The sequence below is a fragment of the Saccopteryx bilineata genome, chromosome 8, assembly GCF_036850765.1.
Source record: "Saccopteryx bilineata isolate mSacBil1 chromosome 8, mSacBil1_pri_phased_curated, whole genome shotgun sequence".
Classification (NCBI taxonomy): domain Eukaryota; kingdom Metazoa; phylum Chordata; class Mammalia; order Chiroptera; family Emballonuridae; genus Saccopteryx; species Saccopteryx bilineata.
The window spans coordinates 8,308,202-8,380,111 of NC_089497.1; the positions used below are offsets into that span (position 1 = coordinate 8,308,202).

Sequence of the window (71,910 nt, forward strand, 5' to 3'; positions counted from 1 at the left end):
CAGCACCACCTGCTGGCAAACACCAGAAAAACGTCTTCTTATAAATCTAGAGAAGTGTCACTCGTACATACATGGCTAGCTGCCTAGACAGGTGAGGACTCCATCAAAACCATTAATAATCAAAGTAACAAGGCTTCTCTTTATTTCTCAAAGAGAAAATAAAAAATTTCCAGAAAAAAATTAAAGACAAGGAAAAAAAATGTGATTTAAATGATAGAGAATTCAAGATTGCCGTTCAGATAAAAACTCAGTGAGATAAAAGGAAACACAGATAGGCACTTCAATGAACTCCGAAATAATATCAATAAACAAAACAAGTCCTTTACCGAAGAGACTGACACTTTTAAAAAGTCTCCCCGGGAACAACAAGGCAGCCCAGAGTTTACAGCTGAGGACTGGCTAACGTGACCAATGTGGGTGGGCTCTGGGACATCAGGACCGTCCCCGACTGTCTAGCACCTGGTTCTGGGCTGATTTAGGGCAGGAGGACTATTGGTTGGCTCATGAGTATGAGAGGAGAAGGTGAGTGGGGCGTGCCCGGCCCTGGGTAAGACAGACTGCCCTTGAAAGGTGTGTTCCAAGCAAGCTGTTCCCCCTTCGCAGGGTGGGGGCTCTCTCTGGGTATGAAAAGCACTTGAAAATGTCAAAACATCATAAGAGGCCCTGGCCGGTTGGCTCAGCGGTAGAGTGTTGGCCTGGCGTGCAGGGGACCCGGGTTCGATTCCCGGCCAGGGCACATAGGAGAAGCGCCCATCTGCTTCTCCACCCCCCCCCTCCTTCCTCTCTGTCTCTCTCTTCCCCTCCTGCAGCCAAGGCTCCATTGGAGCAAAGATAGCCCGGGCGCTGGGGATGGCTCCTTGGCCTCTGCCCCAGGCGCTAGAGTGGCTCTGGTCGCAGCAGAGCGACACCCCGGAGGGGCAGAGCATCGCCCCCTGGTGGGCAGAGCGTCGCCCCTGGTGGGCGTGCCAGGTGGATCCCGGTCGTGCGCATGCGGGAGTCTGTCTGACTGTCTCTCCCTGTTTTCAGCTTCAGAAAAATACAAAAAAAAAACAAACCCCAAACAAACAAACAAAAAACACATCATAAGATACAGAAGATATAAGATAATAGGAGGCCTTATTTCGCCAGCACCTATGTATTACTTTTTTTTATAAATAAATTTTTATTAATTTTAATAGGGTGATATCAATAAATCAGGGTACATATATTCAAAGAAAACATGTCCAGGTTATCTTGTCATTCAATTCTGTTGCATACCCATCACCCAAAGTCAGATTGTCCTCGGTCACCTTCTATCTAGTTTTCTTTGTGCCCCTCCCCTTCCCCCTCCCCCTCTCCCTCCATCCCTCCCCCTGCCCCCCGTAACCACCACACTCTTGTCCATGTCTCTTAGTCTCGTTTTTATGTCCCACCAATGTATGGAATAATGCAGTTCTTGTTTTTTTCTGATTTACTTATTTCACTCCGTATAATGTTATCAAGATCCCACCATTTTGTTGTAAGTGATCCGATGTCATCATTTCTTATGGCTGAGTAGTATACCATGGTGTATATTTGCCACATCTTCTTTATCCAGTCTTCTATTTTTTTTTTTACAGTGATTAAAGCCTTTAAGCAAACTCTTGGCCAATACAGCAAGACTCCATAAAAGAGTAGTGTCCTTAACATGTTCACCAAGTCCAAGTTGGCCCCAACACCATGCCAAATCCCTGAAAAATGCAACCCAACCCCAGTTCAGTCTGTTAGAAGCTATCACTAGGAGCAGGAGTCCAGGACAAGTCCACATCCAGGAAAAGTCCGCATGGCACTGGAATTGTTGTCACCATTCTATACTTTGCAGCTCACGTCCAAGTCCCAATGACTGCTGCTTCTAGCTGATAATGATTCAGATAGACTGGAAAAGTCATCTGCAGCATGTGTGGAGATGGAGCTTCTGTTCTCCTCTGCCTGGAGAGATGAGACCAGGTTGCTTTTCCCTGGAGCTCTGCGACTGTGGCATGGTAAAGAGAACCTTGAGATACACTAAGCTGGGTGGCAAAGGTAGATTCATAATAGAAGTTGGCAAAAGGGGGAAAGAAAGCTCTAAATTAGGAGTAGGTCCCAGCCTGAAATATGAGTAGGGCATTGAGGTAGGAGGAATAAAGGAAACACTATATATTAAACAAAGCAGCAGAAAATAGGACTATCAACACCCACAACAGAGATCTTCGAGGGAAGAATAAAAAACCTGACTATTCAGGCAAGACATAGTAAAGTGGCCCTTGTGCAAATGAGATCAGTTTACCTGCTTCTTGGAAGAAATACCCTAGGCTCGTCCACAGTGTCGTAGATGGGGCCGACGGCCCTGGACCCCTTCAGCCTTCAGTGGCAAACCCCAGCATTCTGGGCAAGATTAGGTCATAGGTGGCTGGAGCAGGCCTGGAAGAGACTGAACCCTCCCTTAGAGGAGTGAGGGGGAAGCCTACCTTCCAGTGTCCCTGTTTCCTCACAGCAGAGGCATGTAAGTCTGGCAGGCTTTAGCTCAATGACCTTCCTTTCCACTATTGAAGCAGGACCCAGATGGCATCCTATGAGACCCCTTTGGGGTGTTGGAGCCTTTAAGGGCGTATCTTAAAAGCTGGTAGTTCCCCTGATCTCTATTGGGCTTTTTCTGCCTCTAGGTATCTTAAAAGCCATTCTCAGAAGATCTTGCTGAGGGGTTTGAGGATCCCCATCTGCCTATATAAGTCTTTTCCATATATCTGGAGCTATTTGGAAAAAGACAAAACAGTGTTATTAGCTGGATTAAATAAAGAAGGTAGTAGTTTGCAGGAGAAAAAGATTTGTTCATCAGCATTCAAAAGAAATTAAAAATTTTTTTAAGTAAAAACCATGATATGGTAGACCCATAGGAGTTCCAGGATATGACTCCCCCCTTTTAAATTTTTTTAAATTGACCTTAAAATATTTGCTGGGTACACTTTAATAATACCTTGACTTTAAAGATTGTAAGAAATACACATAATTTGAAAGGTTTGACAAAATACAGTAAATGCTTTTGCTCCATATACAGGAGCATTGTCAGTTTAACCAGTTTAGGAAATCCAATAATAGAAAAATGCATACAATGAGCTATAACATGCTTAGCAGCCTCTCCTGTTCTGACAGAGGTTACTATAAATCCAGAATATGTATCCACTGTAATGTGGACATAGGACTGTTTGCCAAATGAAGGTATAAGAGTAACATCCATTTGCCAAAGTTGTCCTGGTAGGGGTCCTTGAGGGTTAACTCCAAATGAAGGGGCAGTATAGGATCCCTAGGACAGGATTTTTCAATCTGCCGTGCTGCTTCCCGAGAAAGTTGAAACTGTTTACACAGGGCTGCAGCATTCTAGTGATGAATAGTATGAGACTGAATTGCTTGATCTGTCATAGTTGCTCCAAATAATTTTCTTTTGGGTAGCTTGATCAACAAGGGCATTCCTAGGCCCTGGCCAGTTGGCTCAGTGGTAGAGCATTGGCCTGGCATTCAGGGATTCCGGGTTCAATTCCCGGCCAGGGCGCACAGGAGAAGCGCCCATCTGCTTCTCCACCCCTCCCCCTCTCCTTGCTCTCTGTCTCTCTCTTCCCTTCCCGCAGCCAGGGCTCCATTGGAGCAAGGTTGGCCCGGGCGCTGAGGATGGCTCTGTGGCCTCTGCCTCAGGTGCTAGAATGGCTCTGGTTGCAACAGAGCAAATGTATTACTTTTCAATGTAGATTTATACATTCATCCAAGTGGCCGAGAAATGTCACATTTATTGTAACGAAAGCTACCAGTTCACAAGTATACATTACCGTGCTATCTCAATAGTCCTATGAGACTGAGATATAATTATTTTTAATATTCCCATTTGAAGTATCCTTTATAGACATAATTAACTACTAGAAAAGGAAGAAGAGAGAGAAATCTTAAGTTTCCTTTCCACACTTAATTCCTAAATGAAAGAGTGGAAAAGCTTGTTTCACATACCCATTCCCCGGAGAGGTTCAGCCTAAGAATGTAAAGAGAGAGCACTTTACAGCAGGCTGGGAAAGGACAGCACGCATGTGCCGCTTCCCAGAAAGGAAGAGAATGCAGAACTGAGAAGGCGCAGCACAGGAAAGCTGGCTGATTTCTGCTTCCTCCTCACCCGGGAGTTCACGGGAGAGCTTGGTGTTTGGACGGGTGTCTTAGGAAATTTGACTCCTACACCTATTTTACAAAACCAAAAGCAAGTGCAAATGCCAAAAGAAACCGTAGAAATTACCCGTTACTCGGGAAGAGAAATAAACACAACCCTCTTAAGGTTACTATAGAAAAAGCAGCCTTTCTGGACGTTTCATAAATGAAATCACATGACATGAAAAGAGAAAAGAAAAGAAAAAGCCTTTCTTCAGCTGTGAGTTAATTTCACAGATTTGGCTGTAGAGAAACCCATTTCTTTCATTCTGTTATGTTTTTCATGATAATTTGTTCTACATTTCTTTAAAAATGCATGTTCATTATTTTTATTTGAAAATAATGAACATACATTTTTAAAAAGGGGAGGATACAAGAAGAAAACAGAACAAAATCAAAATCTTTTCCACCCAAAGTTTTTATTTGAATAAACCTTTGTTTGGACAAATGTATATAATTATGTAACCACTATCACAATCAATATATAGGACAGTGGTAGTCAACCTGGTCTCTACTGCCCACTAGTGGGCATTCCAGCTTTCATGGTGGGCAGTAGTAGAGCAACCAAACGCTATAGTAAGTTGTTTTTATAAAGATTTATTCTGCCAAACTTAGTGAAAATTCGACATAAAGTAGTTGGTAAGTAATTATTATTATATGCTTTAACTTGTTGTAACTCTGCTTTATAAATTTTATAAAGTAAAGTCACTTCCCTACTTTATAAATCACCATTACTGTGGAACCGGTGGGCAGTTAGAAAATTTTACTACTAACAGAGATACAAAAGTGGGCGGTAGGTATAAAAAGGTTGACTACCCCGATATAGGATATTTTAGCAACCCTCAAAATAATTCTTTTCTACCCCTTTATAGTTAATTCTAGCCCCCCAAATCAGCCACCACTCGTGTTTTTCTTTAATCCTTATAAAGAAAAGTTTTAATGCTTTAAAATCTTGGTGCTCCTAGCCTAACCAGGTGGTGGCACAGTGGATAGAGTGTTGAACTGGGATGCAGAGGACCAAGGTTCAAAACCCCAATGTCTCCAGCTTGAGCGCAGGGCTGCTGGTTTGAGTGTGGGATCATAGCCATGACCCCATGGTCACTGATTTGAGCCCAAGGTCACTGGCTTGAGCAAGGGGTCACTCGGTCTGCTGTAGTCCCCTGGTCAAGGCACATATGAGAAAGAAATCATTGAACAACTAAGGAGCCGCAACAAAGAATTTACGTTTCTCATCTTTCTCCCTTCCTACCTGTCCCTATCTGTCCCTCTCTTTGACTCTCTGTCTCTGTCAAAAAAAAAAAATTAAAAAAAAACAAGAAAAAGAAAATTAAAACAACATTCAGATACCATTATTATTATTATTTTTTGCTTCTCATACTGGTAATATTTGGTGTTAGTGAAGATGTTGGTTTGACTGTAAATTATCAGCATTCCATTTTTAGAGATAAATTTGGCAATGTCAATTAAAATTTAAAAAATAGCCCTGGCAGTTTGGCTCAGTGGATAGAGCATTGGCCAATCCCAGACTCGACCCCTGGTCAGGGCACACAAGAGAAGAGAATGGCTTCTCTCCCCTCCCCTCTTCCCCTTCTTGCTTCTCTTTCTCTTCCTCTCCCGCAGTCAGTGGCTTGATTGACTCAAGCGTTGGCTGTGGGCACTGAGGTTAGCTCAGTTAGTCTGAGCATCGGCCCCAGACAGGGGTTGCCAGGTGGATCCCAGCCAGGGTGCATGCAGGAGTCTATCTCACTATCTCACCTCCTCTCACAGTACAAAAAAAAAAGTAAAAAACATACTCTTTGAGCAATGCCAGTAATAGGATCCTATGCGACAAAAATAATAGTATGTCAGCATGTGTGCACTCTATCAAAACTTTAAAAACAAAATAAATGATTATCAATAAGGGAATGAGACATTCATTGAATGGAATTCTATGTAACCATTATAAAGAATGAAGTAACTTCTCATGAAATTTAACTCGGAAGATGTCTACGACACGTTAAATGTAACGAACACGTTGTTGAACAATGTGTGTATTATGATCTCATTTCTGTAAAATTGAAAAAGTATTCCCATGTGCATATACATATATTTAATAAATTAACATCTGCATAAGCATTAAAAAGTCTGATAGAGCCCTGGCCGGTTGGCTCAGCGGTAGAGCGTCGGCCTAGCGTGCGGAGGACCTGCGTTCGATTCCCGGCCAGGGCACACAGGAGAAGTGCCCATTTGCTTCTCCACCCCTCCACCGCGCTTTCCTCTCTGTCTCTCTCTTCCCCTCCCGCAGCCAAGGCTCCATTGGAGCAAAGATGGCCCGGGCGCTGGGGATGGCTCCTTGGCCTTTGCCTCAGGCGCTAGGGTGGCTCTGGTCGCAACATGGCGACGCCCAGGAGGGGCAGAGCATCGCCCCCTGGTGGGCAGAGCGTCGCCCCATGGTGGGCGTGCCGGGTGGATCCCGGTCAGGCGCATGCGGGAGTCTGTCTGACTGTCTCTCCCTGTTTCCAGCTTCAGAAAAATGAAAGAAAAAAAAAAAAAAGTCTGATAGATAGGAACCAAAATATTGACAGCTTGCGTGGGGACCGCCTTCAGCCGTGCTCTCACCTCTCTGTGGGGCGCCCCCCCCCCCAGGCCTGAGTCCACGGTGAGCCAGACCCTCTCCTTGCTTTTGGGCAGCGGCAGCAATTAGAATGGGTTTTGTCTTTTTTTTTTTTTTTTTAACTTTTCTTTCATTGATTAAAACAACAACAACAACAACAAAACCCTACCTTCTCCTCCTGGACCTCCTGCCCTCACTTGGGTTCCAAGAGTGCTCTCTGCTGTTCTTCCCCTAACCCAGCCTTCCTCAGTCACCTTCACAGCCCAGTTACCATTGAGGGTGACGCCCCAAACCGTGGCTCCGGCCAGACCTCTTTCCTGAGTTCAGACCTGCTTACTCCTCACCCCAACCTTCCCGGTCCCCTAGGTCTGCTCCTCCCCTCGTGGTTCCTCGCTCAGGGAAGGACTTTGCCCCGCACTTAGCGGAGTCTGCCCCTGGAATCCATCTAATACCAAGAGGCAGACGTTTGTTGGGTGTTTCCCACGTTCTAGGCAGTATGCTAGGTGGGGGCTCCTGGACCAGGTGTAGAAATGGGAGGGTAACAGTGCACAGGATACCGGCGTTAGTGTCCCTGATCTGCTGCTTCCTTCTCCCTTTCTTGCTGCGGATATCAAATCCTGTTACTGTGTTCCTTCATATCCCTAGAATCTGGCCTTGCTCTTCCATTCTAACAACCACTAATTTAGTTTGTAATTTCTTGCCTGTCTTTCAGTATACCTTGTGGTCCCTCTGCCTCCGTTCTTGGCCTCCTCTAATTAGTCTATACAACTGTCATAACTTTGTGAAATCCTGTGATGGCTCCTCACCTGTGCAGATTCAGCCCTTTATAATGTACTCACCCCCTGCCTTCCACTGTAGATCTCTCCTCTGCCACCCGGCCCATTGTATCTTGCACTCTGGTTGTGTCCGAGTGGCTAGAGCTCCTAGATGGGGTGTGTGCATGTTTTGCTGTGCTGTCTACTAGTTGTTAAACCTTTCTGACACTCAGTTTCCTTATATGAAGAATAGGGGTGTAATGCTGGTGGCCGAGGCCAGGCAGGTTGACATTGGATTCGGGCACATGGTAAAGAAACTGCGGAGCCAGAAAGGGTTGGGTCGTTCTGTTTAATAAAGTCTCACAGTGGCACACAGGCAGGGAAACTGCCTCGCAGGCAAACAAACAGCAAAATGGCCCCTCCCAGTGGCTGGCTGGCGGGCAACCCGCCCATCCGCAATCCCCCTGAGCACAAGCACCCACAGCCTTATATAGGCCACACACGTCGCAGCCACGCACTCACTCACCAATCAGGCAAAGGGCTTGCAGCCGCTAAACCAGTGAGCAAGCCTAACACAGCCGCCCCACAGATGAGAAGCATTAATTTTTCAGTGTGGCAGCTTTGTTGTTCATTGATTGCTTTCTCATATGTGCCTTGATTGGGGTGGGGTGGCTACAGCTGAGCCAGTGACCCCTTGCTCAAGCCAGGAACCATGGGGTCATGTCTATGAGTCTATAATCCCACGCTCAAGCCAGCAATCTTGCACTCAAGCCGGCGAGCCTGCGCTCAAACCTGGGTCCTCTGCATCCCAGTCCAATACTCTTATCTGTTGCTCCACTGCCTGGTCGGGCTAATTTTTTTTTAATTTTAAATTTTTTATGGGAGACAGAGACAGAGTGAGGGACAGATAGACAGGAAGGGAGAGAGATAAGAAGCATCAATTCTTTGTTGCTGCACCTTAGTTGTTCATTGATTGCTTTCTCATATGTGCCTTGATCAGGGGGTGGGGCTACAGCTGAACCAGTGACCCCTTGCTCAAGCCAGCAACCTTGGGCTCAAACTAGCGACCATGGGGTCATGTCTATGATCCCACACTCAAGCCAGCAACCCTGCGTTTAAGCTGGTGAGCCCGCACTCAAGCTGGATGAGCTGGTGCTCATGCTGGTGACCTTGGGGTTTCAAACCTGGTCCTCTGTGTCATAGGCCAACACTCTATCCACTGTGCCCTCGCCTGGTCAGGCATCATGGCTTCCTACTTAGTCTCTCTGCAGCCACTCTGATTTTCTTCCTTCCAGTCTGGCCTCCATTCCAGCCTGTGTTCCCGACGGCTGCCGGAGAGCTCTTTTTAAAACATCTACCAAAAATATTCTCTCTCGGCTTTCTCATTATGAAGGCCACCTTCTCAGCATGGCCTGGCTATCGCCCACCTCTGTGTCATCAGCACCAACCGTGCTGCTGCTTGCTCGATGTTATTTCCTGTTGAAGGGCCTTTGCACATGCCGCCGCTCCTGTTGGGACACCTCCTCCCGCTCTGTGCCCTTCAGTGCTCAGCAGAGACTTTATTAAGTCAGGCTCGTTTCCTCCAGAGGCCGTACCTCATAGTCACACGTTTCTCTGTGATGTTTTGATCAGTTTGTCGCCCTCCTTCACGAGACTGGCTCCAGGGGAGCAGCTGCTGAAAGCGTTGTCACTATTGCCTCACCAGTGCCCAGCAGTGAACCAGCGTAGCTCCGTAAACTGTTCTCGGATGAGGAAAGCATTCTGGTAGCCGGCACAGAAATGTGGTCTCTCTTACTCACCGTCCTTCCTACAGTTCCTGCTCTCTGGTGCCTTGTCCCTGCTCATATTTTCTCTGGACCCAGGCAAGGAGATTTATTTCACTTAATTTACCTAAGTTTATTAATTTATTTCATTACATGAAAATTTAAAATTTTTTAATTTTTTTGTGATGGAAGGTTTGTTTGACATTTGAGTGATTGAAGGATCCAGATTTTCCAGATTCTTTCTGACCTTGAAATAGTTAAACATAGATGATTATGTATATCACTAATTAGGCACACGGCCACAAGGACAGAAGTTGCACCTGCCCATGCTTTCTATAGATGGCACGTGCCTAGGGATGGACGTTTCTCAAGTGTGGATTTCCTCAGATTCCCTGAGATAGTGGGTGTCTTCTGTCGGTCACGTGTATAGAACCACTGCCTGTTGTACTGAATAAAGTCCAGCCTGGGCCACTATTCCGTCCCGCTTCTTCAGGGTTCCTTCCCCTCCCCCCTACCCCCCTGCCTCCCCACCCCCCAGAGGAGCTTAGACTCCTTAAGCCACCAGGCAGTGGGCCACATGGGCTGCCCTGGTGCACGGCGCTTTTCCGCTCTGCCTCTTCCGAGTCAGTGCCCCGCCCCCACCCCGCCCCTCCCTCCACGTGAGCTTCTGCCCCCAGCAGACCGCCTGCCCCACCCCCACCCCACCCCAACCGCCTTTCTTAACAAGAAATGATGAAGAGCCTTTGAAGTATGCTAAGAAAAACTATTAATTTGAAAAGTTGCAAAGAAAAAGAATTCAACATCTGCCATTCCTTTCCTATATAATCCACACCTCAGTGTAAGCACAGAGTCCACTGAGGGTAGTTTGTGTTTATAGAAGTAGACTAGCTAATAAACAAAGGAGTGATGGAATCAGAATATTACTAGTGTGCAACACTCGACTAGTTTGTGCGTCTGGGAAATGGTTATCTGTGGCTGAATGTGGAGAGACACTTCCGTAGTATCTATTCCCTGACAGAAGTGCACAGTGGTGGAGAAAATGGCTACTCAACTAGTTTGTGCGTCTGGGAAATGGTTATCTGTGACTGAATGTGGAGAGACACTTCTGTATTATCTATTCCCTGACAGAAGTGCACAGTGGTGGATAAAATGGCTACTCGACTAGTTTGTGCATCTGGGAAATGGTTATCTGTGACTGAATGTGGAGAGACACTTCTGTATTATCTATTCCCTGACAGAAGTGCACAGTGGTGGATAAAATGGCTTCTCGGCTAGTTTGTGCGTCTGGGAAATGGTTATCCGTGGCTGAATGTGGAGAGACACTTCTATAGTATCTATTCCCTGACAGAAGTGCACAGTAGTGATAAAATGGCTTCTCGGCTAGTTTGTGCATCTGGGAAATGGTTATCCGTGGCTGAATGTGGAGAGACACTTCCGTAGTATCTATTCCCTGACAGAAGTGCACAGTGGTGGATAAAATGGCTTCTCGGCTGCCATCCTGAGAATGATGCAGGTGGAAGCAGGAAGAGGGCTCCAAACAGAACGTTCTCATCCCCCTGTGAGGTTAGAGCTCATTTGCATGTTATTCTTTCTTCAGGGCTTCCTGCCCCCCCCCCCCCCCTTGAAATGCAGCAAGATGTTTGTCTTCACAGCAGAATCCGGGAGTGTCCTTGGGAGCAGACATTGGGCAGGAACCCGCCCTTCAGGTTAGGAAGGGGGGCAGCCTGTCTTGAAGGGGGCTAAATCACAAATCTTAAATCTTTATTTGGTGTCCCAAGAAAACAGGAGTCAGTGAGAGAAATTTCACAGATAATTCCCAGAGGTGCCAGGACCCGGCTCTTCCTGCGAGATACCCGATCCTGGTTGTCTTGAAGATTCACCAAGGACACCAGATGGGACCACGCTGATTAGGCTGGTGCTACATCAGAAGAGCTTCCAGGGGAGGTGTTTCTGCAGCTGACCCCCCCTCCCACCTCCTACTCAGCAAGTCAGTGACCAAGGCCATAAAACAAGAGATGCTAATCCTCCCCCAGCCCCTATAGCTAAGACTCTCTCCCACAGCTCGGGGCTGACACTCCTTGTTGGTCTCAGCCCGCTTGCACCCAGGTGTTTTTAAAATAAATTTCCTTTTGGAACACACTAGGCTCATGGTCTTGGTTCCACCCACGATTTCTGCCTTTCACCCAGTTAGTACCACACGTGAAGAGATATTGCCAAAGACAACAAGCAAACCAAAAACTTAGCCTGAATCTGATCAAGCCTGTGTATCTAACTAACCACCAATTTATAGGAAAAAGAAAGAGAAAGAAAAATGTTCAATGATACCACAGGAACACAGTCAGTAAAATCTGGACGTGGGAAACTTCCGTACAGGATGAGTGACTCTTGCAACAACAACAACAAAAATATGGAGAAACCCATCAACTGACTGTAATGTGTGAATTATTTAGGATCTCTAGGAATGTTTCTTATTTGAAGTGACTGCCCAGGTTGAGGCAAACTACTCTGGGCCACCTCACCTGAGAAACGTGGGTGTTCCGAGTTGCTCAGGCGACTCTTGGCAGCATGACATAGTAAAAGGTCAGAGGTTAAGACCTCCCCCTGCTAAAGCACACGACATTCTGGATGCACAATCCGTAACTTAAATATGCAACCAAGCTCCGATGAGGAAGGAAAATGAAAGGAGGCACAAATGAAAAGAAGTCCAAGCGAACTCCTCAGCTGTAAGAAGGACCGAGGCCCTGCGTCCCTGTGGGACTGAGGAACTGGGTGTGGCATGGGGACAGAGGCTTGAGTGTCCGCTTCCAGGCCGGCATGAAAGACGGGGTGCTCAGTGAGAGAGCCGAAGTGAAAACCCCTGCCCAGTATTGGGGTCCTTATTCTTTGCTTTGTCATTGAAAGAGGGACTGGAAAGTTCCTCCTATTTGTTGGGGGTAGGTCCTAGTTAGAAAAAAAAAAATTATCTGAGATGAAATGAAACTCCAAGTAACATGGTATTTAAATTTATATTCACAGCTTGATGACGGCCCCCTCTTCCAATTTTTGTTAAAAATCATAGGCCCTGGCTGGTTGGCTCAGTGGACATAGTGTTGGCCCAGAGTGCAGACATCCTGGGTTCGATCCCCAGTCAAGGGCACACAGGAGAAGTAATCATCTGCTTCTCGCTCCCCCTCGCCCCCTTCTCTCTCTTTCTTCTCCTCTCGCAGTTAGTGGCTCGACTGGTCTGAGTGTCAGCCCCGGGCACTGAGGATAGCTTAGTTGATTCAAGCATCAGCCCCAGATGGGGGTTGCCAGGTGGATCCTGGCTGGGGCACATGCAGGAATCTATTTCTCCTCCTCTCACTTAAGAAATAAAGTCCTCTTCTGGAGATATATATTGACAAATTTGGGGGTGAAATGTTATGTCAGGGATTTGTTTAATGATACTCCAGGTATTCACATATTACACAGTTAATAAGTTAAAAAAAAAAAGTCAAAGAAAAACCTGACTTTGGTTTCAATTTTTAGGTTGAACCTTTTTGTTTAACCACCCCTTGCTTTGAAATATGCTTACTTATTTTCTAAGGCAGAAACTCTTAGCCAACTCACAAGACATTCCCAACTCTTTCTATTATTTCTACTCTAGAGACTGCCAAATTTCTTTTCCAGCCTTCCTGCCAGTTAGGAGTAGCCAGATGTCAGGGCTTTGACCAGTGAGACATCAGCAGAAGTTGTCTAGGGCTTCTCAGATGACGTTATGTTTTCCTGAGAAAGGGAGAAGATGTGGCGTTACTCTTTTTTTCCTTCTTCTCTGCCTTCATCCTGGGTGTAATGTCTGGAACTGCAGCGACCACTTTGCAACCAAGAGGCAGTAGTCATGAGGGAAAGGCCAAGGGAGTTAGAGACCCTGGCCCTTACGTTGCCAAGTTGCAGAATCAACCCTAGAAGCCATCTAGCTCTGAACTCTAAAAAATTAGAAACAGACACCATTGATAATCCCTCTTGGCTTGGCTTTTCTGTTACGAATAGCAGAACACTTCCCAACTGTTCATATCGTTAGGTACAAGGTCACAGCATGAGTGACCTTTTGGTTCTGGGAAATTTGTACTTACTTACACATTCTATAACCTGCAGTCTTCCAAACCTAGGACACAATATAATATATGGATATGCATTTTAAAGACTAATTCAAATGCTTACCCACGCGATTAGGATTTCCTTGCCTTCGATGTTTGCCAATGCTGCGGTGTCGGGTATGAAGTTTTGGATTGTGTGTGTTTTTCCCCCTGTAACTGAACTAGACTTCAGTTTGCATCTGCTCCCTTTGTCCCTCTTACCTAGCCCCACGACTGTTTGTTCAAAACCTGTTACACCTCGACAGACTCGACCCCAAGGACGCAGTTTACAGAAAGAGGAAGCAGCTCACACGCAACGTTTTCCCAGATAAAACATTTATTTCAAGCCGGTTCTCCTGGTCCATGGCCCCCTGAGGCTGCAGCCAGCCCCTCCACACTCTGTCCCTGGAGTTTGCCGCCTCCAGCAGCTTTGGGTCTGACCCCCGGGAGACAGTCATGCTGTGGAAAAGCATTCAATCTTACCACCTAGAGAGAATCACTGTTAATATTTCAGTAAATTTCTGGTCAGTCTTCATATATATGATAATAAATATATATACATGCACATATATATGATATGTAATGTACATATTCTATATAGAGAGAATTTGGATATTTAAAAATTTTAAGGAATGGTTTTTTAAAGTTAGATAACACTTTATATGATAAATATAGCAAAACTTATTAGATGATTTACTTGTTTTCAGTTTCCATTAGCATACAGTAACATGATGATCAATATTTTCTTTAGCATTGTTGATAATTTTCTGAGATCAACTGCCAGGTAAAATTACCTGTTCAAAATGTTAGAGTTACTGTGTCAAAGACCAAAGGATTATGACTTCATGGATAGCCTAAGTAACTAAAAAAAAAAATGATGAAAATCTCAGCAACAAAGATTCTATTTTCACATTGATGTTGCAAGTAAAATGTATTGGAGAGAAGGAAGATGGGAATGAAAGGAAATAAAATGTCACCTGAATATGAAAAAAACCCAGAATCATTACTTTATAGCTTTCAAGAGCTGTGGGAACATTTTAAACTTCCCTCAAGTATATGCAATGCACAAGGTTACTGATTAGGAAATTGAAAAATGAAATCTTTGCCAAATTGATAATTTCCTCACTCAAAACGTTATCTTGCCATTGTTTAAATGTGATTTCTAAGCAATGTTATTATTAGCAAGGTTAGACATCTTTATAGGGTCAATTGTCATTTGTATTTTTTTATTCTATGAGTTGTTTTTTCAAGTCCTATGTCTTTATTGTATGAATCTAAAAATTACATTTAACTCCAGAGTATCTTTTATAAGATCAGAAATAGTTACATAAGTTTGATAATAAATAAATAAGTAAAACTAAGTTTCTTGGTCATCTCAAAATAATAATCTTTGAATGCAGGAGTGGTGTGTGACATCATATCAACGGTCAGTGGATTAGATATCCTTATGTAAACATTAAGTTTATTCAAATATGACCACTTCTAATTAATTTAGCTTACCTTTTTATGGAATTACAGTGTAAGTGCTTTCCATTCCATCGGTTATGTGACCGCTAACATGGCAATGAAATAACCAGGTTCCAACATCTTTTGGATACATTTTAACAGTTTTATAGACCCCAGGAGGAAGGTCATACACATCAGAGCGGTACAGTCCAGAATCCTCAACAAGAAGAGAAAGACACCATTAAGTAGCTTACCAGAGGTACCAGTCAGCCATTGACGCATCTTACCGTTTGCTGTGACCCCCCCCAATTGTAATAGACTTCGTACGCTGACAATTAGAAAGCCTTAGGCGGTGTGGCTCTTCCCCTCTGAGTACAGCTGAAGGCGTACAGGCGGAGCAAGCCCCAGGACAGCCAGGAGTAGACGGGACACAGGAGAACAACTCGCTCTGAATGGCTTTCCACGCACGGCAGGGTTGGCACTGGAGACCCTGTCAGCACCTCCTCCGGAAGAATGCTCTAAATTTCAGAGGCCATCTGTTTTAACAACGCCTAAGGGCTTTAACTGAAATGTTTCTAACGGGGGATGTTGGTGCTGTGAGGTTCCCCGGGGTGTAGGTAATCAGGCTGACCGGGCTGCAGCTCCGCCCCGCCTCCTGACGGTTAGAGCCCAGGGCCCAGCGCCTCAGCGGCTCATTTCTCTTCTCGGCAGAAAACTGGAGATTTAGGAGACCACCTCCTTTGTAGGCGACTTTCATTTTAAAAGACAAAGCCCAGAGGCCTGGTCCCAATGACTTAGAAAGTTTAAGAGGGAGATGAATTGCTCTGCCTCGTAAAAGGTCGGGTATTTGAATGATAAGGGACCTATCAGAGTACAGCTAAGATGGGGTTCAGAATGATCTGGAGAAGGAAGAGATGTCAAGAAAGTCTGGGGACAAAGAATGCCGAGAAAGAAGTCTTGAGGATGAAAGTAAAAAACAGGAGACCCAGGGGTCCTCAGTATGCATGGTGAAGGGATCATTGAAAACTGGGGTGTCCAATGTCAAATTAAGTGCTTTTACTATATAGTATTGGGGGGTGGGGAAAGCCCTCATTCATCCCAAAACTTTCACTAAAAGTCTGTGACTTCACAATGGCCTTGATGTTGTGGTTGCTTAGGAGAATCAGAAGAAATGGGGGTGTATTCCATGTCAAACTCCATAAAGAGATGAGAAAGTCCCGGCCACAAGAGGTGAAAGGCAAGGGGTGTGAAAAGAAGCAGGAAGGGAGAGATGGAGGTGATGGGAGAAATTTAGGCTCTCAGGACCCCCTGGCGACATTGAAAGGTACAGAGGAGGTGGAGCCATTTCCCATTGCATGTAAAGTGGGAGCTCAGTCACAGCTGTTGAGGAAAATCAATTTGGCATCTAAGGGGACAATAATATCGGCGACAAGATACATTTGCAAGACGTCAGGAAAGGTAGAGAACATGATGAAACAATCCTGGCTAAGAACACCCGTCATGTGCACCATGTGCTGGAAGCCCCGGCAAGGAGGGGGACTGTCGCCTTGGGAAACAAGGGGTGACTGGCAGGCTTGTCCCAAGGCCAGCTGAGTGACCCCAGAGCCCCCAGGAATTCCGGGGAGTGAAGCAACCGCTTCAAGGGAGGGAGAACACGACGTGTGGCCATTTGCGAGGAGCTTAGTGTGAGTGGCTAGAGTTGGACGCTGGTGGTGCTAGGATTTGTGGTCTACACCAATCTTAGGGTCCTCCTTAAGGAAGGCAGTTGCATGAAGACGTTAAGAGGGAGGGGCTCTGGCATGAGAGTCAGGTGTTCCAATCCTACTTCCACCAGCTTCTGCTTGTGGGAAAGATCTTTGTCTTGTAAACCCTTTATTTCACTCCCCTGTCCCAGAGGGAAGTTGCGAGGGTTCGATAAGAAATCTATACAAAGCACTAAGCATAGCGTCTGGCACAGAAGCAGGGCTAAATAAAGGTGGGATCTAATTATCATTCTAGAAATGTTGCTACAAATTCCACTTAATTTGACCCCTGATGATTTAATCGCTTGTGTAGATGTAGCCCCAGAAAGATAACGCTTCGACCTCCTACATCTGCACCCGGCACTGAGCGTGGCTCTCGGGACATCAGAGGCATTTGCCGAACTGAACGTTGGATACACTGTTGAGAACTATAACCACATTTTTAACTTCTCCAAATTTTGTTCTAATTTTTAAAGTCTAACATAAACAGTTATGAACTTAATAACAATCTTAATTTCTAGGCTTTTCCTTAAAATACGGGGGGAGTGTAGACGGAGGTACAGAGAGGTCATGAGAGTTGGCCCTGGGTGATGGATAGAGGGGTCTATTATATTATCCTATCTACTTTGTTATATAAAATTCCCTAGAATAAAAATGGTGGGTTTTTTTAACCAAAAATAATGTTTAACAAGAATAACATTTGTTTACCAAAAGATAGGAAAGAAAGCAACACACCAGCAAAACTTTGTGTCAATTAAGTCATGCACAGTCATTTGATTTATTTCTACGCTAGGTTCTGGGCCCAGTACATCTGGGATTCGGGAAAGCCTTATGTGAAACATCTGTCGGTGTGGAAAAAATGGACGGCATATGGCAGGTGGTTAAATTAAATGCTGGAGGTGTCCAATGCATAAAATAGCGTTGGTCCTCAATTCTACATTAATATTTATAGAAGGGGTTCAGATTGGGAATAAAACGTTGCTCCTTAAGGAAATAAATAAAATGGAAAATACTTATAAATGACAGAAGTGGCCAGTCAAAAATGGTCAATAAAAACAAACTGTTATAAGGACGTATGACAGATGGGGTGAGGGAAGATCATTCAGACAGAAGATCTAAAAAATGAAGAGTACATAAAATAGAAACAGATGGTAATAAAAATAAAAAAGGTACTGTAAGCCAGTTTACCCCTAGTACCACATGTTTATTTTATAAAATGTGTTGAAAGAGTGATAGAATTAGAAAGCCACTATTGGTAACCCCCACTCTAAAACTTGATTTGGGCAAGGATCATCAATGGTACCTTTTTGTAAAAGGTGAAAAATTGTTGGAGAATAAGATACATTTTAAAAAATCACTTCACAGACTACTTATTAATTGCAATAGGAGGATCATACTTCTTAGATGGAGAGAATGGTATGCATTACCCTTAATAAAATCATCAAACTTAGCTCCACTAATATTGACATCAGGAGCCTTTTTATTTTTTTAAGTAAGAGGAGGAAAGATAGTAAGACAGACTCCCACATGCACCCCAACAGGGATCCATGTGGCAACCCTGTCTGGGGCTGATACTTCAATCAACTGAACTATTTTAAGCACCTGAGGCTGACTTGCTTGGAACAACTGAGCTATCTTCAGTGCCTGGGGCTGATGCTCAAACCAACTGAGCTCCCAGCCCTGGGAGGGAAAGAGAAGCAGATGGTTGCTTCTCCTGTGTGTCCTGACTGGGAATCGAACCTGGGCCATTTATACATGGAGTTGATGCTCTATCCACTGAGCAAACTGGCTAGGACCCATCAGGAGACTTTTGATATGATGTATGAAAAGTTCACAATATCACCTATAAAGTGTTCTTGCTTGTTTGACATTGATTCTATCAGGAGGAAACTGTCAGACCAATGCAGAATATTAAACGTTCTACACAACAACTGGGCTGGACTCTTCCAAAATGAAATATCATGAAAAATCAAGACAAAAAAGGCAAAAGACCTCTTTAAGAAACATATGACAGCCCTGGCCCGGTTGGCTCAGCGGTAGAGCGTCGGCCTAGCGTGCGGAGGACCCGGGTTTGATTCCCGGCCAGGGCACATAGGAGAAGCGCCCATTTGCTTCTCCACCCCTCCGCCGCGTCTTCCTCTCTGTCTCTCTCTTCCCCTCCCGCAGCCAAGGCTCCATTGGAGCAAAGATGGCCCGGGCGCTGGGGATGGCTCTGTGGCCTCTGCCCCAGGCGCTAGAGTGGCTCTGGTCGCAACATGGCGACACCCAGGAGGGTCGCAACATGGCGATGCCCAGGATGGGCAGAGCATCGCCCCCTGATGGGCAGAGCATCGCCCCTTGGTGGGCATGCCGGGTGGATCCCGGTCGGGCGCATGCGGGAGTCTGTCTGACTGTCTCTCCCTGTTTCCAGCTTCAGAAAAATGCAAAAAAAAAAAAAAAAAAAAAAAAAAAAAAAAAAAAAAAGAAACATATGACAAAGGTAACCAAATGCTATGTGTAAATGATTGGATCTTGGATTAAAGAAAACAGTTATAAGGAGCATTTGGGAGAAACCCAAGGATATTTTTATGGATTGTATGTTAGACTGTCATTGAATTGTTAACTTTGGGTTAATGATAATGTTACTTACTGTGGTTGGGGCAGAGATTGTCCTTATTCTTAGATGCACATGCTTTAGTATTTAGGAGTAAAGAGTCATGATGCTTTTGATTGGGTTCAGAAAAACATATATATAAAGAGAAAACAAAGGTGGCAAAATGTACGTGAGTGCGCAAGGTTTTTCTTTTATGTTACCGAGAGTTTGAAATTTTTTTAAACAATGGAAAAGAAAGGGTAAAACTAAAAATGATCATCGATGTCTTATTTACTTATTGAGTAAAGTCAGAGAAAGAAAATGCATTTCATGGATTCAGAAGCATTTATCGAATGTGCATGAGCTATAAAGAGCTAAGCGCATGATGATGAACTCGCATCTGCTATGTTATAAATTATACGTGTTGATCCTCAGTTCTGGTTTGGTCATTTCTTTTCCAATCCTATTCTCTTGCCGTGTAATTAAATGGAGTTCTTACCGTGTACTCAAAGCTGTGTCCATGAAAGTGAACCGTGTGCATGTCAAACAAGCCTCCCATGCTGAGCAGATAAAAATTCACTTCATCCCCGACGTGAAACGTTAGGCCTTGGTTATTTCCAAACAGTCTTCCGTTAATTGCTGTGGGTAAACGTAGTTTATTATGTTAAAGAAGAATTTGAAATAATGTGGTTTAAAAAAAAATAACAGCCTGACCAGGCGGTGATGCAGTGGATAGAGCATTGGACTGGGATGCCAAGGACCCAGGTTCGAGACCCTGAGGTCGCCAGCTTAGACCCAAGGTTGCTGGCTCAAGCAAGGGGTTACTCGGTCTGCTGAAGGCCCACGGTCAAGGCACATATGAGAAAGCAATCAATGAACAACTAAGGTGTCGCAATGAAAAACTAATGATTGATGCTTCTCATCTCTCTCCGTTCCTGTCTGTCTGTCTCTATCTATTCCCCCCCCTCCCATCCCTGTAAAGAAAAAATAAATAAAAATAAAAATAAATAAAAAATAAATCACCTTTATAGAAAGTATCATGGGGGAAGTTTCTTTCTTTCTCTCTTTGTTTAATTTTTTTTTTTTTTTTGTGACAGAGAAAGAGAGAGGGGCAGATAGGGACAGACAGAAAGAGAGAGGGAAGAAAAGCATCAATTCTTTGTAGCAGTTCCTCAATTGTTCATTGATTGCTTTCTCATATGTGCCTTGACCGGGGGACTCCAGCAGAGCGAGTGACCCCTTCCTGAATCCAGCGACCTTGAGCTCAAGCCAGCAACCTTGGGGTTTTGAACCTGGGTCCTGTGCATTTCAGTCTGATGCTCTATCTACTGCGCCACCGCCTGGTCAGGCTTGTTGGGGGGGGGGGCGGTTTCAAGATGGCTGCAGAGTTGGTGGAAGCTATAATCACGTCCTCCCAGTGACAAACTAGACTCACAGCTAAATTATAGAGCAATAAACTTGAATGACCATTGACTGAAAATATTCTATCCAGGCACTTACAAAAACAGCTACACAGAGACTGGTAAGGGAGGGGGGGTGCAGACACAAAGAGGGCTGGCTCCTGTACCCCCAGGCACCAGCTGAGAGGCCAGAGGGATAGCTGAGCTGCCAAAGTGCCCCCTGAGAAGCGTGGGGTCTTGACCCCACACCAGGACCCACAAGCCCACATCAGGTCTGGAGAGTGGGGCCTGGATAACATCTGGCAGTGAAACCAAGCAGGGGTTCTGTGTGCGGGGAAGAGGAGTCTGCTGGAACCCCTGGGGCCGCCCTGAGGGCCAGTGCACAGAAGCTCGCTTGGGGTCCCACAGCGGGAAGGTGACTCGGGGCGTGCCGGGGTATTGAGAGACGTTCCGGGTGGTGTGGCCCTGAAGGAAGTCCTGGAGGGTTAGTAACTGATGCCCTGAGTCAGCACGCCACACCGCCCTTGGTGCCATCCTCACAGGGTCCGGCACTCCTGTGTGTACTCTGGTGCCATCCTCACAGGGTCCGGCACTCCTGTGTGTACTCTGGTGCCATCCTCACAGGGTCCGGCACTCCTGTGTGTACTCTGGTGCCATCCTCACAGGGTCCGGCACTCCTGTGTGTACTCTGGTGCCGTCCTCACAGGGTCCGGCACTCCTGTGTGTACTCTGGTGCCATCCTCACAGGGTCCGGCACTCCTGTGTGTACTCTGGTGCCGTCCTCACAGGGTCCGGCACTCCTGTGTGTAACTCTGGTGCCATCCTCACAGGGTCCGGCACTCCTGTGTGTACGGCACCAGCCGGGGAGTGCGCTAACCCGGCTCTCCAAATGCTGGTGACACTGCTTAGGCAAGCTTGCGTCCGGGAGAAGAGTCTGCTGGCTGCACCCAGCGGGGACTACTGGCGCACTCGCTCTCTGGAGCCACTAGAGGCAGACGCCCAGGCAGACTAAACAGTGGGGCTTTGGAGTGGGGGCCAGTCTTTCTCCTCATTTGCAGGCGTGGCCAGCGCCACCCCCAGTGGAGGACTGTTTTCATCTGTGTTCCCAAATCTTGGTGGCCCTGCTGGGCTGAGCTTGCTTCTACAGTGGGGACCGCTGGCTGCACCCAACATGAACCAGGAGTATATTCTAGTATATTCTTCCTGGGGGAGCTAGAGTTGGAGACTCTGGCCGAGACCGAGTTGTGCGGCTCTGGAGAAGGGGCCACATTCTCCCCACTGTGTGCCTGACCACCCTGCCCCGAGTAAGGCACCCCCTAGCCCCGTCCTCCCAAACCCGACTGCCCCTCCCGAGAGAGCTTCCACCATGTGGAAGAAGCAGTGGGGTGCAGCCAGCGAAGGCCCACTCTACAGTCTTTCTTCAGAAAGCTCTGGAGGAAGGCCAGGCAACCCTAGAGGGTGGAAGAATAGCCAACAGTTGGACGCCCACTTTAGAGAACCTTGGGCCTTTTCATTGGTCTGCCCCAACTCAAAGCTGCAGGGAGTCAACCCCTGTACACAGCGTGGCTCCGCCCATGCTCATTCAGGCCCAGTAGACGCTACCACAATTACTGTATAGTGTAGTAACTCCAGACTGGTAGCCTAAGGCTGGTTATACACAATGTCTGACACTAACGTGCACCAGAACCCCGTCCACATGGGCCCAGAATCAACAAAACAAGCAGTGAGCTTCAAAGCTCACCAGAGCTTAACCCAACTAGCCACATAAACAGAACAGCCACAGGGAGACTCCAGACGGAACCAGAACCTGCTGAGAATGTCTCTGCCTCCACAGGCAGCCCCTGAACAGTGACTCACACCCAGTGAATCCTGGGGTTCATTCCAGCCACGAATGGGCAAGCAGCATTCAAGGCTCAACTACAACATAAGGGAGCACCTAACCCACACAAGAAACATTCCTGGAACACCTAGATCAGGTGATCCAGAAGGCTGTGCCACTGTGACCCACAAGGCACTCACATCAGAAAGCCCTCATATCAACCATGAGAGTCAGAGCACAGCTAACTGATACCCAGAGTCAAACACAAAAAGGCAGATGAAATGGAGGGGGGGGGGAGAGAAATATGTCCCAAGTGAAAGAACAAGAGGAATCCCCAGAAAAAGAACTAAAAATAGAAATAGCCAAGATACCAGATGCAGAGTTTAAAACAATGGTTAAAAGATTGCTCGGGGGCTTAGAGAATGAATGGATGATCTCAGGGAGAACTTAAATGAAGAGATAGTAAGCATTCAAAAGGACCATAAAAAGTTTATAAGAAAGAACCAGTCAGAAATGAAGAATACAGCATCTGAAATGAAGAATGAACTGAAAGGAATCAATAGAGGATTAGATCAAATCAGTGATTTAAAGGACAAGATAACAGTAAGCACCCAAGCAGAGAAACAAAAAGAATTTTTAAAAAGGAGGAAGGCCTAAGGGTCCTCTGGGACAACATCAAGTATAACAACATCTGCATCATGGGAGTACCAGAAAGAGAAGAGAGTGAGAAACAAATAGAGAACCCGTTTGAAGAAATAATGGCTGAAAACTTTCCTAACCTGATAAAGGAAAAATTCACACACGTTCAGGAAGCACAGAGAGTCCCAATCAAGATGAACCCAAAGAGGCCCACACCAAGAAACATCATAATTTAAATGGCAAAGATTAGAGGCAAAGAGAGGCCCTGGCCACTTAGCTCAGCCAGTTAGAGCATCGTCTCAAAACACCAGGGTTGTGGGTTTGATCCTCAGTCAGGGCACATACAGGAAGTAACTAATAAATGCACAACTAAATGGAACAATAAATGAATGCTTCCCTCTCTTTGTCGCTCTACCTTGCTCTCTTTGTTTCTCTAAAATCAATAATAATAATAATAATAATAATAATAATAATAATAAAAGACAAAGAGTGAATCTTAAAAGCAGCAAGAGGAAGACAGTGACCTGCAAGGGAGATCCCATAAAGGAGCTGGTACTCAGCTATTAAAGAAAAGATAAAAGGCAATCTTACCGTTTGGGACAGCACAGATGAACCTGGGGAGTATTATGCTGAGCAAAATACACCAGTCAGAGAAATATAAGTGATCTCACCTACATGTGGAATCTAATAAGCAAAATAATTTAACAAATAAAAACGGAAGCACAGATACACAGAACAGACAGACAGCTGTCAGGGGCTGGGTGAAATATATATGTATATAAAACACATAGTCATAGACAATAGTATGGTGATAGCCAGAGGGAAAGGAGGGGGTGGAAGGAGGTAAAAGGGGGGTAAATGGGGAGGGAGAGAGACTTTACTCTGGGCAGTGACTCACAATGCAGCACGCAGATGATGATTTGTTGAGATGTATGTTGGAAATCTGTATGGCTTTGTTAACCCATGTTACCTCAATAACATTGGCCATCAGGATTTTAAAGCAAGCTTAAGGAAGCAGTTAAACATGACCAAGCCACCCATTCGTGGAGATGTTTAATACCAGAGAGATTTTCTTGCCAGAGGAAATGAGGTACTGACTTTAGCACAACTGGGTTGAGCTAGAATATTTTATAACTAAGGTTACTTAACTTGGCAGATACTTAAATATGTCTATGGATTTAAAGGTTATATATATCAGATGATCATAGGAGGCTTCAAATGTGAAAGGCATGTGTTCCCGTTCAGTGCCCTGAGTCCGAGTCTCATGATCTGTCACTGCTATGAGGGAATGGCCATCTGCTAAGGGCAGGCCTCTTTCTCTCCCTCTAGAGAGGGGTGGTTTTCTAAGGGTAACAGGAAGAAAATATGAAAATTGAAAATACGTTCTGCTTTTCACTTTTCTATTTTGTGTGCATCTTTGAAATGTATAAAATGCATTAATACAGAGATACAAATATATAATTTGTCACCATGTATCAATGGAGGTAGAATTCTAGCACTTTTAGCCAATGGGGAGATGTGATAGAAAGAAACTAGGAGAGCCTGCTTTAGGCCAGTGCCTGTCACACTTTAATGTGCTGTTGGCCTGTGAATCCGTGGATCCTGGTAAAATGCAGATGAGGGAAGATGTGGGGGAGGGGGAAGGGAGTAAAGAGGGACAAATATCAGGTGACAGAAAATGATTTGACTTCAGGTGATGGGTTCACACAGAATCAACAGTTCAAGTGCTATAGAGATGTTTACCTGAAACCCATGTACTCTTATCGATCAATGTCACCCTGTTACATTTAATTTTCTGAGTTAAAAAAAAAAGCAGATTAAGCAGAAAACAAAACGAATGAAACAAAACCACAAAGCAGACACAGACACACCATGGTGATTAGCAGAGGAAGGGGGGGGGGGTAAAGGGGAGTAAATGCTGGTGACAGAGAGGCCTTGACCTGGGGTGGTGAACAGTATCTAGATGTATCGTGGAATGGAGCACTTGAAACCTATACGATTTTACTAACCAATGTCACCCCAATAAATCCAGTATAAATTTTTTTAAATGTAGATGATAACGTCCTAGGTCTGTGAAGCCTAAAGTTCTGCACCTCAAACAAAGTCCCAAGGGACACCGCGGCTGCCGTCCCCACGGACCGCACCTGCAGCACCCGGGCTCCCGTGGCCGCCTGGCTCGGTCCTGAGATACGCGGCTTTCATGCCGTCCCTGTCCCCCCCCCCCCCCCCCCCCCCGCTCCGTGCCCCTGCTGCCTTTAGCACACGGGGTCTCAACAGAACTTATGTCTTCCAGGGGACAGTTGACAATGCTTGGAGACATTTTTAGTGGTCACAACTTGGGGGAAGGGTGGTCCTGGCATCTATGGGAGAGAGACCACAGATGCTGCCAAACACTCTACAAGGCACAGGCCAGCCCCCCACAACCAAGAGTTATCCAGCCCAAAACGTCAGTAGAGGCACGTTTGAGAAACCCTGGTTCAGGCCCAGTCTGCCACACTCGTCACAGGGTAGGAATCTAGGGCTGCCACCTTCCGGTGGCTTTGTCCTTCCAGAGCCCGTGTGACTCACTTCACGTCCCTTTCCTTTGCCACTAGGCGGGATGCTTACACATCGTTGAACACACAAGATGTCTCCTCCCTTTACGAAACCTTTCTTGACCTTCAAATGAGGACTGGAAAAGCCCCGTGTTCCTGCCCCTCTTACAGCACGGCCCCCAGTCGGCCTGAGCGCAACGCAGTCTGCCTCCCCCGCACTGCGCACAGCCCGAGAGAGGGTGGCTCATCTCACGGCCTCTGTCTCGCGTGAGGGCCCAGGACAGTGCTGTGGGCCCTCTGGGGTGCCCACGGAGACGATCGTTAGAATGGATGTCGTCCTGAGATTAATTTAGGTTTCATATATTTCTTGCAAAGGGGAGAGAGAGAAAAAAAACCTAAGTAATTGAAAAATGATCATTTTGGGATCTGCCTTGGTTCAGGATCTGGGCTTCCTAATGATGTGATTTAAGTGTGATTGTGATTAAGTGAGATTGTGTTTGTATGCTTTTTCTGGGAATAAACTGTCTTATTGCCGTGACTCTAGACGGCGGAGGTCAGGAATAGAATGGGCCGTGTCCCCATCAGTGCGCGAAAGGATTTCGGTTGACAAGCGTGAGGTTTCTATAAAGCTCCACCTACGGGAAAAAGTGGTTTGTTTGTTTTTTAATAAAAATTCTGCCTCGGAAGGTAATTTGGTAATGGTGGTGGGCAAGAGTGGGTGGGGCCACGTGCTTCCCACCTGTCCCCGTGTTTAGCCGGGTTAAGCGTTGAGAGGAACGCTCAGGAGGACCCTCTAGGCGTGGCAGCTGACAGGCCCGGTTTTCCGCTGCCTGCCAGGCTGCAGAAGTATCAGAATTTGCCAAACTGCTCAGAGAGTGGGCGACACTCACTGGCCCACTCCGGGCCCGGCCCTGCACTTTCCTGGAGGCCTAGGAGCCAAGAATCGGTTTTTAATTTTTAAACGGTCAAAAAAATATTTAAAAAGGACAATGTTTCCTGACATGTGAAAAGTATATGAAGTGAGCATAAATGAAGTCGTGCTGGTTCACAGTCTCTCCCATGGGTGCCCCTCCTGTCCCTGGGTGGCTTTCGGGGCTATGACGGCAGACTGGGAGCTACGTATGGCAGAGACGGAATGGAGCCTCCTCTGGCTCAATTCTTCACTCTCCGGCCCTGGATGGAATATAGGATTGTTCCACCCCCAGTCCGTGTAATATGTACCCCACCCCTACGCAACCGTTCTCTCTAAGCTCTGCTGAGCGGAACAAACTGGAACCTTCCCCTGCTCTCCTCGTGGGACCCAACCTGTAGGCTACCGTCGGGGGGTCAGGGCGTGGGCTTTACCGTGCATCTGGTTGCTGAGGGAGAAAGTAAAATCACTCCTGTCTACTCGGTTCGGTTCTCGAGAAAAGGTGTTGATGTTTTCTTCAAAGTACCAGGAACTGTTCTCATCAAAAATCATGAAATGGAGAACACGGTGAACGAGCCTGGCTTTGACGTTCTTGCGACAAACCACCAGAGGACCTACCAGCCCGCTGTTCAGGTCCTGAGGAGACAGAGCACGATGACTGCCCGCACGCGCTATGAGAAACTTCCCTCAGCCGATAGGGAATGCACCCAAGTTTTCGTGTGTGTGTGTGTGGGGGGGGGTCAATGCAGAGTTTTTCATGGTTAAGGGTTCTAAAGCTGAGAGTAGGGAACAGAACGATTGATATGCTAACTCTTTGATTATAGAAAAACTGTCATCTCACTCAGAGTTGAAGTCCAAAGAGAACGAGCTCTCATGGATTTTGGACACGTTCCTCCGTGGGTTTAGCTCTATTTTTGAAAATTGAATTGAAAAAACGGAAGTGTGGTTTTAATTAGAATCTCCTGACATGGGCGTTGGTGGGCAGAGGTGTCTAAAGGTCTCAGGACCGTACTCTGGCGAGGCCACTGTCCTCGCAGCCGACTCTAACTGGGAGCCTTGGTTTGTTTTTATTCATTTGGTTTTGGGTTGAATGCAGCGGTGGGACTCGGCCAGTTCGCACTTGTTCGGCAGAACCGATACTTTGCCGAGTTCAGCAAGCGGGTTGTTGAAATGGCACCTGGCATCGGGGTTCTCTCCACGGTGGGTGCCTGGGCAGTCGGCCAATGTGGAAATCACACCTTGACATTCCTCACTCTTTTTCAACGATCATCTGCACAACAGCGTATGCTAAGTGCCTGTCATAATGTTCATTCCATCCATAGATGAAAAGAATTGCAAACAGGGATGCCAATCAAGAAGCAATATGAACAGGCCCTGGCCGGTTGGCTCAGCGGTAGAGCGTCGGCCCAGTGTGTGGAAGTCTTGGGTTCGATTCCTGGTCAGGGCACATAGCAGAAGTGCCCATTTGCTTCTCTCCCCTTCCCCCTCTCCTTCCTCTCTGCCTTTCTCTTCCCCTCCCACAGCCAAGTCTCCATTGGAGCAAAGTTGGCCCGGGCGCTGAGGATGGCTCTATGGCCTCTGCCTCAGGCGCTAGAATGGCTCTGGATGCAACAGAGCAACGCCCCAGATGGGCAGAGCATCGCCCCCTGGTGGGCATGCCGGGTGGATCCCGGTTGGGCACATGCGGGAGTCTGTCTGCCACCCCCCCCCACTCCCCCGCTTCTCACTTTGGAAAAATACAAAAAAAAAAAAAAAAGGAAGCAATATGGACATATCTTAAATAACGGTTTTATTGTTTTTTTGTCAGGTATTGTTTAATATCTTTTCACTACTATTTTAAAATTCTTTTTTATCACATAATCTAGTTTTATATACCTCTTTTATTCTTATTTAAGTATCAAATGCATGAAATAATAAACTACCTTTCACTATATCATTTTTTTATACTTAAAATGGACATTAGGGCAAATAACCAGTTGTTAAATTATTTGAATTCCACCACTGGTTGAATGTCTGAGTAGATTTTTGTTCCAGGAAGAAAGTGGTCAAAATAACAAAAGTTCAAAGAGGAAACTTATTTTTTTTAATGCAAATAAATTTATAACTCCAGACTTGAGAATTAAAAAAAAAAAAACATAATATGTACATATTTATTTCTCAATCTTAGACTTGTTAAATCCCACACTTTGTTTTCTGTAATTCGCACCCTACTCAATGAAACAAAGAAAAGCCTACGTTTATATAATTATATGTATTTTCCAAGTCACAGTGACATTTTGGGGAATGTCATCAATCTAAGTAATCATAGTGTAATAATTTATATATTTTGCTCTTGGAAATGCAAACCTATGTAGGATTAAAAGCGGAACAGTATGTAGGGTTGCTCAATAGACAATTTACATAGACCTAAGATTTTCTTTTTTAAACAAAAAATAAACTCATTCTTTTTTCCATTATATATAGTTACTAGAAGGAGACAGGATGAAAACGAAGATTTGATTTAAAGTTTACCTTAACCAAGTCCACCGTGGAAGAGTAAAACCAGGGTATGCAGTCGAATTCCTTGGTCGTAGGACCAGATCTGTCAGGAATCTCCCAAACATAGGAGCGGATCTTTCCTAAAACAGGCAGATACAGTGTATTACTATCGAATCTTTCCAATCACATTTCTTTACGGAGATAGTGAGCGGGCAAGGAGCAGACGCTATACGCGTCATCGGCGGCAGCGTTCTTGTTCTGTTTGTCTGTCTGTTCGTCTGTTTTTCACTCCAGGCTCTACTACTCCTAGCTTTATGATTCTAGTCAATGCGTTTACATTTCTGAGCTTCTCCTTCCTCATGCACATAAAACAGGGATTTGGGGATTAGACCAGAGGATGCAAATGAAGCCCTCCACATTGCATTATCAGGGCCACAGGGCAAGTTCAGTGTCACTGTCAATGTAGGCTATTGTGTTGTCAGGGTTTATGGATCACAACCTTACAGGGATGCTGCCATTGAAAAATGTCAGTTGTTAAATATGTCATTAATTCATTCAACAAACATTGGCTGTAACAAGACAATCATTCAGGTTTTGAAAGGTGACAGACTTGTCTGGAATTTCACCTCTGACCCTCCCATTGGTGGATTACATATGCCTCCTCCCCCGCCTCCCAAAGCTGTTCGCCTTAACCCTACGGAATCTGGATCTTCTTGAGTCCTGCAGGGAAAGCTCTTTTGGTGTCCCACGCCCACCTCGCTTGTATAATACCGTATTTCCTCATGTATAAGATGCTCCCAGGTATAAGATGCACCTTAATTTTGGGGCCCGGAATTTGAAAACAAAAGTATTACATAAAGTTATTGAACTCAAGTTTTATTCATTATAAAATTTATACAATTCCTTGTCACTGTCCGAACTCCCATTCATGAGTTTGTCCTCATCTGTGTCTGATGACGAATCAGTCTTTATATATTGCCTCGTCCTCAGTTCCATCTATGGCATTGAAAATGCCACAACCACTGTATAAGACGCACCCAGTTTTTAGACCCCAAATTTTTTGGAAAAAGGTACATCTTATACATGGGGAAATACGGTACTATATCTTCCACCTCTAGGGTTTTTTAATTAATTTTCCCAAGCACCTTGACATAGTTTTCATCTTCCACTAACCAATTCTAAACCCAGCCTCCTTGCTTCCAAAGCTTTAACAACCTCTTTACTACTAACCCTTCCCTTCAAGCATACCACACTGTGCCTGGGGCAGAGCAGGCGCTGAGAAGCATCTGTGGAATACACGTGACGGGGCCTTTTCCTGGCTGATCAGTGCAGAGTGCTGACTTGCAAACGCCTTGGTCGGAGAGTGATGTTGGGACCACCACAGGACTGTTTGTTTTTTGTTTTGCTTTTTGTATTTTTCCGAAGTTAGAAGCAGGGAGGCAGTCAGACAGACTCCCACATCTACCCGACCGAGATCCACCCAGCATGCCCACCAGGAGGTGATGTTCTGCGATCTGGGGCGTTGCTCTGCTGCAACCAGAGCCATTCTAGCGCCTGGGGCAGAGGCCACAGAGCCATCCTCAGCGCCCGGGCCAACTTTGCTCCAATGGAGCCTTGGCTGCAGGAAGGGAAGAGAGAGACAGAAAGAAAGGATAGGGGGAAGGGTGGAGAAGCAGATGGGCATTTCTCCTGTGTGCCCTGGCTGGGAATCAAACCTGGGACTTCCACATGCCAGGCCAATGCTCTACCACTGAGCCAACTGGCCAGGGCAGGACTCGATGTTTTTAAAACCAAAAGGGAAGATGGTGATGGGGTGGAGGGAGACTTGATTTGGGGTGGTGAACATACAATGCAACAGGCAGATGATGAATTATAGAATTCTGCACCTGAAGCCTGCTTAATTTTATTAGCCAATGTTACCCCAATAAACTCAATGAAAATTTTAAAATATATAAGCTATAAGCAAAAAGGATTTTTTTTTTTTAGCGAGAGAGACAGAGAGATGAAAAGCATCAACTTCTTGTTGTGGCACTTTAATTGTTCACTGATCACTTTTTCTTATGTGCCTTGACCAGGGGACTCAGCTGAGCCAGTGAACCCTTGCTCAAGCCAGTAACCATGGGATCATATCTATGACCCCACGCCCAAACCAACAACCCTGCACTCAAGCCGGATGAGCCTACTCTCAAGAGAGCGTCCTTGGAGTTTCAAACCTGGGTCCTCAGAATCCCAGATCAATGCTTTATCCACTGCACCACCACCTGGTCAGGCTCAAAAAGGAATATTTTAACCACCATCAAAGTCTACCTTCATTCTCTCTGCCCCATAAAGCTTTCCTTTTTGAATTTGCTTCTTTCCGTAGTAGCCCTAGTTTCTAGAACTTGTTGTTTATGTGGGGAGCTATGGAGGGCCATTCTGGTCACCGTCTCAGGTCCTTCTTTGATGATGAAGGACCGCTGTGCTGGCTGGCAGCCCACCTGGCCCCAAGCTGCATCTGAGACTGCTGCCGGGGCGGCGGCTTAGAAGAGTGGAGGGAAATCCCGACAAGTGGAGTGAGGAAGTGGGAGCGGACAGCCTGGACGACCTGAGGTCATCTCCGCAGAGCCCCCACGTTCGCCCGTGGGCAAAGGGAAACAGCTCATGGCAGGAAAAGTCCACAACAAGAACTGGCTACAACCGGATCAATCCAAGGTAGAAAATAAATTGACCCGAGGCCACCGCCACAGCTCATTTTACCATCATTATAATAAAAGCTGACACCACGAGCAGAAGGTGCCCCCCCCCAGGAGGGCGAACTGCCATGGCACTTCCCGAAAAGAGCATATTAAGAACAAACCCCGCCTGACCAGGCGGTGGCACAGTGGATAGAGCATCGGACTGGGATGCAGAGGACCCAGGTTCGAGACCCCGAGGTCGCCAGCTTGAGCGCGGGCTCATCTGGTTTGAACAAAAGCCCACCAGCTTGAACCCGAGGTCACTGGCTCCAGCAAGAGATTACTCGGTCTGCTGAAGGCCCGCGGTCAAGGCACATATGGGAAAGCAATCAATGAACAACTAAGATGTTGCAACACCCAACAACAACAAAAAAAACCCCGAATGATTGATGCTTCTCATCTCTCTCCGTTCCTGTCTGTCTGTCCCTGTCTATCCCTCTCTCTGACTCACTGTCTCTGTAAAATATAAATAAATAAATAAAGTTTAAAAAAAAAAGAACAAGCCCCCCGACTCCCCACCCTGTCTCCCAAGCAGAAGGCAGAGCCAGAATTTGGCACCGCGACGTTCAGAAAGAACCTAGCTTTGGAAACACATCAAATCCCAAGAACTGGCCGACCCAGTGTGCAGCTCATTTGCAACTCGGCCTGGGTCTGCTCAGACTCATTCTTTCAGTTCTTTCACCACGATGCCTACATCCTAGCCTCTGTCTTTGTCTTACCTAAATGAAACTGGCTTTCATTTTTACTTTGGCGCTTTCCTGCGTAAGTCAAGAGCCCGGAGGTTACCTGACACTCAAAAGGTCCTGGACCAATCCAGGGGTGCAGGAACATAAAGGGCCACCCCATGTCCCTCTCACCCCAACTCAGAGCAGCTGAGGGCCACCCTATCTTCAGAACTTCTTGTAGGGTTGACCGTGCCTTTACTGAAGCTGCATCTCTGTTCAACATCTCCCCACCCCCGTTCAATTTTGCTTTCTTCTCTTTCTTTTCATTGTCATTCATCCCAAGAGCACTACCTGCATTCAGATCTGCATTTCAGAGCCAGCTTCCTGGGTATTCAAATCAAAAACTTTTCATTGTCTTCTAAAGCAGTGGTCCCCAACCTTTTTTGGGCCACAGACCGGTTTAATGTCAGAAAATATTTTCACAGACCAGCCTTTAGGGGGGGACGGATAAATGCACAAAATAAAATTATGCGATCGACGTAAAAACTGTGGTATTTTTAAATATAATTGTTGAATTTACTAGACAAGCGTCAAGAGTGAGTCGTAGACGGATGTAACAGAGGGAATCTGGTCATTTTTAAAAAATAAAACATTGTTCAGACTTAAATATAAATAAAACAGAAATAATGTAAGTTATTTATTCTTTCTCTGTGGACCGGTACCAAATGGCCCACGGACCGGTACCGGTCCGCGGCCCGGGGGTTGGGGACCGCTGTTCTAAGGTGAGAATGCTGAATGCCCTGCTCTATAGAGGTGACGCCTTAGACATACGAATACAAGAGGCTCGTCCCTTCCTCTCAGCAGCTCAACTTTCCCCCCTGCCCCTCCCGCACACACTGTGTCTTGTACTCAGCTCCTCCCTTACCAGTTGAGTTGGGAAGATTGAATAGAGGAACACCTGGCGGCTGGACAAGTGGAGGGTGGGAGGGAGGTGGCCCGAGAGGAGAAACTGTGCACACTGAGGAGTTGTGGGCGTGGAGCTCCCTCCCGGAAGCAGACTCAACCTGCAAAAGGAACTGCTCTCCCAAGTTCCTCAGGACCTTCTTCCTCGTCCTCTGGTCTTCCTTATCATCTGGAACTATACCCATACTTAAGAAAGTGCATTAACCCCATAGTTTTTTTTTTCTTTCTATTATTGAGAGGTGGGGAGGCAGAGAGACAGACTCCTGCACTGGCCCCAACTGGGATCCACCCAGTAAGCCCGCTACCAGGTGATGCTCTGCCCATCTGGGGCCTTTGCTGCATTGCTTAGCAACCGAGCTACTTCAGCCTGAGGCAAGGCCAAGGAGCCATCCTCAGAGCCCAGAGTCAACTTGCTCAAACCCATCTGAGCCATGGCAGTGGTAGGGGGAGAGAGAGTGAGAGAGAGAGAAAGAGGAGGGAGTGGGGTGGAGAAGCAGATGGGCGCTTCTCCTTTGTGTCCTGCCTGGGAATCAAACCCGGGACTTCCACACGCCGGGACAATGCTCTACAGCTGGGCCAACTGGCCAGGGCCAGCCTCATAGTTTTATATAAAAGCTCTGAGTCTTTTCTGTTTTCCAAAGCAGTTACCTGGTTGTGTTGAAACAATAAATGAATTCTGTGTTTTCACCCCATGAGCATGAATAGAAAATGGTCTCGAAGCTTTGTTTTTAAAGATAATTCGGATTTTGTCACCAGGAGTGGCAAATATTAAAGGACCTAGGAAACATAAAAAGAAAAACGTGTAAATAATCTTTATTTATTTTAAACTATGAATTTTCTGTCCTCTTAAGTATTGACAGTGACTTATTCTTTTCCTTAACGTGCAGCCAAATGAAACACGAACACATTTAACAAGTGGATCACTGCTCATTTCTAAAACATGATTTTTGCCTGGAAAATATAAGTCATCTAGCAGTTTTATAAGCTCTCTCTCTAGAAAACCCGCTGTGACGAGGATCAGTGAAGGCATACAGAAACACAGAAGTGAGAAGTGGAGCGCTTTATTTCTTTTTTTGGCCAACCTCATCATTTTGGCCTTTCGTGCTTTTCTGTTCTGAACCCTAAAGGGACACTCGAAGGAGCTGCCAGGCCTCTTTATGACCCTGAGTAATTTTCTCTTTCACAGACCCCTTCATTTTACTCTTCTCTCTTCCATCCAGGCCCAGAACGGAAGCGATCGCATTCGTTATAACTGTCTTCTTTCAACTAGAAAGAAGATTGAATGGGTGGATCTAAAAAGTCTGAAACAGGCCCTGGCCGGTTGGCTCAGTGGTAGAGCGTCGGCCTGGCATGCAGGAGTCCCGGGTTCGATTCCTGGCCAGGGCACACAGGAGAAGCGCCCATCTGCTTCTCCACCTCCCCTCCCCCTCTCCTTCCTCTCTGTCTCTCTCTTCCCCTCCTGCAGCCAAGACTCCATTGGAGCAAAGATGGCCCGGGCGCTGGGGATGGCTCCTTGGCCCCTGCCCCAGGCGCTAGAGTGGCTCTGGTCGCAGCAGAGCAACGTCCCGGAGGGGCAAAGCATGCCGGGTGGATCCCAGTCAGGCGCATGCGGGAGTCTGTCTGACTGCTTCCCTGTTTCCAACTTCAAAAAAAATACCAAAAAAATTAAATTAAATTAAAAAAAATAAAAAGTCTGAAACAGACATGACCTTGAGACGAACTGAGCGGTAGGAACTCTCCTCAAACGTGAGCTGTCGTTCTAAGATCGGAGCCGGAAGAGACCTGGTGGGCACTCCCTGGCTACCAGCTGAAGTCAGCACCTGCTTGACCCCTGCGGCAACTCTACCTTCCCAAACAGGAGCTTGCTCTTCCTTTCCCAGATAGTGTTTTCTTTCCTCCTTTGTATAAATAATCATGGATCTAAAGGGTTCACACTGTGTTATTTACCTTGCTGCATTGGGCCAGAACCCTAGAAAAAAACAAACATCTTGCTGCTGCCAAAGATTGGGAGCGATCTGAAGACAGCGGCATAGGAACAGCAAAGACCTCTCTCCCGGAGTCAGAAAGGGACAAGCTCAAGAGCAGCCGCGAACAAAGCAGGTCCCCCTTCGGCAGCGTGGAAATCCATCTTGCAGGGTCCCAGGCTAAAAAATGGCCTCTGAGAGATACACAGGTAGCAGGACCAAGACAAGATTTGGGGATGTGGAAATGTCACGTGACTTGCGAAATACTATGCAACATATGGAGAAGCCATTTGACATATGAAGTCATCATGTGACCTATGGAAGGCCACGTGACTTCTAAAAACTGCCGTGTGACCTATGGACATGTAACACGTAGGTGCTCAGGGGTGACGTGAGGTATCCTAGCTGATCTGTCAAGGGTGGAAGAAAGGGCTATCATTTTCTTCACTCTTGGACAAAGATGAAATTAAATCTTACAACCAAAGTGTTTCAATTTAACACTTAAATTTAAACAAAGAAGTTCGTCCCTGCCCCCCCCCCACTACTGATGATTTTCTGGGCTTCATTTTAAATTCAATGCAATTATCTTTAAATGCCATTTCTATGGTCCCGTCCAGATCCAGAATTCTTGGATTCTGAGTGCAAGAAGCCAGGTAATCTGAAACTGACCATATTAATTTTCTATGGTCTCTTTATTTTCCATTAAACAATACCTGAATCACTTCTCCCAGTGAAACAAATTAGAGGTACAGGCATTTTCCTCCCTGACGGCGGAAGCTGACAGTATCCTCAATGTGGGCAGCAAGCTCCAGTGGCTGCGGACAAGAAGCACACCCCCACAACCAATCTCATTCTGTGCCAATACCTAGTATATCCAGGTGCTTTTCATCTTCATTTCTTTCTCTTTGCTTTGTGAATGTGATATCATTGTATTGACGGTATACAACTTTCTTGTATTTGGACCCAAGACGTGTCTCCCTTTTATCCAAATATATGCTTGTATTACTTTGAGGAAATGAAAACAAAAACAAAAAAAAACACACACACATAAGGTTAGTTAATTTAACAGTTAAATTATATGGAATTCTTCCATATATTCTCATATGAAAGAACTTGACATAATGCAATTCATTAATATCTAGAGGCTGCGTCACCTTGAAAAGTAATTCTTTTTGAAAAAATATATTCATTCTGGTAAGATGGATGGATATATTCATTCGTACTTTGAAACATGTTTTCAGAATAAAATTTTAGTTTTGGTAAAGGAATAAATAGTAAGAGACAAAACTGTAGAAAGAAATAAAATCTAACACAAAGAAAGTTTAGTTTAAGTTGAGGTTCTCAGGAGAACAGGTGTAGATGGAGACAAACCACGACAGAAGGAAAACCTGACTGATCCCACACATGAAACGTAGTGGAGGTTATGTTTATTACACGCCGGGCAACACGGCTCGATGGTAACACACGCCAGGGAGACAGAATGCAAGAAATAGGGAGAGAGACAGGGAGAAACAACGTACAGAAGAGGTTATGTAGATATTTAGAAAGATTTGAAGTCATCTGTAATTTAAAGTATCACACATACACATTTTGAAGTTATTTGTAATTGAATGTATCCTAAACACACGTGCCACACACACACACCATACACACATACCCATCCTACACATGCACAAAATACACACACACACACGAGTGAAAGGAAAGGGTGGAAAACTACAGAATGAACCCTTCCCAGCTGGAGACCGGAATTATGGCCATACTTCTCTCTTTGTAAACGTTTCAGTTCTCTCTCCCACTTCCTGCTCGGAGCATAATCCCACACAACTTCCTCAGCTGCGATGTAAATAACTTTCTCCTGCTGGTAGCGTGTCTGATCAGGGGGTGAGCCCGCACACTGCCGCACTCTGTAGTGATTTTTCATGCCTTCTTGATAGTGCTGGGAAATCAGACAAACCACATCGAACTTTCCTAGAGGCAGATAGATGAAGGACAGGAATGCATAAGGCTTTGCATCGAGACTTCTTTTCTCTCTGTGCCATCATCTGTAAGCCAGAAACCGCCCCCTCCCCGGACATACAGTAAGACAGTTCGTTCATTCTTTCACTAATTTGATAAATACTTACTCACTATCTTCCTTATACCAGGCATATTTCGAGGCACATAGAGACATCAATAAACAAAATAGTTAAAAATCCCTGCCCTTAGCGTCTATATGGCAAGTTCTTGTGGAGACAGACAATAAACTTGGCAGTAATTTTGTGTATGTAGAAAGGTAGTAAATACTATGGGTAAAAGAGAGAAGTAGAGTAATGAGCTGAAGGTTGAGGAGACTGGGAAGGTGAGGGGGGCAAAGAGGGCTCAAAGGTGCAATGACCAGGTACAGGATGGTCAGGGTCGGTCTCGCCAAGGACTAGGAGGGGTGGCAGGTGGGCAGAGACCCATGAGAGGTGAACGGCAGATCCAGGGGAAACAGGCACAAACTGCCCCAAGCTGAGGGCCTGCTCGGTGTAGTTGAGGACCTTCTCGGAGGCTTGTGCACCTGGAGCAGAGTGAGCAAGGGTAAGTGTGCTAAGAGCCAAGATTGGGGGTGGGGAGATGAAGGGCCAGGTCATATGGGCTTTTGTGGGCCAGTGAGAAGTCTGGAGCCTTTACTTAGTGACAAGAGAAGCCTCTGTGGGATTTCAAGTTGCTGGGTAACATATGGACACTCAGGCAGCTGTGCTGAAACGAGACCAGACTGGACAAGGTGGAAGGGAAGAGGTCCATTAGAAGGCTGCTAAAACCATCCATGAGCCCTGGCCGGTTGGCTCAGTGGTAGAGCATCAGCCCGGCGTGTGGAAATCCCGGGTTCAATTCCTGGATAAGGCCCACCTGCTTCTCCACCCTTCCCCCTCACCTTTCTCTCTATCTCTCTCTTCCCCTCCCGCAGCCAAGGCTCCATTGGAGCAAAGTTGGCCCAGGCACTGAGGACAGCTCCATGGCCTCTGCCTCAGGTGCTAGAATGGCTCCAGTTGCAACAGAGTAATGGCCCAAATGGGCAGAGCATCATCCCCCTGGTGGGCATGCCAGGTGGATCCCGGTTGGATGCATGTGGGAGTCTGTATCTCTGCCTCTCTGCTTCTCACTTCAGAAAAATACAAAAAACAAACAAACAAACAAACAGAAAAAAACAACTATCCATGAGAGATGGTGGCTTAGGTCAGGTAGCCTTGGAGGGAGTGACAGGAAGTTGGAGGGACTCAGCCTAATACAGTAAAAACCTCCAAGGACCAGCACGACCAGAACAATCCCCACAACAGAAAACAACCCCGCCTGGTTTGGAGCAGCCGGCCCCCCTGAGTTTTCCTTGTCTCCTACTTTAGTCATTTTGTGCCGTCACATTCTGATGCTGCTTCTGCATGTTACCTTCATCGCACTAACTCTCCCTTTCAACTCTCTGCCTAATTTCTGTTGTACTCATTTGTATGGAGGGTAAGATTCAAGAAGCCAGACAAGGAAGAAAAACCTTCCGATCGAGAGGGTTTGGGAAAGAGAATTGGTTCAGAATAAAATGATTCTCGTATGGCACAGTGCTCGACATGCAGTTGGCATCTCCACGTAGTTACTACAGCTGATATTGTTTAGGAAAGAGAACAAAGAGAAGGAAAAAAAATTTTTAAGTTCAAGGTAAAGGAAAATAAGGAGCAGGGTGGGGTTAACAATAACTTGTCATGAGTGAATGCTGCTACAGAGAAGAGAAAGAGCTCTTTTTTCCCCTCCCTTAATTGTTTGTTGTTTTGTTTGTTTGTTTGTTTTGAGAGAAGACAGAGAGACAGACTCCCACATGCACTGTGACTGGGATCCACCCAGCAAACTCCCTAAGGGGCGATGCTCTACCTATCTGGGACCGTTTTTCCATTGCTCAGCAACTGAGCTACTTTTATCACCTGAGGCTGTGGCCATAGAACCTCAGTGCCTGGGGCTAACTTGCCTGAACCAATTGAGCCATGGCTGCAGGAGGGGAAAAGAAGGAGAGAGAGAAAAGGGGAAGAGGTGAAGAAGCAGATGGTTGCTTCTCCTGTATGCCCTGACCAAGAATCAAACCTGGGACATCCACACACCAGGCTGACACTCTACCACTGAACCAACTGGCCAGGGCCTAATTGTCCTTAATCACAGATTTTGTTTGTTTGAGAAGTAAAATTAAAAGTTTTAGAATGTAGAAAATGTAGTCACAAAGACTTAAGTGGTGTCACAAAGAGTTAAGATGCCAGTCTATGGTATTTGTAGAGTAACTAGTTTATTGTGTAAGCAGTATTTGATTGGTGCCAGGTAGCTTTTGACCAAGACAGATGAATTTTGTGTGTGTGTAAAGTTGAATCTGCAGGACAACGTTTTCTTTAAAGTCTAATATATTCCACACACTTCACTCTATTTTTATTACTTCTATCTCATCGGATCTGATTGTTGCTTATTTCTTTTTGTCAACTGTAATTATTACAATACTTATTTTAAAAGTGAGGATATTAGGTTTAGAGTGGAGATTTGGCTCCTCCGATCCCTGCAACAATTCTCTGATGGGGGGTGTTGTTGTTTTTTTAAAACTGCTTACTACCTCATACCTGCCAGAATGCCTCTCATTAACAAATCAACAAATGGCATGTGCCCTTGAGGGTGTGGAGAGAAGGGCAGCCTCCTGCACTGCTGGTGGGAAGGCAGACTCCTGCAGTCACTGTGGAAAGCACTGTGGAGAAAATGGAGCTGCCTTTTCACCCAGCCATCCCACTTGTAGGAATATATCCTAAAAATACTAAATCACTGATTCAAAAGAAGAAATGCACCCCCATGTTTATGGCAGCATTGTTCACAATAGCCAAGATCTGGGAACAGCCTAAGTGTCCGTCAGTGGATGAGTGGATAAAAAAACTGTTGTACATATACGCAATGGAATACTACCTGGCCGCAAAAAAGAGAAGGAAATCTCACCTTTTGTGACAGCATGGATGGGCCTGGAGAGTGTTATGCTAAGTGAGATAAACCAGGCAGAGAAAGACCAGTGCCATATGACCTTACTCACATGTGCAATCTAATGAACACAATAAACTGAGTAACAAAATAAGAACAGAGGCATGGACACAAGGAACAGGTGGACAGCTGTCAGAGGGAAGAGGGGACTGGGTCAGAGAAAGTGAAGGGGTTAGCCAATAAACATATATATACTACATAATACACAGATACAGACAACAGGGTAGCAGCAGCCAGGGGGGTGGGGGGAGGCCGGTGGGGGGACAGAGAGGGGAAACGGGGGGGGGGAATAGGACTTTGCACGGAGCATGGGGGGGAGCATGATGTGGTTGGTGTATAGATGGTGTTATATTAAATGGGACCTTTAAAACCATGTCAACACAATAAACTAAAAAAATAACTATTGGCCCTGGCCGGTTGGCTCAGTGGTAGAGCGTCGGCCTGGCGTGCAGAGGTCCCGGGTTTGATTCCCGGCCAGGGCACACAGGAGAAGCGCCCATCTGCTTCTCCATCCCTCCCCTCTCCTTCCTCTCTGTCTCTCTCTTCCCCTCCTGCAGCCAAGGCTCCATTGGAGCAAAGATGGCCCGGGTGCTGGGGATGGCTCCTTGGTCTCTGCCCCAGGCACTAGAGTGGCTCTGGTCACAACAGAGCGACACCCCGGAGGGGCAGAGCATCGCCCCCTGGTGGGCAGAGCGTCGCCCCCTGGTGGGCGTGCCGGGTGGATCCCGGTCGGGCGCATGCGGGAGTCTGTCTGACTGTCTCTCCCCGTTTCCAGCTTCAGAAAAACAAAACAAAACAAAACAAAAAACTATTTATCAGCAACACTCAACCTCATTGAAGTTGAAACTTTTCCCTAGAGAGGAAAGCTAGCTAGAAGAGAGAAGGGCAAGGTGGAGGCATAAGAAAGGCCTGGGAAACTGACGAACGGGGGAGGAAGAGATGCAGTTATCTAGCTGGAAGGAAACGAGGTCAAATGCTTAAAAACATCTGCATTGCCTTTTTTTTTTTTTTGTAACAGAGACAGAGACAGAGAGAGGGATAGATAAGGACAGACAGGAAGGGGGAGAGATGAGAAGCATCAACTCTTCATTGTGGCTCCTTAGTTGTTCATTGATTGCTTTCTCTTTTGTGCCTTGACCAGGGGGTCTACAGCAGATCAAGTAACCCTTTGCTCGAGCCAGCAACCTTGGGTCCAAGCTGGTGAGCCATGCTCAAACCAGATGAGCCCATGCTCAAGCTGGTGACACTGGGGTTTTGAATATGGGTCCTCTGTATTCAAGTCCAACAGTCTATCCACTGTGCTACCACCTGATCAGGCTTAAATTTTTATTTAGTGAGAGGAGGGAAGGCAGAGACAGACTCCTGCATGTGCTCCGACGGGGATCCACCTGGCAAGCCCACCAGGGGGTGATACTCTGCCTATCTGGGGCCACTGCTCCATTGCAACCAGAGCCATTTCTTAGTGCCTGAGGCGGAGGCTAGGGAGCCATCCTCAGTGCCCGAGGCCAACTTGCTCCATTGAGCCATGGCTGCAGGAGCGGAGGAGAGAGATATATAGAGAGAGAAGTGAGAGGGGGAGGGGTGGAGAAGCAGATGAGCGATTCTGCTGTGTGCCCTGACCAGGAATTGAACCTGGGACATCCACACGCTGGGCTGACGCTCTACCACTGAGCCAACTGGCCAGAGCAAAACATCTTTGCTTTTGAGGAGTGTGGGTGGATTTAAAGCCTGGAGCCCAGGAAGAGCAAACTGGGAGAGGCTGAGGGCTTCTGTGTACAGGAAAATGATGCCCTCGTGCTCCTATTAACTAAATAGAACAGGGCAAAAATTTTCCAAGTACTATTTATTGTATGTCTTTTTCCTGAACCAACAGAATATTCAGCACATATAATAACACTTTTTTCAAGCTTCAAACATGTTTCTGGCTGAAGGAGAAAGGGCATTACTTACCTAAGGAATCAGGCGTCATTAAGAGTGTCTGTGAATTGTGGGGAAGCAGAGGGATAGTGTCCGACCTTTCTTCCGGGTAAGTGAAGGTATTTCCTGAGAAATATATCCCATGCAGTTCCAGCTCTGATCCCACACTAAACATGTGCCATGAAACTTTGTCTCCTAAGCACATGTCCAGTCCCGGCTGATTTCCGTACATGTATCCATTTAGAGCTGCAAGACATTTACGACAAAGACAAGAGTGTTGAATGTACTGACATTATTTGAAACTCAACAGAGGACTAATCACAAAGCACTTCATTCATGTGAGAATCTCAAGGTGATCTGAGGCAATCTTTTCCTTTTAATTTCGTGAAAACTAAGGCCGGAGGAGTGGTTACTTGTCCAGTGTCCTAAGCTAATAAATGGAACTGTTAAGACCAGAGTCCACATCAGCAGGCCAATTCTTTTTCTATTATATCTCACACCCTTCAAAAACCACCAACCAACCAACTCAACAAACACCCTGCCCACCCACTCCACTAATTTGTCAATAGAGAAATACAGTGGTTTTCTATCTTCGTGTAGCAATAGCTAAACAATATATTGCACCAAAGAGACATTGGTCAATATTTGGTAAATTGAATTTAACATCATCATCCAAGTAGATTTTTATTGAGAAATTCTATTTACAAGAATCATATTAGCCAACCATTGAGGGAGAAATGTCTGTTGTCTCTTAAACAATCTGCAATTCTTTAGGCGGGATGAAATGAAACAACGCTTAATACATTTATCGTGTAAATGAAGTGTTTTCTTACTGGACATATAGTTAGACTTTTGGAAATCTGGGTCCTCTTTGTCCACATTTTCGGGTTCTGTGGTAAATGTTCTAATATTTTCATCCAGGAGAAAACTTTGATTTTCATCAAATACTGTGGCAAGTAGGTAAAATTCTTTGTCTATTCCCTTCTGTGCATGAGAATAGGGGGGAAAAAGCACCAGGTATAGTTTAGTCAAATAGTTGATCTGCATACAAGATTTCGTATACAAGAACTGTATATCCTAGAAATTTTGATCAATTACGTTCCCCACTTACAGATATTTTATATAAAGACATAGCCAGCGAGCAGATTTATCACAAAACTAAGATGTTAGGAGAAATCTCTATATCTGCTTTCATATAAAGCTCTTACTACAGATAAAGCTCCCTACATTTAAAACCCCATCTAATAAGATAATCACAGATCGTGGCTGTTCATAGGATGCTTTGTAGAAAGTTAAATAAAATGTTTTGAATTCTAGAAAGTCTGCATTTTTAGGGTTTATGAAGAAATGCAGCATGTATACACATTTCTATTTTTGGATAAAATATAAAAATTATATGTACAAAAAGAATTATGAGACCTCTATATAACTTTATATAAATAAATATGATTATATAGCCACATTTTTGAATAAAATATACATTCAATTATATATATATAATTATATTATGGAATTTACAAGGCTTTACCACACATGATTTACAATGCAGAAAAGAATTCACTTGCAAGTGAAGAACAAGGGAAAATCATTCATCAAGCATTTGCTGAAGACCTGTTGCTGTTACAGTGAATCAACAAAACCTCAGGTATGGAGTCAAGGAACTTATTTTTGAAAATAAACACACAGATAAGCGCTTTGATGGAAACATACACAAGGCCCTGTGGCAATCTGCATGAACTTCAACGAACACTTCAGATTAAGGACAGGAAGAAACTCTCAGAATGAGTTTTTAAAATGCCTTCCCTTTTGGCAAGTAATACAGTGAAGAAAGGCTGTTTCTGCCAGAGAGAAGAAAGGTCAAAATCCAAAGAGATGGGATGTCGAGGCTGACAGGGTCCAGCATAGTGGGGAGGGAGGCAGGGTCTGGTGGGGGGTGCAGGAGGCTAGCAGGGGTCCAGCATAGTGGGGAGGGAGGCAGGGTCTGGTGGGGGGGGCAGGAGGCTAACAGGGTCCAGCATAGTGGGGAGGGAGGCAGGGTCTGGTGGGGGGGGGCAGGAGGCAAACAGGGTCCAGCATAGTGGGGAGGGAGGCAGGGTCTGGTGGGGGGGGGCAGGAGGCTAACAGGGTCCAGCATAGTGGGGAGGGAGGCAGGGTCTGGGGGGGCAGGAGGCTAACAGGGCTCCAGCATAGTGGGGAGGGAGGCAGGGTCTGGTGGGGGTGTGCAGGAGGCTAACAGGGTCCAGCATAGTGGGGAGGGAGGCAGGGTCTGGGGGGGCAGGAGGCTAACAGGGCTCCAGCATAGTGGGGAGGGAGGCAGGGTCTGGTGGGGGGGGTGCAGGAGGCTAACAGGGGTCCAGCATAGTGGGGAGGGAGGCAGGGTCTGGTGGGGGGGGCAGGAGGCTAACAGGGTCCAGCATAGTGGGGAGGGAGGCAGGGTCTGGTGGGGGGGACAGGAGGCTAACAGGGTCCAGCATAGTGGGGAGGGAGGCAGGGTCTGGTGGGGGTGTGCAGGAGGCTAACAGGGGTCCAGCATAGTGGGGAGGGAGGCAGGGTCTGGTGGGGGTGCAGGAGGCTAACAGGGTCCAGCATAGTGGGGAGGGAGGCAGGGTCTGGTGGGGGGGGTGCAGGAGGCTAACAGGGTCCAGCATAGTGGGGAGGGAGGCAGGGTCTGGGGGGGGTGCAGGAGGCTAACAGGGTCCAGCATAGTGGGGAGGGAGGCAGGGTCTGGTGGGGGGGGCAGGAGGCTAACAGGGTCCAGCATAGTGGGGAGGGAGGCAGGGTCTGGTGGGGGTGTGCAGGAGGCTAACAGGGTCCAGCATAGTGGGGAGGGAGGCAGGGTCTGGTGGGCGGGGTGCAGGAGGCTAACAGGGTCCAGCATAGTGGGGAGGGAGGCAGGGTCTGGTGGGGGGGGCAGGAGGCTAACAGGGTCCAGCATAGTGGTGAGGGAGGCAGGGTCTGGTGGGGGGGGTGCAGGAGGCTAACAGGGTCCAGCATAGTGGTGAGGGAGGCAGGGTCTGGGGGGGTGCAGGAGGCTAACAGGGTCCAGCATAGTGGGGAGGGAGGCAGGGTCTGGTGGGGGGTGTGCAGGAGGCTAACAGGGTCCAGCATAGTGGTGAGGGAGGCAGGGTCTGGTGGGGGGGTGCAGGAGGCTAACAGGGTCCAGCATAGTGGTGAGGGAGGCAGGGTCTGGTGGGGGGGTGCAGGAGGCTAACAGGGTCCAGCATAGTGGGGAGGGAGGCAGGGTCTGGTGGGGGGGGTGCAGGAGGCTAACAGGGTCCAGTATAGTGGGGAGGGAGGCAGGGTCTGGGGGGGGTGCAGGAGGCTAACAGGGTCCAGCATAGTGGGGAGGGAGGCAGGGTCTGGTGGGGGGGGCAGGAGGCTAACAGGGTCCAGCATAGTGGTGAGGGAGGCAGGGTCTGGTGGGGGTGTGCAGGAGGCTAACAGGGTCCAGCATAGTGGGGAGGGAGGCAGGGTCTGGTGGGGGTGTGCAGGAGGCTAACAGGGTCCAGCATAGTGGGGAGGAGGCAGGGTCTGGGGGGGGGGTGCAGGAGGCTAACAGGGTCCAGCATAGTGGGGAGGGAGGCAGGGTCTGGGGGGGTGCAGGAGGCTAACAGGGTCCAGCATAGTGGGGAGGGAGGCAGGGTCTGGTGGGGGTGTGCAGGAGGCTAACAGGGTCCAGCATAGTGGGGAGGAGGCAGGGTCTGGTGGGGGGGGGGGGTGCAGGAGGCTAACAGGGTCCAGCATAGTGGGGAGGGAGGCAGGGTCTGGTGGGGGGGGCAGGAGGCTAACAGGGTCCAGCATAGTGGGGAGGGAGGCAGGGTCTGGGGGGGGGTGTGCAGGAGGCTAACAGGGTCCAGCATAGTGGGGAGGGAGGCAGGGTCTGGTGGGGGGTGTGCAGGAGGCTAACAGGGTCCAGCATAGTGGTGAGGGAGGCAGGGTCTGGTGGGGGGTGTGCAGGAGGCTAACAGGGTCCAGCATAGTGGTGAGGGAGGCAGGGTCTGGTGGGGGGTGTGCAGGAGGCTAACAGGGTCCAGCATAGTGGGGAGGAGGCAGGGTCTGGTGGGGGTGCAGGAGGCTAACAGGGTCCAGCATAGTGGGGAGGAGGCAGGGTCTGGGGGGGTGCAGGAGGCTAACAGGGTCCAGCATAGTGGGGAGGGAGGCAGGGTTTGGTGGGGGTGCAGGAGGCTAACAGGGTCCAGCATAGTGGGGAGGAGGCAGGGTCTGGTGGGGGTGCAGGAGGCTAACAGGGTCCAGTATAGTGGGGAGGAGGCAGGGTCTGGTGGGGGGGCAGGAGGCTAACAGGGTCCAGCATAGTGGGGAGGGAGGCAGGGTCTGGTGGGGGTGCAGGAGGCTAACAGGGTCCAGCATAGTGGGGAGGGAGGCAGGGTCTGGTGGGGGGGCAGGAGGCTAACAGGGTCCAGCATAGTGGGGAGGAGGCAGGGTCTGGTGGGGGGGCAGGAGGCTAACAGGGTCCAGCATAGTGGGGAGGGAGGCAGGGTCTGATGGGGGGGTGCAGGAGGCTAACAGGGTCCAGCATAGTGGGGAGGAGGCAGGGTCTGGTGGGGGGGCAGGAGGCTAACAGGGTCCAGCATAGTGGGGAGGGAGGCAGGGTCTGGGGGGGGGCAGGAGGCTAACAGGGTCCAGCATAGTGGGGAGGGAGGCAGGGTCTGGTGGGGGGGCAGGAGGCTAACAGGGTCCAGCATAGTGGGGAGGGAGGCAGGGTCTGGTGGGGTGCACAGGGTCTGTCTGTCCTGTTGACTCCTATGTCAGCAGGTGCCGGAGTGACCTTTAATGTGGAGAGTGCTGTAACTGGATTTGGAAGATTTGGCAGGAAGGGACGTGGAGGTGTCTTGAGCGGAGGTATATTGAAGCAGGATGAGAGGGGAGAGGAGTTAGGAAGTGAAAGGCATTCAGAAAGAGGTAACAGTGCCTAATCTGGGGCGCGGGGTCAGAGGCTTGGTGACCAGTGGTGCGGGATAGAGGAAAAGAGGGTGACTTGGTGGGGAGAGGGACAGGCAGGAGCTGTCCAGAGGGAGAGGAAGAGTTAAAACAGTCCAGCGGAACTCAGAGGCATTTGTGGAAGGTGCCAGGGCGGGGGTCCAGGGCAGAGGAAGGTGCAGGGGTCCCACTGGGGCTGCGAGAGGCCAGACGGAGCCTCCGCATGCAGACCGGAAAGGCAACTGCCTGGTGACCCTTTCTCTGGCTCCATCTCAGGCCAACGCTCACCGGGCCGCCCTGGACACAGGTCCTCAGGCTCACCTGTTTGCCATCCTTGCCAAGACTTCCCTTTCTGCACACCAGGAGGGGCCCCACGAGGCCGCTGTTGGTGTCCTTGGTCCCATTCACCGCGGAGAAGTATAACCAGGTGAGGCAGTTGGGGTCTGTGGAGGTCGGACCCACATCCGCCGGGACTTGCCACGTGTAGACAAACCTTTTGCCAGGGTTGACGTGGGAGGAGGCTGGAGGGTCACCTAGTGAGAAAGAGCCACTGTGAAAGAGGATCCATGACCACGAGCCGCAAGCCAGGACAGAGAGGTCTCCGGCAGCCCGCCTTGGGGGGCAGTTGGAAGCCACCACTTGGCCACGATAAGTCCACAGAGCCGTGACGATGCGGAAAGTGGGCTGCCCGAGGGCTTCAGGAGGAAATGTAACGTCTCGTTGACATTGGAGGACAGTGTGGCTTGCTTGGCCCTCCCCTGAGTTCTGCTTACCTCCTCCGGGGGTCCGGTAGAAGGAGCCCTCGTTGTCTTTGCTATAAAGCAGGCCATGGGGCTGCATGCTGAGCGGCACGGGACCCTTGTTATAGAAAGTGACCTGGATGGTATCTCCCACCTCCGCCTTAATGACAGGGCCTAGAAACCAACAGAGTTCGTTGTTCTGGTTTTCTGAAAAGTTGACTCTCAGCTTGCGGTACTTGGGTAAAGGTCTAAGAACAAGTTAAAGGGACGATGCCATGAACCAGAAACGTGCCCGACTACAAAAGGTCTGGGGTGTAGAATGTCATTTTGAACAAAGAGATTCATCTCATTGGATTCATAAGGGCAAGAGAATGCCATTTCAAGTTGGGTGAACCAGGATATCTTGTTTTCATAAGGTTATGACAGCTAATGTCAATAAAACTGCGAATCAGTGAATACAGTTTGGAGTGCACAGAATTTGTATAGATGATAGGTATTTACAACTTTGCAAGCTATGACTAGAATTTTACCAATGAGTCCAAAATGCTCTTCTCTTGCCTTCTGTGTTTGGAAGGAAGCATCTGTGTATCCACGGAAAACTAATTTTTGGTACGTTCCTCCAATCCTGGTTGGGCCTTGTTTAAAAACTGACTGAGATTCGCTGTGCAGAGAAAGTAGGAACACAAAGAACTTTTAAATGCACAGTGGTCATGTGAATAGCAAGCAAGAAATCTACACACATCTGTTTGAAAGTACTTGTAATTCATTGATAAAAGCAATTCATGCTCATTGTAGAAAATTTGGAAAATAAGGAAAAATATAACAACAAAATTAAAATCTTCACAATCCTGCCATCTATCTGTAACCATTGTCAGTATTTTCCATGAGTATCTTTCCAGTCTTTTGTTTATGTGTGGGTATATAAGTATCTGTTTACCTAGAAATTTATATACAAAATTTTTTTTGGAATAAAAATTAAAAAGACATATGTCTGACTTCTTTTTCTTCTTTTAAGCAGGTAGTAACAAACATTGCTTTTAAAACAAGTATGTGGGCCCTGGCAGGTTGGCTCAGTAGAAGAGCATCAGCCTGGTGTGTAGATGTCCTGGGTTCGATTCTTGGTCAGGGCACACAGGAGAAGTGTCCATCTACTTCTCCACCCTTCCTCCTTTCCCTTCTCTCTTTTTCTCTCTCTTCGCCTCCCACAACCATGGCTCGATTGGTTCAAGAGAGTTGGCCTCAGGCGCTTAGGATGGCTTCATGGAGCCTCCACCTCAGGCATAAAAAATAGCTCAGTTGCTGAGCAATGGCCAAGATCGTCAGAGCATCCTCCTGTAGGGGACTTGGCACATGGATCCCGGTTGGGGCGCATGCAGGAGTCTGTCTCTGTCTTCCCTCCTCTCACTTAAAAGAAAAAACAAGCATGTGGAGAGATGTGAGAATATTAGGATGAGAGATGTCATTCTTTTTTTTTTTTTATTATTCTACTATAATAAAATGAATAACTCTCAGTCCACTGAGAATAAGTGTTCCCTAGCAATGGATGGGTGGCTAGCAGTGTTCAGGCGTCATAGCGTTTCAGAGTCAGGAGAATCACACAAGTCAAAAGGCCCCATCTATTCCTACTCACTTCAGTCAATACCGAATGAGAGCTGGACTTAACTCTGAAGCTACATTTTGCTCTAAGCACAGGTATCTTTTTTCACAATGAATACAAAAATCTCCATTAAACATTGAATAATTTGTTAAAATATGAGAAAACATTCATTTGATACAACATATGTAGTTTTCTTAAAAATTTTGTGAGTGAATTAGAGAAAAATAAGTATGGAAAACATCATTTTTGGTGGTTTTAGAACTTGATATTTTCTTTTTTTTTTCTTTCTTTTTTTTTTTTTTTTTTTGTATTTCTCTGAAGCTGGAAACGGGGAGAGACAGTCAGACAGACTCCCGCATGCGCCCAACCGGGATCCACCCGGCACGCCCACCAGGGGTGATGCTCTGCCCACCAGGGGGCGATGCTGTGCCCCTCCGGGGCGTCGCTCTGCCACGACCAGAGCCACTCCAGCGCCTGGGTCAGAGACCAAGGAGCCATCCCCAGCACCCGGGCCATCTTTGCTCCAATGGAGCCTTGGCTGCGGGAGGGGAAGAGAGAGACAGAGAGGAAGGAGGGGGCGGGGGTGGAGAAGCAAATGGGTGCTTCTCCTTGTGTGCCCTGGCCGGGAATCGAACCCGGGTCCCCTGCACGCCAGGCCGACGCTCTACCGCTGAGCCAACCGGCCAGGGCTAGAACTTGATATTTTCTGACACACAACTTTCATTCAATAGCTGGAAGGCTTCAAACTCTTGTCTTCAAGTTGGTAAACACAGTTAGCAATTAGATGATCAGAAACACTTTCTGTGCACTTTTAAATATTGGTGCTGCAGTAAGGTATTTCATCCTTAGTTTTCGGTCAGTAATATAGAATTGTAATATAGTCTTTGATGTTACTAAGTAAAAAAAATATATGTAATATGAAGGATGCCACAGGAAGTGATTTCATTGCCCTCAGAGCTTAGCAGGAAAGTATACATTACATATGAGGCGGGTTTTTAAATTTTTTCATAAAATTGCTCTTTGAGAACATTTTCCACGATGCTGTTAAATGTCTCATAATTATAATATAAAGGAAATCCATTTTAAAATTTAGTGTTAGAAAACCTATGAGCAGTATGTGTTCCTTTGCACTGGCTGCCAAGGCATTTAGAGAAAAATTTTGGATCCTTAGGTTTAATTTTTTTCCAGTTTTTGATATAATTATTTATTCTACCATTATTTTATTATACTATTCTTATAATAAGATGCCTAAATCCTTTTTAGGAGTAGCTGGATTCTGGATATTTTCAATTATCTTTTTTTTTAACCATAAATGCTTCCAGTGAGTAAATCATTCGTTACCTTCCAGCTGCCGTTAAACTTTGTCCAGTAAAGACATTTATACCAGATGGAGCATAGTTCCAGAGTATTTTTTCAGCAGCAATATAGTAATGTAAAACACGCGTCCCAGTAACCCTGGCTGAAGATTTCTGGCAATCACTCACATTGAAAAAAGCCGTCATACTCTCTGAAAAACAGTAAACCCAAGTAGAGAATGTTATCAAGACATTAAAACACTTTTTATAGTCCATATATATATATATATATATATATATGCCAACAATATTGCAACTTGCCCCTTCTCTGAGGAGTTTTAGGTATTTTATTTATGGAATCTGTGTAAAAACCTCAAATATCTGAAACAAGGACAAAAACCAGATGCAAAGATGAATGTTAGAGGAATATATACCATGAGAAAATAATAACAAGCTTTGGACCGGCTCAGAGATGAAGATGGAAACCGCCGGCTGAGAAGAACTGGAGCCAAAAACATCCTCCCTCGTGGGTATGAAATTGCTACCACTAGTCACTAATGAATTAGTTGGCTTATTAGATCAATTGTTGGCAGCCAGGTGGGAAATCAAGGCAGGCCCATTTTCCTGGGGGCGTCAGCCCCGTGGTTTGACGTTGGAGCACCGCAGGTGGGGGTGCAAATTAGCAAAGAATTTTTAAGGCAATCTGCAGCAGCGTCTGTTAAAATTGTAAACCCTTCCCTTATATAATTTCACTTCTTGGTGGTTACCCAAGAGTAATATTTGCACATGCATAAAAAACAACAACAAATACAGAGGTGTTAACTACAACCTTGCCAATGAAAAAAAATGTAGAAAGAAATGTAAATGTCTATCAGTAGGCAAATTAGGACACGTCCCAATATGGAAAATTCTATAACATTTTTAAAAGGATAAGTTAAATAGATGAGGAATGTCCTGGAAAAGATTTCAAGACAGACACGGGTGGGCAAAAGTAGGTTTATAGTCGTTCATAGGGAAAATAATACGATAATGAATAACAATACAAGAATGAAGTCTTTTGCATACTCACGAACATACACCTACTTTTTGCCCTGCCCTCTATTGACGAAGGAAGAAAACAAGAAGCAGAACATTATATAGAGTGTGATGTGATTTTGTAAAACACACACACAATGTGGCTTTATTTCTACATGTTCACACATATTGTGTGAAAAGGCATGGTAAACAGGTTGGTGAGAATTCACCCCCAACTGTTGACAGTAATTACTCTCTGGGGAAGGTGGTCACTCTCTAAGATGGTGGTTAGATGATAGTCCTTCCTAGTGTCCTAGCAGTCTCTGAGTTACAATGACTGTGTGTGTCTCTCCTTTTCCCTATAGCCCTGAGAGGGACACAGAACACAGGCAATCCTAACAAACACTTGTGGCTTAGTTGGTTAATAATGAACTGAAACATGACATTAACCAAAGTATGGAACTTGGAAAAAAAAGAAAGATTTTGGTCAGAGAAGTAAACCTCATTTCTGTACAAAGAAAGAAAAATTAAATTCTTCAGTTCTAATAACAATCACATTCTCTGAATGAAAACTAAAACAACATTTACATGATTATATGTAGAGTTCACTCATATTTAGGAATAGAAATGATTAATAGCTTCCTGACTGGGCAGTCTATGTATTATTCAGTGGAGAGTGTGATTGAAGAGGGAAATAAATTAAAATAAGGAGGTTTACCCAGTAACAGATCACAAGTATAGCTGACCCTTGAACAACGCTGGTTTGTTGTGTGAGTCAACTTACTTGTGAATTCTTTCCATTTTGTAAACAGACGATGTAAACTTACAATCTTGATAAATAGAGTGCGGGACCTTAACTCATTTTATTTCCTTGTGATTTTCTTAATAACATTTCTTTTTCTAGCTTACTTTATTGTAAGAATACAGAAGATAATACAAATAAAATACAAACATTTGTTAATTGCCTGTTTATGTTATCAGTAAAGCTGCCAGCCAACAGTGGGCTCTTAGTAGTTGAGTTAGATATGTAGATTTCTGACTGAGAGGGGTGCTGAGGTCTCTAATCCCAACTTGTTCAAAAAATTATCTCTGTTTGTTCTTACATAATTCCTGGCTCTTTTTCTTATAGGGCTTTGGGCAAGTTTGTTTTCTCAATGAAAACAAACAAACAAAAAAACTGTAATAATACCTGCTCTGTCCAAAACTTAGATTATTTGTAAGACTCACAGGCTAATAAAAATAAAAGTTTTTATTTTGGTTTTTAAACAACAACAAAATTCCTTGTATACCTAGAAAGGTTTATTATCATAGAATTAAAGGGTTGGAGATCTGAGTCCCAGGCCTGATCTGTCATTGACTTTTTTAAAAGACAGTCTTGGCCCTTGCTGGTTGGCTCAGAGGTAGAGCGTCGGCCTGGCGTGCAGAAGTCCCGGGTTCGATTCCCGGCCAGGGCACACAGGAGAGGCGCCCATCTGCTTCTCCACCCCTCCCCCTCTCCTTCCTCTCTGTCTCTCTCTTCTCCTCCCGCAGCCAAGGCTCCATTGGAGCAAAAGATGGCCGGGCGCTGGGGATGGCTCCTTGGCCTCTGCCCCAGGCGCTAGAGTGGCTCTGGTCACGACAGAGCGACGCCCCAGATGGGCAGAGCATTGCCCCCTGGTGGGTATGCCGGGTGGATCCCGGTCGGGCACATGCAGGAGTCTGTCTGACTGCCTCCCCGTTTCCAGCTTCAGAAAAATACAAATAAATAAATAAATAAATAAAGACAGTCTTATCACCTCCCTAAATGTCAGTTGCTCTGTTTGGAAGACAGGCATTTGCAATGGGTTATAACCCTGGAAGTTCTCTGACCATATATTACATAAAAGGAATAAATCCCTACCATATATCGGATTTTCCACTAGCCACTCTCCGGGGCTCTTGGCCACCATGAGGGCCTCGTGCAGGGAGGCAGGGAAGGCAGTTATGGTGTCCTCTCTATGATTCCGAAAGGTCACAGTTTGTCCGTGGAAATAGATGGAGTGTCGATCAAAGTTATCCCCCATGCCAATAAAATACCACCTGATCCTGTCCTCTGCACACATGGTGAGATTGGGTAGATTTCCATACATGTATCCATTGATTGCTGAAAACAAATGCAAATTAACCGATGAAGCCTGGCAGATGAGGGCCACATGGTATATGTCCTATGCGTTTCCTCATCACATTAACCCAGCAGTGTCAGCACCGCCCCCCCTCCCCCCGGTAATCTACGACAAGAGTTGATTCGTGTTTCACGAGGAAGGAGGCCCATGAGCATTGGATATGGTTCAAAGTGAGAGCAGCACAAAGATTTAGAGGTTAGAGGAGGGAAAGTAAGCGGCAGGCAGGGAGCAGTCGGAAAGGGGAAAGAGCAGAAGGCAGCTAAGCCTGCGAAGGAAAGGAACACGGAAGAAAGGTGGCTACGGCCACAGGAGCATCTTGTCTGGAAAGTTCTATGTAGAAACACATACTCCACCAGTTATGCCTTTGTTCTTCCATAATACTTCCCAAATGACATCTTTTCTATGTGTGTTTGTTTTTTTAACCATCGATTTTTGATCAATATCAAACTGTAGAAAAAATAAATGTATCTTCCTACTTGACTCGCTAGGAAATTTTGGAAAACCAGCAGGATTTACTAGATGCCTTGCTTATCAACCAGCCTACTCTGGGCGAAAAAACTGAAACATATTAATTCAAGTGAACAAGCTTGAACAAAGGAAAAAATCACTAAGTAGAATCACAGAGGTTAGACATATAAGATACTATAAGTGAGAAAGTGTTTAAACTCTTACAGGCCATTATATTGCTTCTCCGGAAGGCTGAGTCACTAGCATCCACTTGGCCCGGTTCAGTATATGTATTAATGTTGTCATCAATATACCAGCTATTGTTCTCATCAGTTTGAAAGAACATCAGAATGTAAGACTTGTCAACATCTTTTTCGATATCTTCATCCAATGTGCCTGAAACAAACAACAACAACAATTCAGCAAAACTTCCTCTTTGCAATAATGACTTTGGCTTTCAAATAACAAGTTGATCATTAGAACTGGTTCAACTTAAACTGTGAACGTGTAATCTCGCACCACCATGGACAGAACCCTGAGAAAGCTCGAGTGCAAGGAACAGGCTGGTGGCCTCTCCCCTCCTCATCCTGCCCACCCTGCTGAGCCAACACTTCTCTGAAGAACAGAAGTGGCTGCAGTCATTGATTCTTTGTGAGGAGGGCTCAAGTGAAGTGTGCTGGGCTTGACTACCACCTACTGACCAACCTGCATTATTGAACTTGAATGGAGGCTTTGAACTCAACATTGTCATCTACGCTCCGAGTCTAGATGGCAACTTGCCGTTTATTTATTTACTTATGTATTTTTTCACTAGCTCATCAAGACCAAGGCAGGAAAATAGAGCTCACTGCATAGCGATGTTCCAGTTGGGAAGTGAGGAAGAACCCCCATAGTCTGTTGACTCCATTGTGACCATGAAATTTTATAAAAATGGGTTACCCCTTTTACAAGTCAGAAGTACTCCAACAGGTCCTGAATCCAAATCTTTGGGCGAGTCCACATGGGAGTGGTACATCCTGGTCACGCAGCTAGTGTCATTGGGGCCAGGCCCCTGCTTTTCATCGACAAACCACTTGTAAATGTACTGTCCCCCGGGCGGCAGGCGGTCATCTGCCCTTTGCAGGCCCGTCGTATTATCAGGATAAAGAGCACCTAGGAAACATAATCTGCGCTGTGGTCACAGTAATATTGGACCACGCCATTTTGAGTGTGATACATATTTTTTCCACCAAGCCCTGAATGCATGTTAATTTGTTGTTTCAGAGTGAAGTGTGTATTTCTCTCCTCTCGCTCCTAAGCCCTGTCTCCCTAGGTCCCCTTCAGTTGCCTTCCATCCGAATGCCAATCACAATGCCATTCTAGACCACACTGAGGCAGGCGGTATATTAACGGACGATCATCACTTATGCTGATGTGTTCCAAAAATATATATTTGTGTGCCTACTATGTCCCTGGATCTTGGATACAGAGAGATTAGGCTCTTGATGAGTTGCTCTCGATATTTTCTTCACTGTATGTCAGACTTGGGACCCAGACATCAAGAAGCACCCATGTTATCCCCAAGGAGCCCACTAGACCCCAAAAGTGCCACTCTGCGTAGCTTTCATTACCCTGAGTTATTACCTCAGTTCTGAATTTGGGACCGTGTTCCCCTTTCTTTCTTCTCCTAAAATTTCACTTCAAATCTCCACCTTTTGAGGCTAGAATCCTGAAAACTATACATAAGATTTCTTCATTCAACAGAATACTTTCAAGCATGGCCAACATCTCGTCCTTCACACATCTTTTGGGACTCCCCCACGCCACGTTGAACACAAAACCCTACTTGTTGGTTTTCCCTTCCCTGTTTTCCCCCAGAGTTATCAGGCAGCTGTGAGTGTAGATGTGTAGGAGAAAAGATGTTGTCTACAGAGTAGTGATGTCTCTTGAAACTGATGTTTTCCAAGAATCTGCATGCATTAGTAAATAAAATGCAATGGGGAGAGAACAGCATTCCTGCCAACAAACATTTAGCTCATGAGGCTCCTAGAAATTTTTTTTTTCTTTTGGTGAATACAAAGTGTTTTCTTTCTCAAGAATTGTACAAGGGTGGTCACTCATTCAAGGTTTACATGAGAGCCTGACCAGGTGGTGGCACAGTAGATAGAGTGTCGACCTTGGATGCTCAGGTCCCAGGTTTGAAACCCCAAGGTTGCCACTTGCACATGGGCTCATCTAGCTTGAATGTGAGGTCACTGGCTTGAGTGTGGGATTATAAGACATGACCCCATGGTTGCTGGTTTGAGCCCAAGGTCGCTGGCTTGAGTCAAGGGTCATTGGCTCTGCTGGAACTCCCTGATCAAGGCACATACGAGAAAGCAATCAATGAACAACTAAAATACCACAACTACAAGTTGATGCTTCTCATCTGTCTGTCTGTCTGTCTGTCTCTCTTTTTTTCTCTGTCTCTGTATCTCTTGCTTAAAATAAAAAGATTTAAATGAGAAGGGAGACTTGACTTGGGCGGTGAACACACAATGCAATACACAGATGATATGTTATAGAATTGTACACTTGAAAGCTATATAAAATTATTAACCGGCCCTGGATGGTTTGCTTAGTGGTAGAGCGTCAGCCCGGCGTGCAGGAGTCCCGGGTTTGCTTCCTGGCCAGGGCACACAGGAGAGGCGTCCATCTGCTTCTCCACCCCTCCCCCTCTCCTTCCTCTCTGTCTCTCTCTTCCCCTCCCGCAGCCGAGGCTCCATTGGAGCAAGGATGGCCTGGGCGCTGGGGGTGGCTCTATGGCTTCTGCCTCAGGCGCTAGAGTGGCTCTGGTTGCAACAGAGCGACGCCCCAGATGGGCAGAACGTCGCCCCCTGGTGGGCATGCTGGGTGGATCCCAGTCAGGCGCATACAGAAGTCTGTCTTACTGCCTCCCTGTTTCCAGCTTCAGAAAAATACAAAAAAAAAAATATTAACCAATATCACTGCAATAAATTCAATATAAATTTTTTTAAATGCTCATGGCAACAAATAAAAAGCCTTAACTGAGAAATTAAAAAAGGACACTCTTGGATATAAGAAGTAAGAGTCTGTATACATCCCAAGCTACTCCTAGTTCATAATGATGCCCAGATAATAACTGTTTTGTTTTTCCTGAAATATTAGGCACACATTGTCTATACGCAATAGGTCAGGAATGGAAGGAAAGAGGGTCCACTTACCTTCATTTTCTTTAGTGTAACTGGCTCCATGAGGATGGAAACTATACATCCTCGAAGCAAAATTTTTCACATGTACATAAATGTAGTCTCCAGTTTCTGCTTTTATTATCGGACCTAAATAGCCCAGCCAGGATGGTTTCTCAATGATAGTTTGAAATGTATCGTCCGTATACTGAAAGTACAAAGCCTTTTTATAAACACTTCCTATCCTATTGTGGCTTCGTTGTCCATATATTTGGGCATCTCTGTAATAAACAAACAAACAAACAACAACAACAAAGAGAAAACTTCAACAAATTTTAGCTACAAAGAAAACAACATTTGAACCAACAGAAACTAGAAGTGAGCAGCTTTCCAGCCCGATTTTGGTAGCGAAATCTCAGGCACCAGAGAAAATGTGAAGGGAGTCAAAAAAGGCATTGCAGCCCAGGCGTTGTTGGAGTGTCTGGTGAAGAGATCAAAGGCAAAAGTAGCAAATAGCACACCTGGTGATTTGGTTTTAAAGAGTTACCAAATTCTTTGTATTGAACTACAAAAGGGCTTCTCACCCCACTCTGAGGTTACTTTAGCTCTAAAGCATTAATATTCCTATGACAGGACCCTTTAGACACTTAACTACACGTCTCACAAAAATGAGGGGACCAGGGAATGTGCAGATACCCCAGGACTCTCAGCCTTCTGTACAGCGCATTTTCACCAGTGAAATCAAAGTTGGTTTTGCATCTCATTTGCATAATCGAGCAACTTTCTTTGACTTGTCTGCTTTGCTGATGTTCTTGTTTAATAAAAATATCAAATGCTTTTTTTATTGCTCCATATTCATTTTGAAATATCCCCTAATTTTTGTGAGCAGTGTATATCTGTGGATGTGCTAGTAGAATTGGGGGCATTTGGGCCAACAAGCAGTAAATCAGGGTTCCACGTGCAACTCCTACAGGTTCCCTTTTCTACTATCTGAAGAGAGAAGTCAAGAAGATTGCTACAGTTTTACAATCCACGGCACATATTCACCATCAGGGAAATAAAAGGGGGAGGGGGTTGGTTTACATCTTGAGCACTACTTCAACAAAATAGCTGATAAACATGGAATTACACACGGTCCCTGAAGCAATGTGTCAGGAGAGCAAGAGTAGCGATAAGCTCAGGAAGGAGCAACTTCTGATTTATATTAATATCTGCCTTCCATTCCATCCTTATACTAAGAACACAAAGAAGCTCTGGCCGGTGGCTCAGCAGCTACAGTGTCAGTCTGGCTTGCAGATGTCCCGGGTTTGATTCCTGGTCAGGGCACACAGGAGAAGCAACCATCTGCTTCTCTCTCTCCCCACCCCTCTCTCACTTTTCTCCCTCCTCCCCTCTTGCAGCCAGTAACTCAATGGGTCTGAGTGTCAGCCCTGGGCACTGAGGATAGCTGGGTGGTCTAAGCATCACCCTCAGGCACTGAAGGTAGCTCAGTTGATTTCAGCATCAGCCCCAGACAGAGGCTGCTGGGTAGATCCCGGTTGGGCTGAATGCAGGAATCTATCTCTCCTCCTTTCACTTAAAAAACAAAACACACAAAAAAAACCCCACAAAAGAAGTGGTTCTAATAATAAATGTACCCTTAATGCAGCGGTTCTCAACCTGTGGGTCGCGACCCCGGTGGGGTCGCCTAAAGCCATTGGAAAATACATAATGCATATCAGGTATTTACATTCCGAATCATAACTGTAGCAAAATTATAGTTATGAAGTAGCCACCAAAATTATTTTTTGGTTTGGGGTCACCGCAACACGAGGAACTGTATTGCGGGGTCACGGCATTAGAAAGGTTGAGAACCACTGCCCTAATGGATCAATCATAGGAAATTCTTTATCAGCATTCTATCAATGAGTAGCAATTACCAACTTTTGCTTCCAAGAGTCATTTTTTCAATGCAATGATTTTTACTTACTGGTCTTCTGAAATAGGCTTCCCAGTCAGCATATTTTTACCAGTAGGGATATAGTTCCATGTAGTTTCTTTAATTCCTACATAGTAGTACCTATCTTTTGCCCAACCTGGAGAACAAGTAAAAACCAGAAAGGTCAGTGGTAAGATGGCCTTCATTTTTCAACCATGACCTTGGAGAGACTAACAGAACGGATGCCGGCTTTCCTTTTATATCCCGCACTTTCTTCCTTATTGGCGTTCCTGTATGTAAACTAAGGTTGTGTAAGAGCTCATCTTGTGCTTCATCTACATAGATATCATTTCCTTTCCAAAAGCGTTTAGTTTTCACTAGTCAGAGCAGGTGAAAGACTGTTGTGCAACCCACGGCAGGTTTTGGCCGGGTGGACGCTGCTGGTTTAGAGTGTGTGGGTATTACTGGGTAGATTCACTCATCATCCCTCGATGATTGTTATCTGTTTCTAGGTTATAGGAATCATCTCCAGTCTCCAGCTTCCATTTTCTTACTGTCCTAGTCCATCCTACACACCACCTCAGAGTCTTCTTAATTGTGACTTTTAGTGATATTCCTCAAATGACCATTTAAATTCCTTGTCATTTTGGACTTTCCTTAAATTATTCTCAAATTTCTTGACATCTAAAATTATCCGTAATCTAGCCCCCAAGCTGATATTCCAAGTTTGTCTCCATAATTCTTTTACAGTATCCTTTTTTGGGGGGGGGGGGGAGGGGAGCGAGAAGGAAGGGGAAAGTTGTCTAATTAAGGGCACAGCATGGAGTTAAGGAGACAAGAGTACTAGAATCAGACTGCTCTTGGTTTGTGTAAAGCCAGAAGCCAGGGCCAAAAGGACAGCCGCCTGGCCCATGCAGGTTAGCATTGGATTCGGACAGTCGGTAAAGAAACAACGGAGCCAAAAACTGGTGGGCCATTAGCTTTAATCCTAGCTTGCTCCCAGAGGGCAAGTAAAAACACACACTGGGCTCCAAAACCCACTCACATTCAGTGCTCACAAAGCTACTGACTTATCCGAGTTTCCTAGAATCAAAGGTTTCTAGCTCACCAGACTTATTCACCTCTGTTCCTCATCTCCTTCCTTCTCCCTGCACAAACTCTGCACTAACTGGCTTCTCACTCAGCACTCCACCATCTTGGCTGCTTCTCCTGGCCTCCTCCACATGGCCTTTCTCTGCTCTCTGCTGTGCTCTCTCTGCTCTCTCATGCTAATCTCAGGAATCAAGAGAGCAAGCTCCCGTTCTGCCGCCATTTTATCGTGTAGAAACCAAAACCTTTAATCCAATATACAAAATAGGGAAGTCTCTAATACAAAGTCACTTATCAGAGATATGATGGGATTGTACCACCCCACATCAAAAAGGGTGGGAAAGGCTTAATCCCAAAACCAAGCCCCAGGCTACAAGGATTCTGCCTGCCCACAACCCCCAGAGACACACATTAATATCACCTGGGCAACGGCCTCCACATGGGCAGCGCCATCTTTAACAAAGTGAGCATAATATATTTTATCTGCCCAACAGTTTGGATCTTAATTTGGCCTCTTCCTAGCTATGACCTGTGTGTGATTGTGGAACTTTCAACTTACAAAATGGTAATACTGTTCTCACCCACTTAGGACGCTGTGAAAATTGAATGAGACAGCACATGTTTAGAGGAGCTTGGAGAAACATAAGGAGCTGACACACATCTGACCAGTCTTATTTGCCTCCCTTTCCCCTGTTGTTAGAGTGGGCTTGGTAATATGATAGTCTACAAGTTTTCACCTGTGTAGAATTTAGCAACTGTTGCTTATAACAAAAAGACTTATAGGCTGACCAGGCAGCGGAGCAGTGGCTAGAGCATCAGACTGGAACGCAGGGGACCCAGGTTCAAAACCCTGAGGTCACCAGCTTGAGTGTGGGATCATAGACATGACCCTATGATCGCTGGCTTGAGCAAGGGGTCACTTGCTCTGCTGTAGCCCCCACCCCCTCCCCCAGAATCAAGGCATATATGAGAAAGCAAACAATGAACAACTAAGGTGCTACAACAAAGAATTTATGCTTCTCATCTCTCCCTTTCTGCCTGTCTGTCCCTATCTGTCCCTCTCTCTGTCTCTGTCACCGAAATAAAAAATAAATAAAAATTAAAAAAAAAAAGACTTAAAGCCTCATCATTTGTGAGTTTTTCACATTTGTGAATTCTTTGGTGAGTTTCAAAATGAAGCTGGTCAAACAGTCTTGTGGTTTGGTAGATTTGGATGTCACCAGCAGATTGAAAGGAATCCAGGACTGTTAAGCCTGGAGCGATGGGGGTGTGTGGAGAGACTGCCCACTGGAGAGCCGAGAGAAGCACTCACTGCGCAGCCCTACACCTTTTCGGAGACAGCTGTAAAGGCTGGAGAGAAGGCTAGGTCAGACACAGTGGATCTCGTGGGAGAGGGCTTAGAGATGGGCTCTCCGGCCTCAAGGAGGAGATCCAGCTGGGTTGGATCCCTTTGGCAGTTACAGCCTCACAGGTTTCCCTCTGGATGTGGAAGAACCGCCCTGTCACTGGCCGGGAGGAGCTGTTTGAAAGGACCCGTCCATTAGGTGGGAAGGGGGCAAGGTTGGGATTCCTTAAATGGGCTTTTAATGCCCCTTTATGCAGAAATTCTATGACTTCCTTCCTCACCCTCCCAGGAACATCAGTTTTGCTCTGGAATGTGAAAAACAGATGGTCCAATCAGTTGCCATTTCCCCCCCCTCAGTACATATCTCAATAAATACCAGGAAGTCTAGTATATTCAAATCAAACAGATCCACCTCCAGCTCCCACTGCACCATTTCCTAACTGCCTGACTTGGGACGAGTTTCATAATCATTTCCAACCTGAGTCCCCTTATCTGTAATAAGAAAATAATGATAATTGAAGCTTAGCAGGCCCTGGCTGGTTGGCTCAGTGGTAGAGAGTTAGTTGGTCCAGCATCTAGAAGTCCTGGGTTCAATTCCCAGCCAGGGCACACAGGAGAAGCACCCATCTGCTTCTCCACCCCCCCCCCTCCTTCCTCTCTGTCTCTCTCTTCCCTTCCCACAGCCAACGCTCCATTGGAGCAAAGTTGGCCCGGGCCCTGAGGACGGCTCCATGGCCTCCACCTCAGGTGCTAGAATGGCTTTGGTTGCAGCAGAGCAACGCCCCAGATGCCCCCAACCACCCCGCTGCTTCTCACTTCAGAAAAATACAAAAATAAATAAATAAATTCAGCTCAGCACTCCTGTGAAGACCTTATCTAACCCAGTAGAAAGGAAGCATTCAGAGAAAGTTGGCATTCTACCCCCCCCCCCAGAGAATGGAAATAGTGTTGGTAAATATTTTTTGTTTTCTTTTCAGCATATGTCTAGAAAAATTGACATCTACCTTTTTAAAGGTGATATATTTTATGACGAGTCAAGATGAAAATAGTTTTTGCAGTCTGGTCCTTCTCTTCCTGCCTAGCTCTCAGTAGATCAGTCTTTTGATACAGAAGTATTTAAAGTTGGGTCACCATTATTCAACTACATTCTTGGTTTGTAGTCCAAGAACATAAGGCAAGACAGCTAACTTACTTAGCTAAGTTTGTGTTGAATCTTGCCCAAAGATGTGAACTCAAACATTCCGGAAGAAAATTTGAATTATTTCCTGTTTTTTTTCATTTATTTATTTATTCATTCATTCATTTATTCTGTGACTCATAATAATCTTAAGAAACAAATAGAACACATGAAAATATGGATAAAAATCTAATGATGATGGCACCCTAGCTTTGTAAAACAGCTTTACGATATATAAAATATCTTTTAAAAATATTACGCTATGTAATCTTTAAAACACTCTCAGAAAGTCAACTAACTTGTCGCAGGATGAGCACTTCCAAGTGACGGTGCCAGGAGTCAAATACAAGTTACTGGGTTCCCAGGTCAAGGTTGCCTCCATGCGACTTCACTAACTGGCTTCAGTAGTTTGTGCACGTACTTCTGTTTTAGCAACGACGACCGCGTTTTGCTCAGAAGGTATGACTAAGTGTATCTTTCAGCCAAGCAGACCAACGGGACACAAACGATGGGTGCAGCCCGGGGAGATGAAGGACAACGGGGGAGACGCTGTCAACTCTCACACCGTTTCTGTTGCTTCTACAAACAACCATCATTTGTTGAAAATCAGAGCTTCCTTTGCCATGTTCTAAACCTGAGTTCTAATCACATCAGCAAATCCTAAAAGGGAACTTTATTGACTTCTTTTACTAGACGAGGAAACTGGAACTTGGGGGTTTTAAACAACCTGCCAAGGCAAGAAGGTGTCATTGCCAGAATTTAATCACAGGCATTAAAACACGGTAGATGCTTATACTCCCAAGCGCCCAGCCTAGGTGACTGTGGGAAACTATCAACCAGACTAGGAGACTTTCAAGAAGCAGAGCCACTCGCACCAGGTGCAGACAAGCACACTTGGGGCAGAGTTCTGTGTCCCTCTCGACACAGCTGTGTAAACTGCAGGCTTTCACTGTATGGGGCAGCCGCCCTGAGGGACCAGATGCCCACAAAACAAGGCATAGAAAGAAGTCGTGGGAAGATGCTGAGGACCCGTGAGGAAGAGCAGAGCAGCCCCTCACGTCCAGAGCTGGCTGGGCTCCATCAGTTCCGCCCCGGGCTGGCACTCCGGGCCAGGCCTTGGTCTTCTCCTGTTGGACATACTTTCCAGATCACTAACATCAGCAATGCCTCTGTGACCAAGACGGATCAGGGCTAGAACTCCGTAATACTGTCCGAACACACATGAAGAACATGAACATTGTTCAAACCTTTAAAATAACCGAATGCTCCCTTCTCCCAACGAGACTGCCGTTTCTCTGCCAACTGGAGCTTTCGTGCTGCTTCCCTTCTCCATCCGATAGATCAGATTCGTTACGATATCCGACTATAAAATGACCCTTACTCCCTCAACTCCTCTCCTGTTCACCTGAGGCAGAGCGGGGGTCACATACAAGAAGGAACACTTGGGAATGTCACAGGCCGGAAAGGAAGGCCGACTGGGATCTCCGAGAATGTTATATAACGCTCTTCCTTCCCACACCTTACCGCTATAAAACAGAGCTCCAGGGGAAGAAGAGTGGATTCTAGCTGACAGAGCTGTAAGACACAGGCTGTCCCGGCCCTGGTTGGTTGGCTCAGTGGTAGAGCGTCGGCCTGGCATGCAGGAGTCCCGGGTTTGATTCCCGGCCAGGGCACACAGGAGAGGCGCCCATCTGCTTCTCCACCCCTCCTCCTCTCCTTCCTCTCTATCTCTCTCTTCCCCTCCCGCAGCCAAGGCTCCACTGGAGCAAAGTTGGCCCGGGTGCTGGGGATGGCTCCATGGCCTCTGCCTCTGGCACTAGAATGGCTCTGGTTGCAACAGAGCAATGCCCCAGATGGGCAGAGCATCACCCCCTGGTGGGCATGCTGGGTGGATCCCAGTCGGGCTCATGTGGGAGTCTGTCTGCCTCCCCATTTCCAACTTCAGAAAAATACAAAAAAAAAAAAAAAAAAAAAAAAAAAGGATGCTAGAGGAGTTTGGAGCCTCTGACATTTACAGTTGCAGCAAACATTAAACACAGTCCAACTCCTAAGCTAGATTACCATAAATCCTCACACTGTAGGGTTGCTTACTCAATCCCTATTACCAAAGACAAAACTTTCATCTTTGAGTGAAAAAAATTACCAGGCACACCAAAACAAACAAACACTCAACAACAAGGGAAAAAAACAAAAACAAGAGAAAACAGTCTGGAGAGACAAAGCAAGTATCAGAACCAGACGCGGAGATGATACAGGTGCTAGAATTGTCAGACAGTGAATTTAAAATAACTAGGACTCATATGTTAAGGGCTCTAATGATAAAGGTAGACTGCATGCAAGGACATAGTGTAATATAAGTAATGTAAGTACAGAGACAAAAATACTAAGGAAAAAGTGATTGTCACAGAAATGAAGAATGCTTTCGATGCTTCTAGACTGACACAACCAAGAAGAGAATCAGTCAGCTTGAAGATCAGTCACTGCAAACTTCTGAAACTGAAATTCAAAGGAAAAAGAAAAAAGAAGGAATGAAAACTGCAAACAAACAAACAAAAAACCCAAGAGCTGTGGGATAACTTCAAAAGATGTAACATACACAGAATTAAAATAAATACCAGGTGTAGGAAGTAAGATAAATAGCTGAAGTAATGAAGGCTAAAAACTTTCCAAAATTAACGACACCAAACTACAGATCCGAGAAGCCCAGGGAATAACAAATTTCAGAATAAACAACAACAACAACTTACACCTAAGTACATCGTATTCAAAATACAGAACACCAAAGACAAAGAGAAAAGCTTGAAAGAAGCCAGAGGAGGGAAAATATCTCATCTATAGAGAAACAAGGGTAAGAATTACAAAACTGAAGTGACCTTACTTCATTCCCCAAGAGCCATTCCGGTCACTGTCTTTATCTCGGTTAGTGGAACTTCAGCCTTCTCATAGCCTAGGCCAAAAAAAAAAAAAAAAAAGGTTGGATTTATCCTAGCTCTTTCTCACATTTCACATTCAGTCTGTCACCTGTTCAAAAATATATCTAAAATCCAGCCACTTCTCATTACATCTACTGATACTTTTTGGTTCAAGCCACCATTGTGCCCCTCTAGAGGACCGTAAAAGTCTCTTAAATAGTTCCTTTGCTTCTGCCCTTGCCCCTCAACACAACAGCCAAAGCAACCCTTTAAAAATATAAATTTTTTACTTACACACTTGAAACCAGTCTGGCTTCCTGCCGCCATGAAAACCAGTAACACAACGCGAGTGCTGGTGCAAAAGAAAGAGGTTTACTCAAGTGGTGACCACCTGAGAAGGTGGGGGACTCCTGTGCTCAAAAACCCATCTTTCTCTTCTGGTGCAGGCAGGGGTTTTATAAGGAGGGAGAAAGGGCGATGTACAGAACAGAACGAAGGAATCCAAAGAAGGAGAGACTTCTGTGCTGAGGGGCTCAGCACACTTTGTTCAGAGAACCAATTGGAAGCCACGTACAGGTCTTCAGAGCTGGTACCTCTGAAAGTCAGAGTCCCTTCCTTTGGTTGTTCTAGGAACTGAATGAAGCCCAGCAAGGAACTTCTAAATTAGGATTTTTGTTTCATGCAACAAGTGTCTGTCTATTCCCACGGTCAGGTTGTCTTCTTGGCCTGGAACGAGAATCAGAACTGCAAGCCTCATTCTGTGTGGTGGGAGTGAGAAGTGGTTATTTCTCTTGCTCAGATGTTAACTCTTCGTGTGCATCAGCCAAAGGGGAACAAATCTTGTCGCTGTGACGACAGCTTGGCTAGAGGTGAAAGCACAGGATTGATTATACACTATTATGGGTTACAGAATACGTCACTGTGATTACTAAACCAGCAATATTGGATCATGGTTATAAGAGCGACAAGCTGGATTTAGCATTTTACAGGAATCCTTTTACACACTGACTTTGTTAATACCTTCTTACTTAGCTCTACATTGTGGCTGGTCAGACTAATACCAATCGGTGCTATAGCCCGTTTACTTCTGGTCACACCCTCAAAGCCTTGCAGTGTCTCCCTCTGACTTACAGAGTGAAATCAGTCGTTCTTTGTGTGGCTCTCAAAGCTCCTTAGGGATCTCCTCTCCCGTGACCTCCTCGGTCTCACCTCTACTCCTCTCTCCTCTGCTCACTCAGCCCCAGCCAAGCTTGCCCCCTCGCTGTCCTGTGATCACACTGGCCACACTCGTGGCAGGAAGCCCTTGGACTCCGTCGGCCCGAGTGTCCTTCCCTCAGCTGTCCTGCTGGTTCCCTTCTTGGCCTCCTCCAGCCAAGTCTTCACTGTGACCCTCTCAGTGAGATCTGCTCTGGCTACTGGTGGAATGGTGCCATCTGCTCCACCTCCCTTCTCCCCAACACTTGGGATCCTCCCTATTTTTCTTTTGTCCATAGCCCTTATCTTCTAATTTGCTATAAATATTTCTTATTTATCATGTTTATCATCTATTGTCTGTTTCTCCTTACTAAAATGTAAGCTGTATAAGGACAGACATTTTTGTTGACCCTGTTGACGTATCCCCAGCCTAATGGGCCTAATACTTATTGGCTGAATGAATAATACATCATAGGTCTCTCTGTAACTGGTAGCGTGGCCTGGGAAAGCAATGACAGCATCAATAATGATCATCATAACCATTTCAGGGGTGCTTTCTATGTGGTAGGTGTCTCGCAGCCTAAGGAGCAGGAAGGAGAACACCTGCCCAGAGTCACACAGCTCGTTGGAGACAGCGCCAGGATTTGGACGCCCAGGGATTCTGGCTCCAGCGCCCACGTCCTCAGCCAACCTGATGTGCCGGGGAAGCAGATTATCTCTGCACCTCAGGTGTTTTTCTCTTTGGTACAAAGTGTACTGGATTATTTTAAGGTGCCTTTCATAGCCACAAAAATCTATGCTCTGTCACTCTGCTGCAACATTTTACCTCCTTCAATATTTTAAATCAGCTTGGCTGGTTTCAAACATTCAGGTTAATCAAAACTAGCATAATGCCAACTCTTGCTGTTGGGAATAGTCGGGACTCTTGAGAAAGAGGAACTGGGGAAGCTTGGAACAGCTTATTCAATGGCCAGAGATACTGGCATATAAAAAGGCAAGTTCAGCCTGACCAGGCGGTGGCGCAGTGGGTAGAGCATCGGACTGGGATGCAGAGGACTCAGGTTCGAGACCCCGAGGTCGCCAGCTTGAGCGCGGGCTCATCTGGTTTGAGCAAAAGCCCAGCAGCTTGAACCCAAGGTCACTGGCTCCAGCAAGGGGTTACTCGGTCTGCTGAAGGCCTGCAGTCAAGGCACATATGAGAAAGCAATCAATGAACAACTAAGGTGTTGCAACATGCAATGAAAAACTAATAATGATTGATGCTTCTCATCTCTCTCCGTTCTTGTCTGTCTGTCCCTGCCTATCCCTCTCTCTCTGACTCACTCTCTGTCTATGTAAAAAAGAGAGGAAAAAAAGGCAAGTTCAATTGTATTGGCAAAAAAAAAAGATTTTTTTGCCTTTTTTGTTTACCAACTCTGAGCCGTTTCTACTTCACTGTGTATGAGAACGATACATGTTTAAGAGGTCGTGTCATCATTCCTGTATTCACTGTTCAGCAAACACTCAGGGGGAGTGTGTATGTGCTGAGCCTTCCTCCAGGTGCTAAGAGGGCAATGACATTTGTGACATCGGGCAGCAGAACGAGGACAGGGGGCCTGCAGGTGGTGGTACGGCCCCTCCAGAACACGGCCCATAAGAACACAAACCTTATTTTCTGTCTGTGCTTCCAAATCAACTGACCAACTTGTGTATTTATTGACTACCAAAACCATTCTCCTTCAGTGGATGAATATGACATCTTGAAAGACAGTAACTGTCAAAAAAAAAAAAAAGGGAATTTCAGGGCAATTTTGGAAAGGACTCAACAACAGCTTGGAAACATGGCCCTATCATGAAAATGTCTATAACCTACCAGGGCAATGACATTGAGAACATCTGCATTCATTTGGATATGCACATTCTGGTGTGTTTCTTATTAAAATGGTTATAGTATGTCACACAACTCTTCAGCTAAAAATAATGAGTTGACTGCAAAAATTGATTGTTAATTCATCAGCTGCACCTCAGGATGATGTCTCTTCCAGTGAAGCATTTTCCAATGCCATTGTAACCTCAAACGTAGGTAAAATAAACAAGGCTAACTGCTACTAAGGGAAAAAATGGCCGCTTAAAATAAATCCACATGAAACTGGAAGCAAAATATTTTTTTATTTTTTTAAATTTTTATTTATTTGTTCATTTTAGAAAGGAGAGAGAGAGGGAGAGAAGAGAGAGACAGAGAGAGAGAGAAGGGGGGAGGAGCTGGAAGCATCAACTCCCATATGTGCCTTAACCAGGCAAGTCCAGGGTTTCGACCTCAGCATTTCCAGGTCAACGCTTTATCCACTGCGCCACCACAGGTCAGGCCTGGAAGCAAAATATTTGATGAGAACTCTATTGTTAGAAATAAATCCAATTAAGAAGATACGATCATTTTATCTTGCATTAGTTTAAATCCTACTTTTTTGACTTACAAAAATGACAGCTTTACATGATCCATGTAATTTTAATTAGGCTTGTAGGTGCACTAAACCTTAGAATGAACCGAAAATATGAAACTCAGGGTCGTTTGGATTGAATAACAGAGCACATATGGAGCCCTCAGTTCACTTCTGACCTTGCAGTACCTTCACGAATAAATATTAGAGCAATTCCTAGGGTATTTCTTAATCTACAATATTCAAATCATTCTTTTGACATTCATATCCTGTCCTACTTTTCGACTTTGTTTTCTTAAAATATTGACTCGTGTAACTCTGCCAGACCTCATCAGAACTGAGTGTGCGAGCAGTTCCCCGTCACTTTACATCCTGGATGATTTTCATCTTGTTTGCATTTTATTTGCAGCAGGGAAGTAACAGATATATTGACACAGGGAATTAGAAAAGATATTTGTGTCACACGGAAGAAATGTTTAAATGGAGATTAACATCGTAAGTGATCGTGTATTAGTTCTCGTAGTTTATTGGTGGAATCCTTAGGGTTCTCTACGGACAGTAGCACATCCCCTGCAAATAATGACATCTGAACGTTTCCTTTCCAATTTGGATACTTTTTATTTCTTCTTTTTGCCTGAGTTCGTGGCTAGGGCTTCTAGTACTGTGTTGAATAAGAGTGGTAAAGTGGACATCGCTGTCTTGTCCCCAATCTTAACAAAACACTAGTAGTTTTCGCCCAGGGAGTCTGATGTTGGCTGAGGGTTTGTCATATACGGCCTTTGTTAGATTGAGGCACGTTCCCTCGAGTCACACTTTGGTGAGAGTCTTCATCATAGATGGGTGTTGGATGTTATCAAATGCATTTCCTGCATCTATTGATCTAGTCATGTGGTTCTTATCCTTCATTTTGTTTATGTGGTATATCACGTTTATTGATTCGTAGTTATTGTACCAACTTTGCATCCCTGGAAAAATCTTACTTCATCACGTTGTGTGATTTTGTAAATGTATTGCTGGATCCAGTTTTCTTTGCTGAGGATTTTAGCATCTATGTTCCTTAGAGATATTGATCTATCTATATATTTTTTTTTCCTTGTAGTGTCCTTTTCTGGTTTTGGAATTAAGATAATGCTGGCCTCATAAAATGAGCTTGGGAGTCTCCCTTCCTTTTGAAGTGTTTCAGAAATTCTCTGAAGATATCAATTACATCTATCTGATCTAGTATGTCACTTAGGCCACTGTTTTTCTCTTTCTTTCTTTCTTTCTTTCTTTCTTTCTTTCTTTCTTCCTTTCAATTTTATTTATTGATTTTTTTAGGGAAAGAAAGGGGAGGAGAGAGAGAAAGAGGAAGGAGAAGGAAAGAAGCAAGAAGCATCAACTTATAGTAGCTGCTTCTTGTATGTGCCTAGACTGGGCAAACCCAGGGATTTGAACTGGCAACCTCAGCACTCCATGTGGACGCTTTACCCACTGTGCCACCCCAAGTCAGGCAGGCCACTGTTTTCTTGTCCATTTTCTGTTTGGAAGACTTACCTACTGGTGCCTAGGGTGTGTCAAAATACCCAACTATGACTGTGTATTCCTGTCGATTTCTCCCTTTATGTCCATCAATATTTGTTTTCCATATTTACATTCTCTTATGTTGGGACATAAATATTTACAAGGATTATGCCCAGTGGTGGGATTCAGCCAGTTCACACAGGTTTGGCAGAACCAGTAGCTAAGTTTCTTGTTGAGTTTGGTGAGCTGGTGGTTAACATGGCGCTTGTACTCAGGGTTCTCTCTAAGGCGGGCGCCTGGGCAGCCACCTGGTGTGGGAATCACACATTGACATTCTTTCTTCTTTTAAACGTTCATCTGCACAACAGCATATTCTAAGCACCCGTAGTCATGTCCATTTCATCCAGAGGTGAAAAAAAAATTGCAAGTGAGGACGCCAATCAAGAAGCAATATGAAAATATCTTAAATAACACTTTTATTGTTTTTTGTCAGGTATCCTTTAATATTTTTCATTAATATTTTAATACCTTTTCTTATAATCTAGTTTTGTGTACCTCTTTTATTGTTCTTATTTAAGTATCACATGCCTAAAATAATAAAGTACTTTCCATATATCATGTTTTTATACTTAAAACGGACATTAGGGCAGAGAACCAGTTGTTAAATTATTTGAATCCCACCACTGATATATGTGTGTGTGTGTGTGTGTGTGTGTGTGTAAAGAAATCGCAGACCAAGCAAACAACCAAAGAAGAAAGATAGTAAAGATCTGACCAACAAAATTCAAAATTAGCAACTTCACCAATTGGACACATATAGATGACTGCAACCAATATTTGAAGAAAACATATACTTGTACATAGA

General features: G+C 45.7%; 1 protein-coding gene across 1 annotated transcript; it reads right to left on the reverse strand.

The window, feature by feature from the left end:
* Nucleotides 1–13,752: 13,752 nt before the first annotated feature.
* On the reverse strand, nt 13,753–59,617 carry LOC136311896 (ceruloplasmin-like). Its single transcript, XM_066241219.1, has 19 exons — nt 59,463–59,617; nt 57,530–57,774; nt 55,266–55,478; nt 54,552–54,722; nt 53,618–53,860; nt 50,771–50,936; nt 48,363–48,493; nt 47,866–48,006; nt 47,414–47,625; nt 42,988–43,138; nt 42,188–42,400; nt 36,994–37,201; nt 36,096–36,235; nt 33,915–34,043; nt 28,958–29,064; nt 26,881–27,082; nt 19,644–19,783; nt 14,885–15,047; nt 13,753–13,883 (listed from the first exon to the last, which is right to left on the reverse strand). Exons 1-18 carry the CDS (start codon nt 59,615–59,617, stop codon nt 14,889–14,891), a joined length of 3,126 nt encoding a protein of 1,041 aa, XP_066097316.1. The 3' UTR covers nt 13,753–13,883; nt 14,885–14,888.
* Nucleotides 59,618–71,910: the final 12,293 nt, after the last annotated feature.

Bases quoted from the DNA above. Each gene is read 5' to 3' on its own strand.
- LOC136311896 (XM_066241219.1), bottom strand. From the start codon at position 59,617: ATGAAGGCCATCTTACCACTGACCTTTCTGGTTTTTACTTGTTCTCCA. The intron at 43,139-47,413 runs GTGAGCCTGAGG...TCTCATGCACAG, and splicing joins TTGGCAAGGATGGCAAACAG to AAGGGAATAGACAAAGAATT. The intron at 19,784-26,880 runs GTAAAGCCCACG...GTTTACCCACAG, and splicing joins CCTCAGCAACCAGATGCACG to CAATTAACGGAAGACTGTTT.